The 55,768-nt window shown below is 38.2% G+C and overlaps 1 protein-coding gene across 1 annotated transcript; it reads left to right on the top strand.

The window, feature by feature from the left end:
* Positions 1-30,139: 30,139 nt before the first annotated feature.
* LOC149068641 (tyrosine aminotransferase-like) lies at positions 30,140-55,472 on the top strand. The gene is made up of 12 exons (XM_089250560.1): positions 30,140-30,477; positions 40,366-40,521; positions 41,843-41,947; positions 43,117-43,184; positions 43,319-43,477; positions 46,485-46,676; positions 46,799-46,881; positions 47,796-47,865; positions 50,868-50,996; positions 51,130-51,213; positions 51,315-51,413; positions 54,334-55,472. The coding sequence occupies exons 2-12, from the start codon at positions 40,389-40,391 to the stop codon at positions 54,508-54,510; spliced, it is 1,299 nt and encodes a 432-aa protein (XP_089106686.1). The 5' UTR covers positions 30,140-30,477; positions 40,366-40,388; the 3' UTR covers positions 54,511-55,472.
* Positions 55,473-55,768: the final 296 nt, after the last annotated feature.

The raw sequence follows: 55,768 nt of genomic DNA, 5'->3' as shown, positions 1-55,768 counted from the left end.
AATTTTGGAAATTATCATCAAAAGGCAGTTTGTGAAGTGGATAGACGAGAATGATGTATTGTCAAATAATCAGCATGGGTTCAGGAAGGGGAAGTCATGTGTAACTAACCTCCTTTGCTTCTATGATCACGTGACTAAGGCTTTGGGTAAGAGCAAAAATGTAGATGTTATTTACCTTGATTTCCAGAAGGAATTCTCATTGACGAGCGGCTTAGGTTTTCTGAACATTGTTCAGCGGTGGTGAAAAAAGCGAATAGAATGCTCGGTTTCATTTTCAAAAAGGTCTCTTCGCGTTCTCCTAGTCATTCTTCCGCTTTTTCGAGGCTTAGTTCGTCATGGACTGGAGTATGCTATAAGGTTTTGGAGACCATACGTACAGAGGGACATAGACTTGGTTGAAGGGGTGCAGAGAAGAGCTACGCGTGTCCTTATTGGCACATGGGGCTTGAGTTATGAAGAGAGACTTCATTTTTTGAATATGTTTACATTGGATGAACGCAGGTGTCGAGGAGATATGATCGAAGTGTTCAAAATTTTCAATGGGATGGATAGGATGGACCATGAACTTTTAGTACACCGCCAATCAATTGCTTTTACAAGGGGACACCAGTATCGATTGGTGAGGGACAATGCAAGGTTATGGTGTCGCAGGGAATTTTTCTCTAATAGGGTTGTTAATAAATGGAATAGCTTATCCCCGGAGGTAGTAAATTGTAACACAATTGACACGTTTAAAAAGAAATACGACAAACATGTTGGGGTAAATCGAGAAGCTCTATCCATTCTTAGATTAAGACAACCATAATATTCTTTATGGGCATTGTATAGTATTCTATCATGCATATATATATTGTTTATAATTTTTGTTAATTGCATTTTTGATTAGGTTGCTGTATTTTTTAAATATATGACATCCAAATTTTTATGGGCATCTTTTTATCAGCCACCTCGTTGGGCATTTTGCCTGTTGTGGCGTTGTATTTGTATTTACAGTAACTTGATGACATTGTGTCGTCTTCAAGCGCAGAATTTACATTGACTGAAAATAATTTATTCTAATTTTTTTACTGTATTCTATTACGTTTATTTTGCTCTTTCGTTATTTTCATAAATTAAAAATTAATCAAATTAAATTCAAACATATTTATATACTTCAGACAATTTTTGAATAACTATCTTCTAATGAAAAAACGGGGGGGGGGGTGGTAGAAAATTATTCATGTTCGCAAGAGGGGGGGCCATAGGAATAAGAAATGGTTGAAAGGGGGCCATGGACAAAAAAAGGTTGAGAACCACTGCTCTAGTGCACGGCAAAGTCCTTTTTACTTTTTCCTTGCCTAGCTCCGGAGATTTTCGTGCTACAGGTGCCATTCCAATGCTATTTAGTGTTTTTTAGTATGGAGATTGCATTCCAATACAAAAAACTTGGTGTTGCCATTTGATATTTTCGAAATTTTCTCACTGTAACCGTAACTGTTAGAGTGACACTGTTGTTTTCCATATCATTCTTGAGCGCATACCTCAAAATACCTTATGCCAAAATTTCATTCAGTTTCTGTGAATGGTATGATAGTTAGGGGCCCATATGTCGGGATAGTTTTTTTATAATCACCCAGTATTGTTATAGGACTCACTGGTGGCTCGAGACAAAATGATGCGAGCCATCATTCCAGCATTCCTCCGATGTATACGTTGCACCAATGAAACGACTATGAAAATTTGCAGCCATATTTATAGCTAAACGAAATTCATAAAAAAATTATGAAAAGATAGAATACATAAACAAAAATCATAAAAAAATTTTCTATGAATCATTTTGTCTAATAAATCCATAGTTCACATTTTACTGGCAAAACGTTTCTTTCTGAATTTTTATACAATTTTTTCCCCTTTATCATCAATTTGGTACCCCTCCTTTAGCGACACCCCTTACAGCCACACTAGTCGCACAATTCTATAGACACCCCATTACAGCCACATACTCGATTCTGATACGGTGTGTTCCAACACATGTTCTGATATGTACCAATTTGCTAGAAATTCTCCATTATTTATTTTATTCTCCAAATATTTATTTCTAATAACATTGCCTATATCAGTATTTTTGATAAAAGAAAAGAATTTAAATTTAAAATCAATTTTCTGTCTAATTTCAATTCTAATATTAGTATTAGAATTTTGAAAAATATATTTTTTGGACAACTTTCAAGAATTCAAACAACCTGTAATAATGAAAGGGATTTTTTAGAAGCATATTCTGAATTTTTAAATATCTTGAGTGGCAACGGTTTTCCATCTACTTTTATGGGTTTCAAATTTCACCCACGTTTTCCTAATTGCTAATTCAGGCGGCATGTTTTAAAATGTCTAACTCTTGGTATGTTTTCTTCACTCTTCAGTTTTCCTCATTTTTCAATTTTTAGCACACTCTGTGTGTATATATTTTTTTATATTGTGCTACTCATTTGATTTGCATATTTTTTGGTTATAATTGTGTATTCTCATATTTGCCTTTTGAATTCCAAAGCTTGTTTATCGCAAAAATTTCATGGGAACTGATGATAATTTTATGCCTATTAGACTTACCATCATTAGAAACATTTTTGCAGTTTGGAGCAATGTGGGGGGTTCCCCTTTGAGAACAACCAACCTTCACCTATTTTTCAATTACTTCTCATTATTTCACTTTTTCATAATATCTAATTTATATATATATATATTAATTTGTAACATTTCATACACATGTATGAAATGGCTCGTACACAGTTGAGTCACATTAACTAACCACAGACTTATATCCAGAGTTTTATGTAGTTCAGGATTGTCTGGAAGCAACATAATATGATGCTGGAATGTTGTTACGCTTATCTCTCTAAGTCCTAGCAGACTGCAGTTCCCATTAGCCCTTGGAAAGGGTGTGCTGGAATATCTATAGAGAAATGGTCATTACCAAGTTTGCCTGGATGTGCTCATTGGTTCAAGTCTGAAAATCTGGAGACAAGAAAACTAAAGGTTGCTACGTGACACATTACTTTTATGTGGTGTATTCTGATTCATGATGGAAATTCTGCGATGTCAGAATGACATTCCCACATATTTATTAGCTACTTACCCCCAACCCAGCAAATGTGATTCTCTATACGGGGGTTCCCCGGAGGGAGTATTTATTTTCTCAATTTAAGAAAAAAATTACATATGTTAACATATACAGTCAAACCTCGTTAATGAGTCACTCTTGGGAGAGCAAAAATATGACTTAGTAAGCGGAGTGACTCGTTAAACGGATTAAGCCATAGCTGTGTCAATTCCTGCCTGAGGACACTTGGGACTTCCAAAAAGTGACCCGGTAAGCGGAGTGACGTGTTAACCGGGTGACGCACTGACGAGGTTTGACTGTATATACATTCTATCCCCCGGGAGCACCATTGGCCCCGAGGTTAACAATTCACCTTACAAAACAATTTAAATTGCATTACAATTAAAACAACAGAACAAAAGATTACTATTACAGCTTACATTATACCTTGGGCAGCACCATTAACATCACGCGAGCAGGAATTTGATGCTCCCCAGTTTATTACATCAAGATGTCATTATTGCTTCAATAAATATACATTAATATACATGCGTTTTATTAATCTCCCAAATGTTGAATATGTGATCTATTCATATTATGTAACATCGACTGGAACATACTGACGCACACAAACCAGTTCAAAATAATATTAATTTATTTAAGTAATATGACATGAATAAATAAAATTCCTATAATGACATGAATAAATAAAATTCCTATAATGGCATGAATATATTCAAAAATTAAAATGAAAATGAACAAAATTTTAACATGTTATTTGTCCCACATATTTATATCCAATGGCATTGCAGCCGGAGGTGCTGTGGATGCTTCAGCACTTACTGAAATTTGTAGAACGGATCTCAGTACCCCCAACATTGATTCAGAAGTCAAAACTTTCTACATAAAACTCAAAACAAGTACCAGCAGGTGCAAAACACTACCACCGCTGTTTATATCAAAATGATTATTATAGTTTGCATTTATATCTACATAATTTTTTCTCACATTTCAATATCAGTTGGCATGTTGTATGACCACTCTTGAAGATTTTGCACGCCTCAGGAGAAACATCTAAACTGTTTTAACACTACAATGTTCAATGCTAATCACAGTCGAGCCATTTGTTATGTTATAGTGCACTTTGATATGACACCAGTAATCGAATATTTCTCAAACGTCCCAATGTCAGACATACCATGATGCTTGACTGAAAAGCCGACAGTTGTCTTATTTAAAATCTGATAAATAGCTTGTTTAACCTGTGACTCTAACGATTGATACATTTTCAGTATGCTTACATTTTGTCAAATATTCACTCTGAGCATGCTCACTACTCTTACATCATTTCATTAGCTAAACTAGAGCTCCTTGAGATACCAGGCTCACTCATAAGTCATCTTTTAGCAAAAGTGTGACATCAGTATTATCATTATAGCTAATTGCTGTTCCTCTATCCTGTTTTTTTCTTCTCCCAAAAAATCACTTAAAGCGGCAAGCCTGCTTTTGCCTATAAAGAGTCCGGTCTCCCTTTATAGACATCTTACGTATGCCAGGCTGGCCAAATCACCAAAAATTTACACGCCTGGTGGGGCATGTAATTTAAAATATAGATGCCCAGAAAATGTTGTCACTGGATTTACTTATTTAAAAAAAAAATTGAAAACAAATTAATTAATTTACATACAAAATATCGTGATATACATATATTTTTAAATCAAAATTTTGGAAGAAATATAAAAAATTCAAAAGGAATGTGGTCAGTAATGGTGAAAATGTAAAATTGGTCCCGATTAACGGTGAGTGACAGGTCATGCGACTGAGAAACCGGGACAAATCAATACTGCATTAAATTTTTTTTTTTTTTTTGAGAGAGTAAAGGTTTATTTGTATGAATAAACTACATACAACAACATGAAAAAAAAACCACATGAACTACACACAACACAGAAACAAACTTCATGTCAAGTTCACAATACATGCACGTACATCTACCATTTCATTAGAAGCAGTGTTATCCGAAAAAATAATTTTAAGGGGTAATTTTGTGAAAAGAGGGGTATTTTTTTTAATGAAAAACAGAGAAGTAACTCCATTTGAAAAAAAAAAAAAACCCTAAAATTTGAAGAAATATTTTCACTCCTCAACAAAATTTGGAGTAGTAAAATTGAATTTTATGCGTGAATCACGCATCTAGATTGGTATTGGCGAACACGCACCGAGATACTCGCAAGGGAATCAAAAATTTCATTAGTACATGAAATGCGTCCACTAACTTTGTTTTCATGCAGATGGGGGGTATTGTCTTTTATTTCACCTGCACAGATCTGGTAGTTTCTCTACGCACAGAATTTCGATATCTGTGCGAAATGGAAAAAATACCATGCAACCTTTTGCAATATGAAGGATTTTATTCTGCGCAGCAAAAAAGACTGTGTACATGTAAGCATTCTCAGCAGTGTTTGCATCTAGATACGTGATTCACGCATCAAAATTCATTTTTACTCCTTCAAATACCGTATATACTCGTGTGTAAGCCGAGTTTTTTTGTGGAAAAATTCGTTCTTCAAGTGGGGGGGGGGGGCGTCGGCTTATACTCGGGTCAGTTTTTGATGAGAAAATATCGACCCCGCACAATCAGTCATTTTTATAGCAGTGTTCGAGAAACCGGCATTATTGGTATGGGATATGTTCAAACCCCCGAAAATGTCAAAGACGAGGCAAAGAAATCGAAAACATCATTGACAGGTGAGCTAACGAAGATTGTAAAGCCTTATGTAAGCATCAACAAGCCTTTCAAAGACTATTTGAGTAATTTGTGAATCGAATGGATGAGTTCCGATGATAAAGAAACTACAAAAAGTGGGGCCTTGAAGAAACCTGACATTGGCCTAGTGTGCCAATGGGTACATGAGGCGTGGAATTCTGTTTCCTCCGAAATTTCATCCGATCCTTCAAAAAGTGTTGCATCAGCAATGCGATGGACGGAACTGAAGATGATATCCTCTTTGAAAGTGACAATGGCGATGACAGCGTACCCATCATAGGGGCGATGTCGCACTTTCTATGATGATCTGATGGATCACGATGAGCTTGGAGACTCAGAAGAAACGGTTTGAATCGTTTTCTGTTGTAAATTTCCGTAAGCTATTCATTTTGCATGGGAATATAAGAATTTTTTTTCTCTGAAATGCACGGATTTTTTGGGGTCGGCTTATACACGGGTTTTCAATTTATTGTGGTTTCGGTGGTCCTGAAGTAGGGGGGTCGGCTTATACACGAGTATATACGGTAGTTATTTTTCTCTATTTTTCATTAAAAAAATACAATATAATTTCATAAATAAAAAAAATTACTCCTTTTTTTACAAAATGACTCCTTAAAATTTTGCGGAGAAGATTGAAATTACTCTTCAACATTATTTTTTAGATAACACCGATTTTCAGTTATTCTCAGACTCTAAGCGTCCATGTTTTGTAAAAAACTTATTCACCAAGAAAAAATTGTGCCTTTCTTATTTAGTTGCTTTTCCCCATAACCAACGAACGGGAAAAAACTAAAGTTTTATCTGTTAAAATGTGCCTTCTAGAAAAGAACTATACGGGACAATATATGTATTAAATTGAGAAACATCATTAAGCTGAAATCCCTTCTGTCACCTATCGAATAAAAAGCACAAATGTTATGTTTCTTCGATTCGAGTTGGTAACCGGTTTTTGAAGAATGTGCCGCATGAAAAAAAACAAATATAGTGTGGTATTAGTAAATATTTTGTAAGCAATAATATTACACGTGAATTATTAAGTTTGAATTCAAATTTTAACGGCTGTTGTTTGCATACGGTAAATTAACGTTAGTACAACTTGCAAATAGCATGGCCACCTTGGCTCCCTGTGATTATAATCTAAAAGCAAGTAAATCGGATTCAAACTTTTTCCAAATTTATAATCCCAGAAACTAAGGAGGTCATCCTAAATCTTTTGGAGAAAGTTGAAACTAATAAAAACACAAACTGGTGTGCATGAAATTCTATCTGTGCCCGTTGAATAAACCTCACTTGCTTCATCTTTCCATCTATCACTGTCTTCAAGAGTTATGTCATTTCAAAGTTAGGTAGTTCTTTTTCAGAAGTACCCAGTATCTCTTGTGCAGTACGAATCTATATGCAAACCTCACCTACTACATCTGCTCATTTCTGGGGTTTTCAACGTCTTTTCGATTACCGTTCAATGGCTCAAAAATAGCCACCGAGAACGAAGAATTAAAGATTAACTGTGATTTTACCCAAGTTGCCGGAGGTGAAAGGAAGGTCAAGAACCCAAGACGCTAATGAATAGTGCATTGCGTATTATTTTGAGCCACGAGTCGGGAAGCTCGTGGGAACGTTAGTTAAGTGTTGCAATCCATTGACGTAAATTAGCGTAATTCATTTCAATGAGAAAAACAGAAATCGTATCTTATCCAACACTCTTTTTTGTTTACATACAACAAATTTCAACTCCGTAGTTTACTATTTTAAGCTTTGTTTCTATTTACTTGGGGGATTGATATCGTTTCAATTGACGTCTTTCGTTGCCCTGCCCTCCGGCAGAACGACGAAGTTGGCACGGTCCTCTCAATTTATGGAAAATAATTTTTCTGTAGGTTTCCCGTCCTTCGAATTTTTCATAATATAATGTCGACAGATGTCGACACTTGTGGGCAAAATCGTCGTTCTCATTTTTCGCACGTATTTCCCGGGACGTTTCCAGTATTTTCCCGTGATTTTCACCATCCTGACGTGTCTCAGCCATTCATCAATAATTCAGTCATTTAATCGTTATATGAAATCATCAAAATATAAAAAAACAAAAATGAGTATTATAAACGGCAGATTAAACGATTATTGAGACTTGCCAATAATTACATTTCATTCCAATCTCAACAAGAAATGTATTTCACCTAATAATTGCTCAATTTTTATGCTGCTGTGGGTAATCTCCATTGCACACACATCTTTTTCTTCACTCCATCAACAAAAAGAATTCTTTTCTTTCATTTCTTTTGGTGTTTTTTCGATAGTTTCTAGAAGCTTTTTCTTTGAAGTTCATTGGAGCTGGTCACGTGGACGTACTCGTGATTCGTGAAAAAAAAAAAAAATACACAAGCCGTTAAAAAATGTTGAGATTCTGCACGTGTGTAACGTCACCAAACATCTCGTGTTTTAGTACGATTTGGCGATATTCTGCTTCGTGAGGATTTCAATATTTTGGTGATACACAAATATATATACACAGTATATATGCAATTTTGATTGGAATAACTATGAATAATACGCAATCAAAAAAGCCGGGGGAAAAAAATCCGCATATCTACATCATATAATCCTTATTTTACGGGGCATTCCAGTGTTTTTGCCCATCCCAATTTTTCTGCGCAAAAACGTCCCGTTCCTTCTATGAAGCAGACAAATTCATAATCGAAGTGGATTATGCAGGAGGGGAGCGGCGGCGGTGGCATGTACCTGCCTCGGAAAGCTCCTTCATTCTTTGTGTGCTCTCCTTACTATTTTTCTTTCATTTATTTAATCATTTAAGAGGTTTTTAAAACATCACTCATCTGCATTACAACCACCACTACTGCTCAACCACACCTGCACTTCGCTCACGTTTTTCTGCGGAATTTCTAACGAACCGGTGCATGTAGAAACATGTTGTGCGAGTGCTTTTTTCCCTGCCCCCCCCCAACGTATTTATGTTGTCAGTTGAGCTTGTTTTGTGTTCTTGCTGGTGCTGCCATCTGCCCTCCATATTCTAAAGCGAAGATTGCAAATGAATTCACGTATTATGTGGGTATCACGACAAAGGCCTGCCGGCAGGTAGTAGGTCCCGGTTCAGCCTAACCGCTGATTCTCGACACACGTTTAGCTGTTGAGAACCAGGGAATCTCCTCCTCCTAACCAGATCACGATCCGCGCCGCTCTGCCTCAATGGAGCAGGTGGTCGAAGAAGACCTGGGCCATGCTAGAAGCTGTGCGTGTATGTGTTGTTTGTGAACCTAACGTAAAGTTTTTTACAGCGCTCCATCTGCCATTAATTTTCCTAACTATGGGTAAAGTGTAGTGATTGAATAATTGTACCGTTGCAGGCCTGTTGTTCTCTGTAGCGAGACTTTTTAAAGGGGAGATGAGCTCGCATTCGCACCCCGAAGTTGGGAGCCACAAAAAACCAACTTCAGCAGCTGATCACCACTGTTGTAAGGGCTCTAACTAGGGTGCTCGCGATGCTAGTCCGTCACTAGGACCACTCGACCACCACAGCGGCTCTAGGAGAAACCAGTGCATTATTCGGCCCGCGGGTTCAATGATGCATTTATAAAGTGTTTCAGAAAGGACTACCCGAACTTTGAAATGACAATTACTTGCAAACAGCCAAAGACATATAGCCACTTCACCAACTCCGGCCATGTTATGCTATATTGCAATTAGCTGCCATTAACGAGTTGGGTTGGAAATGAAGGCGATATCTATCGGTGGCGGCTTCAAACTTGATAGGGAAAATATCTTGTTATCCTTCCCCCGGTTTGAACCCGGGACCTCACGGCAACTTTCACGGTTGTAGACGAGTGTCTCACCGCCACTTCACTCGGGCGCCTGAAAGACGTATAGAAGTACAGTAGGTCGTTTAATGGGCAGGCCTGGAATTTCAAATACGTCTGTTTGGAAATTAGTTCCAGATTTGTCTGATAGATGGTGCCACAGTCTAGGCGCAATGTCATTTAAACAGTGGATTATATTGTCTTTCGCAAACATGGGTGGAATCAATTGTGATGGATTTGAAATGATCACGTTGCCTAGCAATAACATGACACAAGAGAAGAGTGAAGTTTACAGTCACACAATACTGGTCTATCGCTACGAGCAATTTACTACCACTCCACTGTACACGTGCACCGCGCACTGCTCGCGGAATTTCCAACGATTTGGTACATGCCGGAATGTGTATTCTGAGTGTATGTGTGGCAATACCATATTTTTGTTTTGTCAGCATTGTGCTTGTTTCTTGTCCATTGCTGGTGCTGCCATCTGGTTTCCATCTTGTGAAGTTAAAATAGTAAATGATTGAATTTTTTATGTCATGTTTGTTTCGTGTTGTAGGTCTGCCTACTCTTTACTGCAGCGAGACTCTTTGTTCACTGCGGTGAGCAATTTACTACAGAATGACTTGTTACTAAAGTGTGCATTTTTACCAAAGTCTGATTGTGTATTTAGTGTTGGGCTTGAATTTATAGTTCTGCCGTCTATTTTCTAAAGTCTGATTGAAGTGTAATGATCGAATATTTGTACCCTTGTAGTTCTCTTGCTCCCTGTTTTGAGACTTTTTGTCGGGGAGATTGGCTCGCATTCAATCCTACAAGTTGGGTACCACAGTGAGACGACACCGCACAGCTGACCACCACCATGCCACCGATGGGGTTCGAACCCAGGTCCTCGCGATGTGAGTTCGTCATTATGACCACACGCAACACGCACAAGACCGCACACAGCGGCGCAATCTCTCTACTGCAATGAATGCGTATGCCTCATAGATAAGCTGTTCAAAGCTGGCACAGTGTTTGAAGAGTCTTCCGTGAACAATAGTGGCGGCTGGATAAGCTGATGCAGTGTTACGATGGTCGATCAACACCATGGAGTTTACCACTACTGAGCCACACATGCATCTCGTCCATATTTCTCTGAGAAACTTCTAACGAATTGGTACATGTTGGAATGTGTGTGTATGCGTCGCTAACCCGACGCGAAGTTTGTTTCTGTGTAATGCTTGTTGTGAGTAGTGCTTCCACATCTGCCATCAATTCTTTTAACTATGAGTGCAGTGTAATGATTGAATAATTGTATTGTCCCATGGAGGTTACCAGCTGGTCCGCGGGTTTGATTATGGGGAAGAACATAGTTAACATGTTCTTTCCCCACTGAACCTAAGGCCACCACCTATAGATGACGCCTTCAATTCCAACCCAACTCGATCGGTAATAAATTGCTGTATTGCGGTATGACCAGAGTTGGAGTGCAATCAATTAGTAGTAGTGCGGGGGGGGGGGGAACTAAAGGGTAAATAGCTCAGTGCGACAAGCTCTGAGGGGTGACAAATTTGAGAAATTAGTCACGAAAATTAGAGCAAAAGAGGAATGAGGCAAAACCATAAATCTGCCTCTGCTCAGAGACCGAGGGACTAGGCCAGAAAGTGACCAAAAATAGTGACATAGAGAATGTGTAAGCATATGAGCGAAAAAAAAGAGTGTCCTAGAGATGTCCTTAGATGTAAAGAGAGTCCCTATACGAGAATGGGATTGATTCAGTGTGAAGCATGGAGAGTGACGAAAACAGTAAACAAGTATGGGAGTGACCAAAAAAGAGTGACCTAGAGAATGTGAAAGCATGTGAGTGACTAAACAGAGTGGCTTAGAGATTATGCGAGCATAAGATTGACTATAAGAGTGTGAAGAAGGAGAGTGACAAAAACAGTTTGCAAGCATGCAGATAACAAAAAGAATGACCCAGACAATGAGGAACTGGGTTAGTTAGCAACTAAAAGAGGGGGCTTAGAGAGAGTGTGTGTGTGTGCAAGCATGCAGAAAGAATGATTCAGAAACAGAGGCGTATTTGCATAAGGGGACCCAGAGTGTCATATTCGGAGGGGCAGCAAATACGAGGAATGGTTTTTCAAGAAAAATAGACGAGAATGACAGAAGGGCGGCAAAATTTAAACAGCCAATTAGGAGGCAAAACCATAAATCTGCCTCTGCGTGCAGGGTCTAAAACAGGAATTCCCAACGTCGGCGTTAACTCTCCCCTGGGGGCGATGGAATGTTCTAGTAGAGGAGCGGTAGAAGCTACGGATATAACATAGGATCCTATGGGTTAGATTGCTTTGGGGGGTGATGGGAGAAAAAAATTTCTGAAGAAATGGGCGATTTGTGTGGGACAGAAAAGGTTGAGAAACTATGGTCTGAAAGAATAAGCATTTACTTTCCGCCAGTGAACAAAATAATCGGTCCGATCGGTGTCCGTTATCGAGAGGTTTCACAAAGGCATTTTCGCACGGTCTTCCCAACCAGTGTAAACCGTTATTTTCGGGAAAAAGATGCAATAACATGGGACCAATTTCACTTTTTATGACCTTGGCCTAAGTATAAGTTTGAATATTTACACAAACTGTTGGGTCAGTATCTTGTCAATATCTGGTAAATAAAATGTCCGGTCTATTTTTATAACAACTGTGACGGAGGACGTCTTTGACGCAAATGCATTTCGGGGTAATCATCTTTTTGAACTGAAAATCTGTGACTTGAGATCAAGTTTCAATAAGATAAAAATGATTATCAGATAACATATATATATACTTATATGCGTTTCTTGAATTATTTTATAATATTTTTACGAACGTTTATGTATTAGAATTTTGGTGACGTTTTTCTTCATTCGAGATTCAAGGTAGAGCTAAAGAAAAGGGGTGAGTTACTTCTAATTCTCTACTACAGACTGCCACTCTTAAACGGATATGAATGGTTCCAGAACATAACACCCCTATATAGCCCGAGTGGCGCAGTGGTAAGATGCTCGTCTTCCACTATGAAGAGGTTACTATGGGTTCGAAGCAAGTTCTTTACTTACCGAGCCAGGGAGCGACCACCGATGGATGGCGCCTTCATTTCCCACCCAACTCCACTGGTTAGAAATTGCCGTATGGCGATATATGACCGGAGTTGGTGTGCGGTAAAGCAGCACATAACACCCGAATTAATTGCGGGAAGCAATTTAATTCCCGTTTCATCACCAGTATAGTTTGTAAAATGTCGGGACACCACGTAAGAGCACAGCATGTGTATAATTCCAATCATTACTTTGGTTTATACAAGATTCCTCGAATGACTGGTTATATTTTAGAGATGATGATTTTTTTAGGGAAAAGATTCCTCTCTGCCTCCATGAGGGACTCGATTCCCCGTCTCTCGTTTTCCGGACGAGTGTTCTACCCCTAAGCTATGGAAGCAGATAGAATAGCTTTTCCTCGGAGGTTATATACATGTTGAATGGCTCCGTATACATGGACGGCGGCAGCAATCAACCAATAGCTCATGAATGACATAGGCCATCAGATGGTATATGTAGAGATGTTTTCTCCACTTGTTAATTCAAGATCCCTCAAGAGACTGGTTATATTTGGGAGATGATGATTTTTTTAGGAAGAAAATTGCTGTCTGCCTCCACGGGGACTTTAGAATCCCGATCTCTCGTTAGCCGGGCGAGTGCTCTACCCCTCAGCTATGGAAGCAGAATAGAATATCTCTCCCCTCAGAGCGTATATATATGTTTAATGACTCTAAATATGCGACGCATGGGCCAATCGCCATTTGGTGGCCTATATTATTCATGAGGTATTAGCAATGGCGTGCCGGTGGGGGGGGGGGGGGAGGCAGCGATTGCTCCCCCAATCAAAATTCTGCCAACATTGGCGCCTATCTTCCTAAAAATCACTAAGGAATTCTTCAAAAATTGCGACAAGCATGAAGGGGGAGGGGGTTATTTGTGTTCAATTCATATTAGCTCGGTTAACATATAGAGTATTGCGGTAATATTGGGAGTTCCAGCAATGGCTGGACGACTTTGTTCCTCCTCGTAGAGAAAGAAGAAAGAATAGTGAAGAAAGAGGAAGAAATTCTCTCTGTATTTTACATCCTTTCTGGGAGATTTTCGCGGTGCATACCCCCCCTTCACATAATCATTTGCGATTTTCCCTATTGCGGAGTTGCTGGTTGGTAGTTTTTCTGCGAAGTTGGGGTTGTTTGAAAAAGGTTCGGCGGGAAATTTTTGGGCTTTGGCGGGTGGCGGTTTTTTCCAACGGTGTTCTCTCGTGACGATTTTCGCTCTTATTTTTTTAATTTCCCATTTAAATGGGGCTATTGCGCTGACGTTGAGAACAAGGTGCTCCCCTTTTGAGGACGTGCAGAAAATTCAAGGTCATATAGATCCGCGCGCATTTCCCGCGCACGTGCAGTGATCGTAACTCGTGGGAAATTTCCCATATTCATAGGAAAAATTGGCCAAAATTTGTTCAATTGGAAAATTCCTTAGCATTTGCGGGAAATTTTGAGATTCATCAAAGGAAAGAATTTTTTTTTAAAAACAAAAAAATGCAGTGCAATACTTTTCTATTGTAAAATATTTGACTACCTTTTTCCCCCGGTAAATGGCAGCACATTTTCGAAACATTTTGAGGTTAATTAAGTCAAAAGAGAAATTTCGCTCGACGAAGTTACCATCGAGGTTGAAATTTTAGCAAAAGGTTTCTTTTTGCATACTTAAAATTTATTTTAACTGCGCATAAATGAGGAACAGCATAAGGTGCCTAATTATATTTCGCTCCCCCCAATGACAAATACCCGGGTACGCCACTGGCTATTAGTTGACTGCTCCCGCCATCCATGTACGGAGCCATTCAACGGGCAGAACACTCGTCCGGCAAACGAGGGACCGGAAAAAGAGTCCGGTCTTGTGGAGGCTGAGAGGAATTTTCTTCCTAAAAATTCATCATCTCCAAAATGTAACCAATCTTTCGAGGAATCTTGCATTAACAAGTGGATAGGACATCTCTACATATATACAGATATTACATTGGTTTCCCAGTCTACATTCAAAATAGACCGTGATGAAAATAACGGCGCGGTTTACTTGAGGACCATTCAAGTATTACGTAAGCAGATTTTCAGCCATTTTTGACAGCCGCTCTGGTAGTCGAGTGGTCATAGTGACGGACTCGCATCGCGAGGATCCGGGTTCGAACCCCACCGGCGCCACAGTGGTGGTCGGCTGAAGTTGGTTTTCTGTGGTTTCCAATTTCAAGGCGCGAATGCGAGCCGATCTCCCCGTTAAAAAGTCTCGCCACAGAGAGCAACAGGCCTACAACGTAAAAAATATTCAATCATTACCCTTCACTCACAATTTGAAGTATAGATGGCAGCACTGAAATATCAAGCGCAACAGTAGCTATACACTCAGACCGTTACGTGCACTCACTTTGTTCCAGACTCTGCCACGAAGCTGGGCTGGAAGAGATCTCAGCAACGGGATAAGTCCGGTGGCAGAGCCCCTGGCGTTCATTCATTCAGCCATTTTTGACACCCCCCCCCCCCCGTCAGCAAAACACTGCCCCTCCCCCTCCCATCAAAATTTCGTCAGCAGCTTATTAGGGGAGGTTTTACTGTATAATGATCGCATTTCTCATGTTAGTGACGAGAGGTCAGTAAGGTTACCTTCCTGGGCTTGTTAAAACCTTCTGTAATCAACAGGTGAAGTAGAAATTCCCAATTTTTCAGATTTGACCAGCTCAAATTTTAATCAGAAGGTAACATTGCCACTATTTTTTTTTCAAAACGGAACATTTTCAAAATTCAAATGTGGATAAACTTGAATGATAAGCATAATATTTACACATTATTCTACGATTCCTACGTGCTGCTACCTGTTGGGCTATTTTGTTTTTGACGTTCTACGCCCAGATTCGAACCGCGGACCTTGACGGTAACCTTCATAGTGAAAGTTCGTCTTGCCACTCTGACGCATAATCGTGTCTATTGACCCGTTGGAATTATACGTATTAAGTTTTCACAAAAAAAAAAACTATTGTTTGTGAAACGTAACATCAGATGATGCTAAAAAATTCAAACTAGTTGATGACCTAATACTGAAATACAGACCCCTAAGATACAAACGGCTCCACTCAAACTAATATCAATGGTTCCAGCACATAATATCCAATTAAGCGGGATATTCGATTATGCGAGAAACAATTCAATTGTCCTTTTACACCGTTAGTCAAGCGCGGATCTGGGGGAGGGGTGGTCATTCCCTCCCAAGAACGAATAAATGTGGCGAAATATGCACTTAAAAATGCCAAGATATGCATTAAAACCCAAAATATGCACTAAAATATCCTGAAAACGAAAAATTCCGAAATACATACCAAAAATGAGAAAATACCCTTAAAAAGCTGCTCCTTCCGGACAAAATAATTTCGACGCTATTTCTAAAAAAATTAAACATTTATGATATATCTCTCCAGAAATAGCGTTACCATAAAATGATTGATATTTGGAAAATACTGTATTACAAGCATCTCTCTATTAATTCCCTAAATCCCACCTCCGGAAAAAATTCTTATGAAAATATTACGAGCAATATTTACTTGAAACAGTATTAAAAAAAAGTGATTGAACTTAAATAAACCTTTAAAAATATGCACTTATTCTGAAAATTCTTTGATTTTATGCATTTATATGTATTAGTGCTGAAAAGGCCGAAATATGCAAATGTATATGCACATATGCATTTGCATATAATCCGGGCCAGGATATGAAAAAATCATTTTTTTTAAATAAAAAAAAAAATCGGGGTTTTTTAATTAAAATTAACTGATTGCTTATTAATTTCAACAAATTAAATAAATCAATTAAAACAAACTAATTATAAATGACTATAATTATCAGAAAAAATACGCCAACAGGTCGATGACTCCGAATCATAGGAATCGATATAGGGCCGGTGAAAGCTCGAATTTCAGACATTGGCCGGGTCAACTGGGCTGGCCCCTTCGCGAAGGGGCAGCGTCTGGCTATCGTAATAACGTCGTAATGGTCATAAGGGGGTCTAGGTCAATTCGTCGCATTCAATTTGTCGCAGCGTCAATTCGTCGTGCTACAAACTCGTCGCGGTACAAATTTGTCGCAGACTCATTTCGTCGTGACAAATTTGAATTGCTTTAAAATTCATGTGTTTGTTGTGATCTTATAAATAGGGTAGTTGCTTTAGGCGTAAAAAATGGAACTAATTTTTTTTCTCATTTATTGGAAATGTTCCCCCTTCCCATCTGTTTTAAATTTTAACAAATGAAGGAAAGTATTCATTGAAGTCATTAAATTTTTAAAATTTAATTTTTACCATATAAGCCGCATTTCTGTCGGGATTTAAATTTCTCGCAGTGAGGGATGTTGAAGAGCTCACCCAAATAAAAAATTGAGATCAAATAAATTTTTAAATTTTAATTTCCACCGTATAAGCCGCATTTCTTACTTTTTGTCGGGATTTGAGTCCCTTATAAACGGAATGAATGGCGATTTTCAGCCCCCCCCCCCTCCTCAATGTTTCCTTCATGTCGGCACCTTTGACTGGCCAAGGATACCGGAAGTGTTTGGAACTTGTGGGTTCTTGTCTTGATCTTGAAGTAGGAAATTTTGGTTTCTGAATCATTTCTCTGGGTGCTCATACCCATTCCATAAAGTACCCTGGGCACCAACAGCATCTCTGTCTCTGACACCACTGCAAATGCCAATCGATTTTTGATTTTCTTTTTTTTCAACTCTAAAGTAACAACTCTCGAGTGAAAAGAATGAAATCAGACTTTCAATTAGCCCATTGTATATAACTTCGTGTACATGACACTCGAAATTAAAATTAATCGTTAAAGATAGGCTCACTGTAATTTGGGGAATATCATACAAACCGAAATTTTTCCACATGATATTGAAATTTTATCACAGCAAAAATCAATTATTTAACATTTCAAATTTTTATAACCGAATTTTCAAATATAATTAAACTTTTATATGCAGTTAAATTTTTAAATGTAATTGATATTGTAATTTTAATTTCGATGACCTTTCTGCATTGACAAAAATTAATTATTTTCAGTTAACTGCGTGTACACTTTTGTTCATGTTTTTATTTCACGTGTAAGACAAAAACCGACATACAAGCTCGCGTGGAACATGTACAGTGAAGAATCGACGGTTCGATGAACTGATTCTGCGCTGTAAGATATATAAATTGACGTCACGACGAATTGACACGGCGACAAACTTGTTCAGCTACGAATTTGAGCTGCGACGAATTTGTATCGCGACGAATTTGTACCGCGACAAATTGAGGCGCGACGAGTTGAGCGCGACAAGTTGAGTGCGACAAATTGACCGGCTACGGTCATAAGGCGCTGATGACGGAGCTGGCACTGTGGCGTCACAAAACTTGCGTTCGGGCTAACGAGGGCGCTCTTTCTTGTTAGCCCCGACTTGCGTTCGCGTGCGAAATACGCTCTCGTGTGACCGGGGGGGGGGGGAAGCTGCTCTAAAACAGGTTTGCATCCAGCGGGAAAACACTCCAGAGTGTGTCCGTAGCCTCAAACATCAAATTGTTGTTCCTTTTCTGTCGTCTGTGGCATCATCCTTCTGAAGCAGAAAAGTTTTCCCAGTTCCCAAAACCTTTATCGATTTCCCCTGCTTTTTGTCAAATCGCGGTGCCGTTGATTAATGCATTTTTGGCATTTTCAGCATGGAAACAATTGCAAAATACAAATTAGTTAGCATTATCGAAATCGGATTTCCTCTTGCGTTTTCTGATCAAGCTTCCGCGTTGTCTCGCAAATTTTTTTTTTCGATTTCATCAGAATTTTTCTTAAAGACAAGTGAACTTGAGAAATTTCATATACTGTATTTTGGCATTTTCGATTTGAGATTTTTCTTGTTTTTAATTTGTTGTGTGTGCGAATAGAAAACCCTTTCTTTTTATGATTTTTTTTCTGATTTCTGTACAATGCATGAAACTGACATTTGCGAAGATTTTTTGAAATTATTTACTTCCAGGAAAAATTACTTTTTTCACCAATTCTGGAATAAATTTTTTCATTGAAGTTTTTTCCCCAAAATTTTTATAAATTCTGTGAGACTATGTAAGTCTTTTCGTCGGCGGGTCACTGCAAGAAAGCCTCGAGGCCATGTGGATCCCGCGGGACATGCGTTGAAGACACCTCAACCAAACAAACAACTGTATCATCCGCACCAAAATTTACCGACAATAATTCACCTCTATGTTTGTTATTAAACAGTCGTGTATCCTGGAAGGGAGGATGATGATGATTGGGGAGTCCCCCCTGCCCTCTAAGAGATACATATTTCGTGAAAAATGGATCTATCCCGTAAAATACGGATTCACCAGTGTCCACCTCAAGTCACTAAGTCAATTAAGTCATCACCCCCAACACCCTGGATCCGTGCTCATTCTTGAGTGATTGAGCGATTCACTTGAGCGAGTGCTGTAGCTGCCTCTGCGTCAGAAACCGCTTGGTCACTCACGTCACTCCTTGTGTTAAATTGCCTCATGTACCGGGCGCTGTTCACCGAAAATTAAAGTATCACTGCTGGTCTCTCGGTCATTCACAGCCAATCATTCTTTCTCTCTCTCGGTCGCTCAATCAAGACTACACGTTGTGATAAATTGTTATCGGTAAAATTTCCCTGACGATGAATTTTGTCTGTGATTTTTTTCTATTTGATATATTTTCAAGTTGGTGAGTTTCCTCTTCAAAATTTCTTTATGGTGAGTTTTCCCTTCAATGAATTCTTTTATATTAAATTTTCCCTTTAATTTTATGGTAGGTTTTGAATTTAATGAATTTTCCCATCAATGAATTTTTTAAGGGTAAATTTTCCCTTCAATACATTTTTAGCATAAGTTTTCCCTTCAATGTAGGTGAATTTCCCTTTCGATGAAGTTATCGGGGGTGTCAGAAGGGTTTTACACACATGGGGTGCTTGTATTTATTTTTGCGTAAGAAATTTCGATTTCTAAATGAATTTTTGTGGTGCTGTAGTCCCGTAATACAAAGTAACGTGAGTGCAAGAGCAACCACAGCAACCCAGGCTCCGACGTCACTGATTATGCGCTAGTGAATTTTCATCAAACCTCTCTGGAAATTCACGAATAAACGATGACCAGGGCAGAAGAACCAAGCTTGAAAGCCGTCTAAGGTGACCAACGTCCACCCAAATTGATATTATTCGGTCACACCGCCTGAATGCACACCCACGTGACTTATAGTAATGTTTATCTAAGAGTATCGTGGATAAGGTTCGATTCCCTTCTGTTTGACCACAAGTTATCACCGATAACAATCTTCAGATAGAATTTCTAGAATTCCCGTAATCAAAATCATATTGATGATAAGTGATACTTTGCGACGGAGAGTGAGTGTCCTTTGAAACTGATAAGAAACATAAGCGAAACATTTATGTTAAGATAAGAACAAGAAAATAATACGTAAGAAAATGATGAGAATTAACTTAAGATTAACATTCATTGACCATTCATTTTTGTTAGATTTGGGATTTTGCAAGCCAGAAAACATGTCTTTGAAGCTGGTACGGATTTATAATTTTGATGCCTGTGGGCTACTCAGAATTTGCTGCCTTTCTCCTATTCTAGTTTAATTTTCTTGACCACTCATTTCTCAAATTGGCCATCTTGGGCTATTATAGCCGACTCAGACAGAAGCATAAATTGCACTGAAACGCCAGAAAAGCTGATACAACCACCAAATATCGTGTAAGTCGCTATCGAGCACTCAGAACTGTAGTACTACTAAACTGTACATGCACCTCGTACACCAGGGGCGTAGCCAGAAATTTCGTTCGGGGGGGGGGGGACTAAAGTGACAGAACAATGGATTTGGCCATCTTTTTCCCTTTTTTCGGTCATTTTCTCACATTTCGGGGGGGGGGGACCAGACCTCCAAGTCCCCCCCCCCCCACGACGCCCTTGTCGTACATACATTCCTCTATGAAATTTCTAACGAATCGGCACATGCCTGAATGTGTGTTCTGAGTATATGTGTGTGGCCTTAACTTATTATGTTGTCGAGCTGCGCTTGTTTCGTGTTCATGTTGCCATCTGTATTCCATTTTCTGAACTAAATATGGGAATGCTTGAATTTTCATGTTATGTCACTGCGGTGAGACTTTTTCAAATGGGAGACCGGCTCGCATTAGCGCCTGGAAAATCACAGAAAACTCAGAACTGCTGCAACACGACGCGGCATGGACTTCACTAATGTGTGAATGCATTCTGAAGACGATTCACACCATGATTCTCTCAAGGCAGTCCACAATTCCATAGCGATGCGAGGTGATTTTGAACAGCATGTTGGAAGGTATCTCTTATGTGCCCAATAATATTCATGTCTGGGGATTTAGGTGGCCTACGGAGGATTCTAAAGTCAGAAGAGTGTTTCTAGAGCCACTCAGTAGCAGCTTCCAACGTGTGTGGTGTCGCATTGTCCTGTTGGCACTGCTCAAGCTCGTCGGAATACACACAGGACATGAATTGGTTTAAGTGACCAAAAAGGATGTTTACGTGCAAGAATCTTTTCACGAGATTATTCTACGTGTAGACGTATAACACTGTCTTAAATCACTACATATTGCAATTTTTACAAAGTTGTGTGCAAGGCACAGAAAATGGTCACCATTCAGTGTCGTTTTTAGCCCTATCAGGAGTCCCCCATCGTGTCAACTACACGCGTACTATACCATGATACAGCTTCTACCAACTCGAACACTCTCCTGTTGATGATCTCTCGGGGTCCATGGTTTTATGGAGTTTTCTCCATACTAGTACACGGCCACCAAACCGATATAACTGAAAACTCGACTCGTATGACCAGGCAACGTGTTTACAGTCGTCAACAGTCCAATTGGAGGTGCTGGCGAACCCAGGCGGGGAGAAAATTTTCGTGCCTTGAACATAAACATTGAAATATGTAGTGATTTCAGGCAGTGTTGTGTGCACGTCTATCTCGTGAAACGATTCTTATCGGCCGTCGATGGTCCCGTTCCTTCAGGGTCTTTTTTCACCCGCACTTTTGTCGGAGATTTGATGTTTTTCCGGATTCTTTACGGTACGCTCTTGCGATGGTTTGTGCGGAAAACCCCAAATTTCATCTCTACCTCGGAAATGCTGTAACCCATCTCACGAGCGCCGACTACAAAGCCACGTCCAAAGTCACTTAAATCATGAATGCCTGCTCATGTAGCAGCAAAAATAGATCCAACAGCTTCTCAGGTACCTGTTGTTTTATATAGGCACTGATGACCACATCGAGTTACGTTAATTGCTTACATTTCTCCTGTATTTGCAAACTCTCGTCGGTATCAGTTTTTCTGGCACTTCGGTGTATGTTGCCCTGAAAATCGATGAATGAGTTGGAACTCTATTCGCTTTCCCGCTCCGATATTTTTGTTTAGAAAAAAAATGCACATAAGCTTTGATTGAAATATAGAATTCAATCAATATTTATGGGCATTTCTCTTCTACACAAAAATATGTGGCCTCTGCTGCCATTTGTCAAATAAGAACAAAACTGTTTCAGGCCTCGGCCAATATTATTGCACAAATAAATAAATATATTTTTTAATGAAGTTAATTGTCTATTTTAAACCGCTATGAGCATGTAATGGAACAAAAAATGTGTTATATTACACATTATTATATCATCTATTCTCATGCTGCACACTGGTGTGAATTTTATGCGCCAAAATACCTGTTACTGTGTTTTTTAAACTTGCCGCAAAATCAGTTCTTGCAAGCGCCAGAAACGTGATAACCGGTATTTTGGAGTATGAAATTTACTCCGGTATGTAGTACAAAAATAAACTATATACGACATCTCTTACCACATACTATTCATTTTCATGCTGCACACTGGGTTAGTACCAACAACCGATTTCAGTTTGAGAGATTTCAGAATTATAATAGTTTTTTTTTTAAAGTTGGCAGCAGTAGTCCCAGCGTAAAGCTTTTCCACTTCTTGTATGATAATTAAGCATATTATTGTTTCGCAAAAAGCCCTGTTGTCATCCACAAAAAAAGAAAGTAAAAATTGCATATCACAGTGAGTCCATCTGCCACAAAATATCCCGCCACCAGCTGGTTTAAACTTCAAATATATTCGTATTTAGCACACAAAAAAAAATTGCTGAAATTCTGCAGCAAACATAAAAACAGTGCGGCGCATAAAATTGGCGCCAGTATCATTCCATGCAGCCTATCGTTCATTTTCTTGCTCTATAAACACCGATTTTAAACCAACAACCGTTTCTGATCAATTCTACTTCAAGAATTATAACAGATGATTTTGTGCTCATTTGGTAGGTGGCAGCAGGGGGTCCAAGCTGAACCCTGTCTCTAGCATGTAAAAAAAGGTGTGCTCGAGTGGCATGGTGGTCGTCTACCATCGTGAAGGTTGTTGTCAGGGTCCCGGGTCCGAACCCAAGTGAGGATATAGATAAGATATTTTCCGTAACGAACTCGAGGCGACCACCGATAGACAGCGCCTTCACTTCCAACCCATCTCACTAATGGCAGTAAATTGCAATATAGCGATATGACCAGAGTTGGTGTTTGGTGAAGTAGCATGTAAATAATAGAGTATAAAAATGGGGAAATTTAAGTTCGAACGGTGTGTTAAGAAATTTCCCATGTCTTTTACCGCCGGTACCCAAAATTGTTCACTTAATTTCTCCGGTCCACAAGTAGAAAAATGTTTAATAACACTGCTCTAGATCACACTTTTGGTTGCTCGAGTCCCTCGCCCTACGCCTATATCGGGCTATTTTCTACTTTTGTAAAGCACGCAAGCGTTCTTTTAATTCGACTGTAAGTTTAGCAAAAGTGGAAACGTTCCGTTTTTGGAAATAAGCTCCTCAAGTTTAGTTTGTCTATGTCATAATTTCCCAACCTTTTTTGCCCCATCGCCCCCTTTTTCAGAAGTTTTTTTCTCCCATTGCCCCCAACGCAATCTAACCCATAGAATCCTATGTCATGCCCGTAGCTTTTACCACCCTCCCGGAACATTCCATCTTCCCCAGGGGGTGTTAACGCCCACGTTGGGAATCACTGGTCTATGTAAATATATTTCGTTAATTTTCTGTTTGATATTAATTTACATAAAAACTTAAATTAATACGTATGATTACCAAGCGTTACGCTGTTTATCGTACCATGATTACATTTTCCGAAAAATCCTTAAAATTTGAAAATTTTAGTTTATATATGTAAAAATATTTCTTCATTTTTTGTTAAATCTTTGATTTTGATATTACTTTATTTGAAAACTCAAATTAGTTTCATTTTTATGAATCTGCTTACGATATTTCTATTGAATTTGTTGGAAAAAGCGACATAATGCATGCGTGAGCCGATAATTTACTTATTTTTGAAACGCAACACTAGATGACGCTGAAAAATGCAAACGAGTTGATGTAATACAGTTGCGTTCATAAAAAAGTCGGACGAACTTATTTTTGCTAAAATATTTTATGCATGGGTACAATCGGTATGCAAAGCATATAGATTTGATTCTACCTACTAATAAAATACATACCTTAAAACTGACCCGTAATGGAGTCATACACTTAGTTTATAACAAAAATACTCGAACTTATGAGATAAAAAAAGAATCGGACGATCCCCAAGAATTATCAAACCATCAAAAATGAACGTGAAAAATAACATATTTTTCAGTATTTGGTAGGGTACCTCATGGCTTTTTTTCCTACGCTTCATCTGCGGGGAATTGAGTCTCACCAAATCCGTCAAATTTGTGATAGGTATTTGTTTAAATTCTTGCTGCAAAAATTGAAAATTTTCACCCAGATTAGAAAATTTCATAGCTTTACAGTGACGTTTAAGTACCTGCCATAGGTTCTCTATTGGATTTAGATCAGGTATCATCGATGACTATTTTAGAATTCTCTTTTTATTTGGAGGTAAACCACGACTTCACAGACCTGGCTATGCGCTTCGAATCATTGTCTTGTTAAAAAAAAAATCCATCCCCGAAGCATTTGCGTACTGCCGTAGGATAACATGTGGGGCTTTAGAATGTCCAAATATTGTTTTTGGTCCATTATGCCCGTTATATTCGCACCAAAGGACCATCACCGGATGATCCAAAGAAGCTCCACACCATGATGTTACCACCACTATGTTTAACTGGAGGAAACTTATATCTCCTGTTGAATCGCTGGTTTACTGGCTGCCTAATATAGCCTATATCGTTGTTCACTCGATTCAAACATTTGGAACTTGGACTCATCACTCCAAACAACCTTTGGCCATTGCTTAGGAGTCCAACTTTGGTGCTTCCGAGCAAAATCAAGTTTTTTATTCTTAACGGAAATCAAAGGATTCTTTGCGGGTCTTCGACCAAAAAGAGGAGCTTCATAAAGAGGTCACTTGATTGTAGAGACACTGATAGAAACTCCATAAACTGAATTCTTGGTTTATCTCCATTACACTCTTCGTCGGATTCTTTACCGAATGTTGCTTTATCAAGCGATCGATTCTGGAAAGAGTTTTTCTTGGGCGACCACAGAACCAACTTTGTGTTTACCTCGCCACGCACTTGCAACCGCTTCCAAACGTGACATATTGTCGATTTTGGAACACTTAGAAGTTCAAAAATAGAAATGTAGCTTTGTCCATCTTGGATGAGTTTCACGATCTGCTCGTTTGTTTCCCAGAGAAATACATCTTTTACAAGGCATTTTCCTCACCTTTAAAGTTGCAAGAAAAAGGATTTTAAATGAAAAATAGATCCAGAAATAAGAAAAATTCATACTATCCGACTTTTTTGAGCTTTGAATGAATTATTTTCGGGGGAACAGCATATTATATACCCTTTCTTTTCCTATAAAATTGACTCAGTCGTAAGAGTTACGTATATAGACGTCATACAACGTAATTCCGATTTGCATAATATGATTGGCATTTCATTCAGACGAAAAAACCGATCTCCGATTTTTTTTTGAATGCAACTATATAGACTTTAAAACAGGGGTCCTTAACAGGGGTGTCGGACCCATTGCATCAGTAGATATATCAGTCTTTTAGTGTTGCTTTTGTTTTGTTCACTCACGTATTTGCACGCTGTTTTGTTTGCCCGATGTTTTGGCCACTCAAATGTTTACAAAACATTTAGGTCACTCTTCTGGCCTAATTCATTCACCACACTTTTGTTAACTTACATGCTTGCAAATCTTCTAGGGTTCTGACGTTTTGTCACTCATTGAACTAGTTCCTCGCTTTCTAGGCAGATGCGAAGTGGATTTATAAGGTTTTACTAATTTTCTTGACCACTTATGTCTCAAATTTGCGGCCTCTCCGAACTTGCTCCCGTGTGCTATGGCCCACTAAGATCCCTGTAAATACGCCTCGGATCGCATTAGCGGGAGATGAAGGCAATTTAGCCCCCTCCCCCCAAAGCTAGCTGCATTCTTGCAAATAAGGGACGTATGGTCACTTTCTTATTTTTAAGCTGCACATCAGAGATCATTAAATCCCCCTGTAAAACCTTTTTGATGATGTAGGCCAGAGTTTCCAAAACTCTCTTTCCATCGTCCTCTTCTTCATAATTTTTTTTCCTCTTCATCGTCCCTTAAGCTTAACCAACCCATTGGATTCCATGTTACACCAGAAGCTTCTGACGCCCCCCCCCCCCCAGACCATTTCATCGCTCCGAGTGGACGATATTGCCCACTTTGCTTTGGGAAACACTGATTTAATGGTCACTCTTCCGATTTTCAACGGGTGCAAACTAAGTGGTGAGGGAAAAGTGTTCCATTGAAAAATTAACTTTTCAAAATGTCTGGACTTGTCAATGCTAAAATAAGTGACTGTTAAGGAGGCCAGATATATCGTCGATGCCTCTTAAAGATTAAAAGCCGGGAATTGTTGGAAAAATTGCAACTCACTTTCAGAAGCATTAACATGGTCGTAGGAAATTCTTATCACCTATCAAATCAAAATTATATTCATTAAATTGCGTCGAGAATTTCACGGACAACGTAACGTCATCTGGGATATACGAAAGATTTGGTTCCAGGATCTGATAAGGACAAAGGGTATCTCAAAAGGAGCAAGACATTCAATCAGCAGGTTCAGCACAAATAACAACAGTGTGTCCAATCTCAAACATATTATCGGATTATTATCGTATATAATTACGTTGGAACTTTAGATCCCAGGATCGGACCCGCGAAATATTATATGCGATCAACGTAGGGAGTTGAGACTTGTTGGCAGCATCATCTTGACCGCATCTTATTGATATCTATCTTATCGACGTATTTTAAGGAGAGAGAGTGAGATTGTGTGTATCAAGTTGCAGTAATGAGTTCTTACACAACGAGCGCGTCAATTTTGAGCTTATTTTCTTCATTTCAAGGACAATTTGATAAGAAGTTTTTGCTTTTTTTTTTGAAAATTTTATATTTTCATTCATAAATTAGTAAAACTTTCATTAAACTTATTATAAGTTAATAAAATCTAGGGATATTTTTCGAGAACCACGTAAATTTTTTCATAACTTTTTCACAAAAGGACCTGGAAATATATTACTTCCAAACACGTGCATCCGTGATTTCGCAAATTCATGAATATTTTGTCCTCAACCGGTAATGTCGTTGTGTCTGTTATTATAGTGCCTGGAAATTATAGGAAGATCGATCTACTCCCCTGCCTGAAAGGAAAGTCAAGTCCGTTGTTCGTGTGGTGACCAGCACAGGGTTCCCAGCAAAAACCGGTTGAATATTTGCCCTGAGTAAAACTCGAAAATTTCCCTGACCTGAAGTGAAGAAAGAGAAATACAATTCAAAAAAATTAACCTCTTCAATGTTTTCCGAGTTTCGGTTTTTCCCGTTCTTGGAATTTTCCCTGACTTTTGATAAATATTTTATCATTTCTCCCTTTATTCTTGGAGAAAAATACTTGAAATCGCTGAATTCTCGCCAATAATGGTGTCAAAAGTTAGCAAAACTGCCAGTCATGATGAGCTTAAGAAAAAATTGCCGAGTGGCGGGAAATTAAATGCTATGACATTCTTATTGAAAAAAAGTCGGATGAATATTTTTTACAGGAAAATACGGGCTATATAGTCACCCTAATTTTGTCTGACTGTCCAAATATTCTTCACTTTCCCTGATGATCTTTCATTTCCCCTGATTTTTGCCTGGACGGTGTAATCACTGTCGAATTTTACATGAAAATTTAAAATTTTAAATAAAATTCGTAAATTTCAATTTTTCAAGTTTTTCAATTTCAGGAAATCATCGATTTTTTTAAAATAAAAATGCTTTTTCTTCTCCAATTTTGCTTTTAATCTTTACTAAATCGTATATTAGGAACATGATTCACATTTACCTTCCATTCAGCAGGTTACGAAAAATAAAATAAGAAAATGATGATAAAAAAATATGTAATGATAATAATTAAATAATTATTTTTATGTAAAAGTATTTGGTGTGTGTATCATTTTAGTTCTCAATACATACAAAGACAAAATACTGTTTTCATAACAGTCCAACCTCGTTAATGAGTCACTCTTGGGAGAGCAAAAATCTGACAGTAAGCGAAGTGACTCGTTAAACGGAGTAAGCCATAGCTGTGCCAATTCACTTCCAAAAAGTGACCCGGTAAACGGAGTGAACCGGGTGATGCACTAACGAGGTTTGACTGTAATTAGTACATAACAAATTAGCTATCCGTGTACTTTAAAGAACCTTCGGCATATTAAGGGCTAAAATATTCATTACTAAAAATATTTATGTCACATATTTTGCCATATCGAATGTTTTCCCCCCGCAAAATGCATTTTACTTCACTGCGATTTGCAGTTTCGCGTTATTTCTCCCCTATTGGAAATTTTTTAGTAGTAATTGACAACTTTGCTGTCAATTTACTTCTTTTAGGTGACAATTGGGTGATTTTTCATATTCGGAATTGAAATTTTTAATATTTTTCTCGATTAAATGGGGTTGCCCTAATTATCGTGTCTCACCGCAAGAAATGAGACACCCCAACAATGAATAATCACAAAATCTGTGAAGCATATGGTCCGAATGAGGTGAGACTATTCGACGAAAGCGGGGAGATCGTGCATGAAACACGAACAACGCTGGGGATAGCCAAAACCATCGATGATTTATTATTATTTGTTACATGGTAAACCTTAATTGTGCAAACAAGCATCGTCACTCTACGAGCAGATAAAAACTGTTAAAAAAAACATTATTTTTCTACGACCAATAATTCTCGAATAAAACGCGAAACAAATTTCATGACGTCACATCCGCAGCACGGAATCGAAACCAGTATACTAACGATCACTAACTACTACTAGTAGTTACCATCACGCCACCTAGCGAAAACACACTCACACTGAAAAACAGGTTTCCACGAATCGTACGCGTTATTGATTGGTAGGGAACTGGTATGACGTCACACACTTTGTTTTCGGTTTTACTCGAAAACTACGGGTCGTAGAGGTGTGGTTCTTGTTGAAAACAAGAAAGGTCATTCAAGTATTACGTCAGCGTCGATGGGGGGAGGTGGTTTCTGATTTGCTGACTGTTGGTGACGGGGGGGGGGGTTGGATGATGCTTACGTCATCACCCATCCTTTATGAAAATATGAAATAATTTTAATTTCATCTTATTCTGTGCGCCAAAAAACAAGAAAAACCTTACAATAATTTAAAACTGACAATAAATGCTCTGGGGTTGTACCACGGGTCATTTAAGCGATTTGTGAATGTGCCGCTTAGTTCATTTTTACAAAATTAGGTTTGAGGGGGCATGCCACATCAGATAACCTTCAGGGCCATATTTGGTCTGCGAGTCAAGGGTTTACCCTATATGGCTTAAAGGGTGGGTCGCAATGAATTTCTTAAAGAGAAATTTTGAGTTTTTACCCTTCAAATAGCATTGAAATTAACAAGAATCGATTATAATAACATATAAAAGTATTTTCTTTCGAAATATGCAAAAAAAAATTTTTTTTCCGTCTGGTGGGGGGGAAGGTGCATGAGCCCCATATGCCCCTCCCGCGTACGTTTCTGATCGCACCAATATGCGTTAGGAGGTAAGGGGCAGTGCTGACGAAATTTCGCTGACAAGGGGGTGGGGGGGGGGTCAGAGTTTTGCTGACTTTTGCTGACAAGGGGAGGGGGTCAAAAAGGCCTAAAAAGTTGCAGACGTAATGCTTGAACGGCCCCAAAAGTATATGCCAGAAAAATTTATGGAACACCCTGTATACAAAACATCAGGTTTTTTTTATCAATATTACAGAACGGTACCTGAACTTTTTCGCAGCTCCTCAGCGTTATCTCAGATAGAGATAGATAAATAAGGCATGGGAAGCAAAAAGAAAGGGATATCGTGAGCGTATGTGTTAGAAGGGCGAATGCCCAACAGGTCGGAGGTCAGTGGCGTCACCGATTACACGACGGACAACAAGATCTTGCCTAACATAAACATCCGAACGCGTGATATCGGCAGAAAACAAACCTCGCGCTCAAAACTCATTCATTCGCTCCTACTTGACTCCGAATTATCCGAACATTCTCGTTTCGTGTGTGTGTGATAATTTCGTACAATTATTAATCGATACACATTTTTATACTCCTTATACATACTTTTTCCTACGTTATCGTCATCAGTGCGGCAAAGTAGAAGAACTGTGGAGACCGTGACTGTCACAAGTGAGCCATGGAAAAAATTTTCAATTTCCTTAAATTTTTTTTTTCTCATTGCTTTTCCTTCTTTAATTAAATTTACAATTGTTTATTATATCATTTAATAAAGTAATTATACAAAGCAGTTTATAATAATTGCTCAATTAATTTATAATAATTGAAATACTTGATCTCTGATAATTTTATATTGCAACTTTTACTGTTTTTGATAAGTGCCATTAAATAATTTCGAGAAATTCAGTGTACTATGAATACGCAATTTATTTACTATCCATTTTTTTTTGTGGAAGTTCGATAAATTTATCAAAGCAACAATTTTCCACAAAATCATCATCAGTAAGAAATGTTGCATCCAGGTGCGTATTTAAAGGTGGGGGAGGGCAAACGGGCTATAGCCCAAGGCGGCAAGTTCGGAGGGGCGGCAAACTTGAGGAATGAGTGGTAAAGAACATTATTGTAATAGAAAAGGCTTGGTAAAATGAAAATGTTTCATAGTGCCCACAAAAGCAGTGACACCATAAGTCTGCCTCTGCCTAGAGAGCGAGTGACGAGGTCAGTGACCGACCAAAAGAGTGACATAGAGAGTGTGAGCATGAGAGGGACCTGGAGATCAAGGGATCATATCAGTGATCGATCAAAAGAGAGTGTGAGTATGTGAATGACCAAACGAATGACCCTGGAAAGCAAAGGGCCACGACAATAAGTGACCTAAAGAGTTTTTTAGCGTGGGAATGATCTAATATCAAAATCAGCGAGTGATCAAAAGAATTACCAAGAAAGTGTGCTAGCATGTGAGAGACTAGTAGAGTAACCTAGAGAGCGAGACACTAGTAGAGTAACCTAGAGAGCGAGACACTAGTAGAGTAACCTAGAGAGCGAGACACTAGTAGAGTAACCTAGAGAGCGAGACACTAGTAGAGTAACCTAGAGAGCGAGACACTAGTAGAGTAACCTAGAGAGCGAGACACTAGTAGAGTAACCTAGAGAGCGAGACACTAGTAGAGTAACCTAGAGAGCGAGACACTAGTAGAGTAACCTAGAGAGCGAGACACTATATCAGTGAGTGACCAAAATAGTGACCCAGGGAGTGTCTGAGCATGGGAGTCGACCATGAAATCAAAACATTAGGTTAGTTAGCGACGAAAGCATTATAGTGACCTAGAGACAGAGCTGTATTTACAGTGTGTTGGGAAGGCAAGAGGGTCACGATTGAAAAATTTGAATCAACAAAATTAGACCTGAATGGGAGAAGAGCGGTAAAATTTGTATAGCCCACAGGCGTCAAAACCATAAATACGCTTTTGGTTGCATCTACAATATTATCTGTCATCAATTTCATCTATAGTGTTTGAACTATTGCATGCGACAGCTCCATCTCTTTTACACTTAAATTATTTTATGGAAGTTCCACGAATTCAATGTTCGAATTATTCCATAAGAATTCTATAAATTTTTAAATGATTCTATAAAACTTCCATATTTACCAAGCATTCTCCTAAGAAAAAAGTTCACCGTTATGTTCACGACATGTGCACGTACTTTCCAATACGCACTCATTCGTTAGAAATACCATAGAAGAACGAGGACGAGGTGCACGTGTGATTTAGTAGTGTTTATACAGTGAAATAAGGAAAATTTGCTTCTTAATGATCATTCCTGGCAGATTTTGAATATCAAATACTCACTGACAACTCATACAGATGATTTCAAATTAGCAAAACTAGCAATTAGCAAATTATCAATTCATTCAGCATGGCAGGATTCTCTGCTATCAAGGACGTTCACTACGCTCTTAGATAATTAACGTGATTAAAATGTTAGGGGAAGTTCAGGCACTAAAAATGGTCAGAATAGGCAGGCAAAAAGCCACTAAAATGCCTATAATAGGCATTAAAAAAAGGCATTTATAAATTAATGTAAAAAATTGAAATGTTACTAAAAGCTAGGGTCCGAGAACTGGCTAAAAAGTGCCCGCATTTACTGAATCTACTGTTTCAATAATAGCACTCTCCTTATAATTGTTCTGGCACATTAAGGCAGTAAAAAACGTATTAAACGATATTTCACTGCATCATTTGATCATTTTTGTCGCACCACGGTCATTTTCTGCACACTAGGGCTAATTAGACCGAGACCTACAATTTATTGCCGATTCCGAACGGCTGACTTGTTTTTTATACTCATCGAAAGGTTGGTGCGCTAACCCCTCGATGTGGGACTCCCTGCGGTAGCAATTTTTTCTGCAGTCATATCGCCGTTTCTGTTGCACCCCTGTGTTAGGGAAGTTTTCTGACAAGAACGAACCGGGTATCGAACTCGCCACACCTCTAAACATCCTGTGGTAGTTTAGGCGAGTATTTCACTGCATCCGATTGTTTTATAAAGGGCATAACTTACCAAAATATATCAATTATTCTGTAAATTGTTTTCTCGGATTGAAAAAAAAAGAAAGTGAAAAAAATACGTATAAAATTTATACGTTTTGTAAAATTAGAAAATTATATTTAAAGTGGAAGATAGATGACGCTGAAAACAAAACTAATTTACTTTTTGTCCAAATCGAAACTTAAAATAAACATAAAACAATATCGAAATAGCTATTTACGGTAGGAAAAATACAAAAAAAAGCATTTCTACAAAAAAGTTTGAAAATAGCCAAAAAAAGGGGGATTCGTGGCATTTTGCCTGAACTTCCTGGCTCCGAAAAATGATTCTTTTTATACAGACAGACCTGACCACCGACAGCCCAGAAAGACAATCTTGGGATGGTTTGCGCTCTTTCCTAAAGGGTTGGACGGTCTCAGAGAGCAATTCTTATTACGCAAGTGTAAATGCTGTTAATGGATCGCATCTTACGTAATTTTGACAATTTACTCGTTATAATTAAATATTTATTGATTAGTGGGTGTTCCCGAGGCATCCATATCCGTAAGGGCAATGATCGATATAACCGTAATTCGGTGTGATCTGGGTGCCTCCTGGCTCCACAATGCTTTTTGTAGCATATCAGTATAGTAGTAATGTGTTATGTATTACTTTACTAGTAACAGTGTATATACTGCACAACAAAAGTGTTCTATGAATTTTTAATATTCAAAATATTCCTTTAAGCAGAACAATATTCGTTGACAGCAGATGTGAATTTAGGGATTTGCCGCCAGTAGACTATACAAATTTTGCCGCACTCCTTCCATTTTAGTCGTATGTCCTTGACCACTCATTACTCGTATTTTCTACTCCTTAGAACTCACCACCCTAGGATATAGCAAGCTTAGCAAATGTCAATAAAATAAACACAAACCCCATTAAAACCGTAAAAAATGAAGATACACATACTGTATGTATACCTCTGGAGCGAAGAGGTTATGAAGTGAATGTCGCTGTTGTTTATTGAAATAAGACTTGGTGTAGCGTAAAAAAAAGTACCGCAAATTAACAGTGCTATTCCAATGTTGACGAAAATGGACAGCGTGCCCTTTAACTCCGGTATACAGATATATACATTAGCCTTATAAATCAATCTAGTTCAAGCTGTAATATATGGAGTTCAATATGCCGACTTCATCAGATGTGTGAAATTCAAGTGAGTCAAATCTGGTGATCACGATGGCCGATAAACCTGGCAACCACGTTCAATCCGGATGTGGTGTCAAAAATTTTGTTCATTAATCATAAATATGGGTCGTTAGACGCAAAAATATGGTCGTTGGACAACTCTTTGGACAATTTTTGTATCCATCCCAAACGAGGATTCTTGTTTTACAGAGCTCACTGGGCTTTATGAGACACTTTATGGTAATAAGTCTGATAGAATTCTTCGGTTTTTCCGCACTTTTTTATTCAGCGATAACAAACTTCAAACTTGTAAGAAGATAGTCCTATTGTCCATGAATGACCCATAAAACCTGACGTCCAAGCTAATGTCTCCAATATTGCAGTAGAAATTCGATTTTACGTTATTACTCCCAGTCAGAAATCAGACACTTAACAGTACCGTTCGTGAAGTAATTCAAGTGATACTATCTTCTTGGGACCTTTAACCAACTTGCACCAATTCAAAAATTAATGTTAATTGCGATTCCATATTGGCATGGGCAATCCCTAAACACTGTCTGTGTGTGCCTATTCTTTCAGACTGCTTTTCTTTAAGTTTCTATTTCAGGTATTCTGTGAAATATGAATCGTAGTCGGAACCAAGCGTGTGAAAATATTTGGTTTGTGGTAAAAGTCCATGTATTTTTTGCTGCTTCTCATTCTAAACTCAAAAATTGAATCTTTATCGAAATAAAGTGATGTAAGATATAGCGAAGAGAGACAGAAAAAAAAAAGTTCTTGGTCCATTAACCTAGTTTTGGGCTTAGTTTATAGTTATTCGGCCCACTTTTTGCGATTTGAAAACGAACTTAAGGAAGTCGAACTTCGTTAAAAGACAAGTTAACCCATTATACGCCAAAACACAGTTCTAAAAAAAAACTATTTGGGAAAAAGTTTAACTAAGTTAAAATGATTAGATATTAATTAATTAGTCATTATTTACTAAAAATTCATTTTAAAATATTTTTATTGAGTTTGTGGCGTTCACAGCAGTCAGTTCAAAATTTAGGTACAACAATAGAAACTAAAAATTCCACTGCTCAATTAGAAATGAAACCAAGCGTCCCAGAAAAGCCACAATGGTATATAATGGGATAAATGCTTGTTCTATCAGCCAAATTTGTAGAATAATGATAAAATTATTTATTTAATGTGAACGTGTAAAAATAACTAAAAAAATTCCTGAAAGTCCAGAAACATGGTGCCTGAGACTACCTTTCCTTGTAGGAAACCCAGGGGGTGCCCCCCCCCTCCCCAGCGTCAAAAGTGGAGTGAGCAGATCTAGTGTATATATGAATTGACATCATCATTGTGCCCCCCCCCCCCAGCAATAATGACCTTGCCCCCCAGACTTCCAAGTCTATCTCCGCCCATGGAAGATGGGCCCAGAGATGGAAAGATTGCACTCAGACCTTCCTACTCTGTCTCTGCTTTTATTCTTTCGTTGGACATCGCTCGTCATTGATAGGGCGTCCTATTAATAGGACTTCGGTCCTTCTAAATACAAAGTTAACCTCTGAATTCATCATGGAAGATGACCGGCTATATTCTGAGCGGTCCGTTTAACGACATCGGTGCAAACCAGGGCCATATAATAAGGGCTGTCTCGGGACGCACCGGAGTCGGTACCAGCTGAAGTCATCGCCCTGACAAAACTGGTTGTGATTGATATTGGCTACCATAGTATTTCCAGATCACGTTTTTGTTAAAAATTATTAGAGCAGTGACGCAAGCACCTGATCCCAGACCCCGCCCACTGAACCGAGGCGGCAAGATCAACTTCAAAGGGATGAGACAGCCCTTACTATATAGCCCTGAGTTAAAACGCAGGCGATGTTGGAAGGCTGTCAATGACGGCACACGTGATGGCTACAGTGAGACCATATGTCTGTCAGCCAACTACTGTAACTTTGAGAGGGTGACTAGCACAGAGTAAGGTCTGTACGAATAAGGCCGTGCACATAGTGCGGCGACTGAGAGATGCGTGAGTGCATAATAGAGACTAGAAACGAAAATAATTGTATTGTTTTGTTCTACACCGCACGTACTCGATGAGCGAGACAAAGAAAAGAAAGAGGCAACTTCACGAGGTACGCAAGTTGTACAAACCTGTTTTTCAACTCGATCTGCTGATTGGTCTGTTTCTCCCTTTACTTCTTTTGCGACGGGGTCATCATCATCATCACACTCTTACCATTTCAGAACCCTTATGGCCATTTTCTCTATCCTCCTCTTCTTTTACTATGTATGGACATGTCTTCCTCCATCCCTATGCATTTTTCTTCCTAGTCACAATTCTTATACTCGTACCTCTTCGCCCCACCATGAGCGCAGCCTAATGCCACCTTCCTCAGGATGGTAAAAAAACCCTCAATCACAATCATTCGTTAAATCATATTCAAATCCCTAACCATTTACATCACTGCAGAATTTACTGATTCAGAAGTGTTGTCATTACACTCTGACTCTATTTATTATGCATATATTCAATTTTTACTTGGTTTTTTCTGCATTAGTAAATATTATTGGTTATCACGCATTTTATTGAATGCGCCGCAGAAATTGCTGTTGAAAAAAAAAGGGGGCTTTCTCTTTTTCCTTCGATGTTGTGCGTCAACTTGAATTTCAGATGCGTTTGTTTATCCAAACATCGATCATCCGATGGTCAACGTTCATTCACGGTCAAGGTCAGACATATTGCATTTATATTACGTATTTATATAAACATGCATCCATTATCTGTTTTCTTCTGACCCGAAACTCAATGGGGGAAAGGGCAATAGCTGAAATTGTCCAATTGGCCAAAAGCCGGCTGAGGCCCATTTTTGATGGTATTTGGTAAGTACGTATAAGATACGATACGTACTTGTCATCCCTAACAACCTCGACCGTACACTCTTCACAAGTAGCACCCTGAAAATCAATAGGAGTCTTTCGTCCCTCCCGCCCACCCCAGAAAAGATTAGGTCATTCAAGATTCTCGCATAATACGAACACACAAGAAAATCTGTTGACGTGATGCATCCAGATTGGATGCCGGAAGCCAGATGGCGGTACTAGTCACGTACACACATACAAAAACTTCAAATTCGGTACAATAACACATACGCAAGTGCATATATGGCTCAAGCTAGGCCGTTACCGGGGGGAGCAGGTGGGTCTGGTGCCCCGGGCGCTGAGTTCACCCTTTAACTGCATCTTCTACATAAGAAGCAGGCACCAAAAAGCCTGTTTGCCCCATGTGGCAAATTATCTAGTTGCGGCCCTGGGCTCAAGAAATGATTGGGTGACGTACGTGTCTACGAAAATGTCACTTTTGCACCTCTATAAAAAAAAATTAGAGGCGTGAGTGACCCTAGGTATGTGCAGGAAGTGTGTGTGTATGTGTATACCTAGAAATGCACGGGAGGTGGGCGCAATCAATTATAAATGCTAATCTTTTTCTTTAATGTAAAATACTTTTTGCAAGCCCCGGGTGCACCAAAGTGCTGCTCGCGAGATGTTAATGGTTGCTCTCTGGGGTAGGATGTATATATATATATGTATTTTATTTTACATTGCGAAAATAAATGTTCCCTCCGGAGAACGCCCGGGTGGCGAATCACATTCGCCGGGCCGGGGTAAGTTACTCATACATTGCTCCGCGGAATTCCTAATGAATGGACACAGGCCGGAATGTGTGTTCCGAGTGCATGCGTGGCTCTAATATATTTCTGTTTTCGGAGTTTTTTTCCTTTTCTTACTAGTGCTGCCATCTGATTTCCACACTTTGAAATGAAGATGGTTAATGATGAACATTCGTGTTTGAAGGTCTGCCTACACTCTAGGGAGGTGGGGAGGGAGAGACATTTTCCAATAAGAGACCGACTCGCATTCGTACCTCAAAGTTGAAAAAAATATTTTGCGCTGGAAAACGGTCTCATTTTTTCACCATTTTTAATTTTTTTTTTTTCCGTGCACTTGAATTTCTCGCCAAATTGCCTTCGATAGTACATGTAAGCGTAGCACAAGTTGCAAATCACGGCCTTAAACCATTCTCTGCCTCATACCACGGCTGGAAGAGAAAAATCCGTTGATGGAGTTCTGGTGCATTCCTGTTACATCTTTCTGTTGAACCACCATCCTTTATATTCAAGTCACAAATTCAAGTGAGCTTCGAGAAAACAATACGAAAACAAACGGGACATTTTTATTTAAAAAAAGACGGTGAACTATATAATGGGAAAAATACGGGAATATATATATCCCGTAAGTCTTACCTACCCTAGTTAAAGGGTGTTCACAATGTTTAAGAGAATACGGGCCACTTCACTGATTTCAAAACATGTCATGGGGGGTCACTTAATTACGTCACATAAGTGTTCGTAAACGTGCAACGGGGAAGTGAATGATCTGGTACTGCGCCGCCAGTCACTTCAATTATCTGTAAAGGTGCCGCGCAGAACTGGACAAATTTGCAAAAATTTACATACCCGACCGAACAACTAACTTAAAATAATAGATGCCTGATCCCAAATTTTACATCATGCCTGAAAAATATTGTCACTGAAAATCATATAATTTTTTTTATTAAACGAAACGAAATTTTGAAAATAATATGAAAATTTAAAAGAAAAATGCCGTCACCAATTGAAAATGTAGAATTATACAAACTGCTAATTGTGATTTTCCGTGCAGTTGGAATCTCGGAAAAGGAGTCAATAAAATAATCTATTGACACTAAAAACCTTTGCCTTGTGAAGTTTAATTTAGTCTTCAGTGTCTTTCAACGTTTTTCTTAATTTCCTATAACCTTTTGGCTTATTATATTTCATATTTATACTTTGTTATTATGAATACGATGAGCCACGTTAAGCTTGGACAACTGCTGTCACCCATTGAATAAAAACAAGACTATCCGTTATAATTCCTACACTAAAATGATTGTTGGTTTTACACCGACGGAAAATATTTTTAATCCTTGATTTGGGTAAAGACGTAGGCTTCGCTGAAAACACGGGAAAAAACGGAGCATTTTTTTTTTTTTTTGTAATGAAGTAGGGATGGCAGTGCCGTTCTTGACGCATGGGCTCACCCAGCATGCACTGATCCATACGGGAACGATCGCACCTCCAAAGAGCCAAATAATATGAAGAAAATTTGCCTGCCTATAAAATACGGAATGATCCGATGCACATACACGTAAAAGGCCAGGTACACACTGAATCGATATCTATTCACAGCTGAAGATGCCTCCCTCCGCTCCTTTCGCAGCTGAAGTTATCTACCTCGGCTTCATTCGCAGCCGAAGATGCCTCCCTCCGTTCCTTTCGCAGCTGAAGTTATCTACCTCGGCTTCATTCGCAGCTGAAGATGCCTGCCTTCACTTCATGAATCACTTGCTGATATCGTCTGCTGGATTTCATTATTCGCAGCTGAAGCTATCTGTCTCCGTTCCATTCGCAGTTGGGGATATCTGCCTCGGCTTCCTTCGCAGCTGAAGTTGAACATTCATCGAGTTTTTGAGACGGCTTTCGAGAGAAAGTGCCTCCGGTGAAAAGTGTGATTTGTTACATAAAATTTTGGAAAAAGAATTGTGAAGATGAATGTACCCTGAATCATCTTGGTTGAAAAAGTCTGAATGAAGTGAATTATATTTCTTCACAAAAAACTCTGAAAATTTGAAATTTTTTTAAAAATTTTTGCTGACATTTTTGTTTTTAACGCATTTTTTTGTGTATGCAAAATGTGAAGAACATTTCGAAAAGTCCAAAAAAATGAATGCTCGAGTCGGTAAGGGATCCATTCATAAGCGATTATTTCATTTCTTCAAAATGCCTCTTAATAGTAAAGGCTAAAATGCAACAAATTAAACACGAAAAGCCACTCATCTTTATCGCTGATATAACGGCTAATGTTGGTGAAAAAACATCTTTTTTTAATATAATCTCGTATCTGATCAGTATATCCATTCACTGGCAGAAGCCATTTTTGCTTTTGCTGTTTTTAAGTATCGATATCAGCCATACTGATGATCGTTTAACGGGTTAAACATCCAGATATTTCAAAACTCTATCAATCATCTACTTCACATCCAAGTCATGTGATGCGTTTCCCAAGTAATAAACATTTTCGTGGTGGTGGCTTTGTAAAAATGCGGTCGTGTGCATGATGGGAACCACCGATAACAAAAGCCAGATACAAGGTCAATATTTTGAAGGAAAAGATTGCATCGAAAATCTGCCATTATAAGATCGATTTTCTTTCAAGGAACATTCGTTATTCATCCGAAGATCAATTAACATTGTCTGTATATTCCAGAAACACTTGAAATTACCTGAAACATGAAGACCAGGAGAAGCTGGAACGTCAGGGTCTCGAAGACCGCCCTGAACACCATAAATCCCATCAGGTCCATCGTCGACAATTTACGCATCAATCCCAACCCAAACAAGCCAATGATATCCCTATCGATAGGTAAGTGCATTGTATAAGTGTTATGTAGTATGTGTAGGTAAGTGTGTAAGGGGCCGTTCAAGTATTACGTCAGTAGATTTTTAGTCATTTTTGACTCCCCCCCCCCCCCTTGTCAGCTCAAGTCAGCAAAACTCTGACCTCCTCGAACCCCTTTTCAGCAAGATTTCATCAGCTCTGTCCCCCCCCCCCTCCTAATGCATATTTTGATCAGAGACGCACTTGGAAGACCCCCCCTCCCCAGATGATCAAAAATATTTTTTGATGAAAAATATTTTAAAAACATTGAAATTTCGGAAGAAAATGCCTTTATATGCTATTATACTTGATTTCTGTTAATTTCAATGGTATTTGGAGGCTAAGAGAACTCAAAATTTCTTTTCAAGAAATTCATTGCGAACCCACCCCTCTAAGCCGCCATATATGCTGAACCCATGACCCGCGGACAAAATGTGGCCCTCACTGTTATCTGATGTGGCCCGCGACCTCACGCCGAATTTTGTAAAAATTAACTAACTGCACATTTACAGATCCCTTAAGTGACCGGTGGCACAATTCCAGAGCATTTAAGTGGCCCGTGACACATTTTCAGGTCACTCAAGTAGGACCGTGGCACTTTCACTGATCACTTAAGTGATGCGCGGAATACATACAAATCATTTACAGCTCCAGAGCACTTAAGCGGCCCGCTACACGTTTCTAGAACACTTGAGCGGCCCTTGAAGGATCAGTGGGACATTTAAGCCCCGTCCACACGTACAAATATTGAGGTAGCATTGGGGGGGTTCTAGCGCCAGCTTGACGACTTTTTTCCTTCGTAAGGAAAGAAATGGAGAGCAGTCATTGGTGAAAATTCTCGAAGTGGGTTTTTTGAACCCGCTTTTTCTATTTCCCATGTGAACGGGGCTTTGGAGATCTTGCCATTAAGAATATCTCGTACTTTTATAAAGCGTGGTTGATGACTTGCGCATCATTCCCCTTCACCCATTGTCATCAAATATCAGCAAACACGAACCCCCCACAATCAATGCTGGTGTAATACTTGAATCACCCCTAAGTGTTTAATTATGTATTATATAGTAGTTAATTATTAGTTTTTTTTCTTCCGTAGTATATTCTTTTATATCGGGTTGCTGAATTTTGGTTACATTTGACAATATTTTTTATGGACATCTTTTGCAGCCACCTCGTTTGGCAATTTGCCTGTTGTGGCCTTTGTGTTTGCATTTGTAAGAAATACTTACATGCTTTTATATATACTCTTTTTATGATGATTCTGATGAGTATTGGTCTTTGATTGGTCCATCTGATTGACTTCTTGCAGGCGACCCAACGATATTCGGCAACTTACAGGCCTGCGAAGAGATCACCGAAGCCGTTGTTGATAGCGTACGGTCCATGAGGTACAATGGATACGCGCCATGCGCAGGTAAATAAGCTTGTTTTCTCCTTATTTTGCTTTAGCTCGTAAGTAATTTTATTGTCATGTACAGTCAGTTCTGACTTACGAACAGGATCCATTCTTGTCCCTAAAGCCGGGATTACACTATAAACGTTTGATAAAAGTACTTTTATAAAAACTTGCAAAAACGCAACCAATAAGCTTTTACAATATTGCTACGTAGTCCCTCTGCTTGCCACTGATCAAGTTTCGAAGTCTTGATAGATTTTTCCATTCCGTTCAAGGGAATCGAATGGTTGTCATGTTAGGCCTTCTTTTACGATAAATACATTTTATTCCGCTACTACAACTAAACCGCACATGCCCCTCGTCAACACCATCTATAGCAGAAAAGCTCCTCGCGTAGCTCGTGACGTCATTGAAGAAGTCCATCTCATCTATATTCATTGGATATACTGCAGAAAAAGATATCGCATGCGGAATTCGAAAATCAAAGAAAAGGGATGAAATAACAACAAATACTAACGGGCACACAACGCGCCTTTCTTTCATTTATGCTGTCCTTTCCAAACTTTTCTCAGATTTCTTAATTCAAATATCTCAGCGAATTTTGCATTTAGAAATACGGGTTTTTTGGCATCAGGAGAGACAGGGCAACAACATTCTAATTGGAAGTTGGAGAGCAATAGGACCGTATAAAAATTCAGATTTTTTTATTTTGTGACATACTGTATTTCCACTCTCAAAACTGATACAGGGTAATTTTTGAACGCCTTTTGAGCATTCTTTAAATTTAAACTATACCTCTACGACGGACGATTGATGAGATAAAGGCCGCATTAGCCCTTACAGGACATCCTGTATGCATGTAAGAGCGAAAGAGAACACATAGGGTGAGTGTGAAAAGAGAAAATACTGGGTACTCTCTTATTTATTACACTGTTAATATTTTTTCTTCCTTTTCTTCTATTTTTTTTATTCCCATCCTTCTTCCTTTGTCTCACGTGCGGTTTGGTTACGTTAGGGCAAGGCTACCAGATTTATCGCCGATACGTCAAATAGGCGTCATCCGAATTTGTTGCCAAAAGCCTGCACGTGAAAGGGATTGATGGCGACGTCATGTACTAATTCATAGTATTTTTCTAGTAAAACAAAGATCAGCCAACATACACTATCAATTATTTTCTTCCCGTCAGGTTTTCTCGAAGCAAGGGAAGCAGTTGCGGAATATATATCAAGGCCAGATATGGTAGTAGAGCCTCAGGTAATATAACTTCACCTATTCGAGCACTTTATGAAGAGTTCCAAAGGAATTTCGCTTCTATTCATTTGCAGCCAATGCATTGCATGTTCATTGATACCTAAGTGTTTCAACATTGACCTTTCTTCTCGCCGTAGGATGTGATTTTAACGAGTGGATGCTCTCACGCCCTCGAGATGTGTATATCTGTGTTGGCCAATCCCGGTCAGAACATCCTGATCCCGAGACCCGGTTTTTCAATTTATCGCACTCTCTCCGAACCTCAGGGTATCGAGACCAAGACTTACGACTTACTGGTAAGAGTACGATTTTTTCTCCTCTTCGTATTTTATGTCCCATCTCATACCGGTGAATACCAAACTTTTAGTGTTTCATAACTCTCAAGTGGATAAAAGACAAATGAGTTTGAATATTGCACTGAGAACTTTTTGAAATCAGCAGAATTTATATCCATCAATATATAAGGTGATTATAACGAAAGTTCCCGTACTTTGAGTAGTTTTTCTCAAAAACTGCTCATTGGAATACATCCAAATGTTCAGGATATCTTAATACCATGGGGGAGAGATTCATGCCATAAACAAAAGTTAAATTTTTGACCACCAGGTGGGCAAAAAAAGTTGAAGCTTTTTTTTTTATTGCATTTCCTTCTTTCCCATGGTTCATATAGCGTATATACCAAGTTTCAATGGAATACGTCCACCAGAACGGGCGCTACATAAGTGTTGATCCGTGTGACTATACTGACGGGCGCTACATTGGTCTAGTTTTTCAAACTTCTTGTTCCCCATCGCCCCCTTCATCAGAAAATTTTTTTCTATCATCGCCCTCCAACTCAAGTGAACCCATAGGATCCTATGCTAGATCAGTAGCTTCTATCACCCACCAGGGGGCGATATTGCCCACTTTGGGAAACAGTAGACTGAAACTACTACTCAAACCTATTTAGCTCCCGTTCTAGTTGACGTATTCAATTGAAACTTGGTATACCTATATGCCATATGGGACCATGGGAAAAAAGGAAATGTAATTAAAAAAAAAGCTTCAACTTCTCACCTAGTGGTCAAAAATTGAACTATTTTTTTTATTGCATGAATCTCTCTCTCCCGTGGTCTCATTAAGATATCCTGAACATTTGGATGTATTCGAATGAGCAGTTTTTGAGGAAAAACTACTCAAAGTACGGGAACTTTCGTTATAATCACCCTGTATTACAGCTAAGATTATTGAAAATGTTATCGTCGATGCTATCAGGCAACACGGTTTTAGAAATCCTTGCATTTAAATTACGTATTAAAGACCATTGTTTTCTATTTGTGGGGACTTTTTGAATTCAGTGGTGAGATATTTATTTTTTGCAGATTTGTAATTTAAGATTGATTCAGATTTATAAATCTCATCAAATTGTTGCTTACGGTGCTTTCTTCAAGGTTTTTCTTTGCGAAGAATTCATTCATATGGAGTGTATATATATAGCACATACGAAACTAGTGTATTGAGTCTGTAGATTACCAGAAGAGCAAGAAAAATTCATAGTTCGAAAGAAAATTACAAACTGCTTTATAGCGTATTGAACGAGTTGAGTGAATGAGTGTTTCCTTGAGATTTAGATTATGCAGATTAGTAAACTTAATCTTTTGCATGCATTCGCGTAATGATCTATTACAGGAGTGGCCAACAGTTGGTCCGTGAAGTGATTTTGTGCAGCCCGCGACAAGGTAAAAAGCACCGTGAAAAAAATTAAATCCGTGATCATTATTTGAACTATCGCCTTCGAACAGTAGATTTCTTGATCAACACAAACTGCTTAGAAACTTCTTATTTCTAGTGACGAAATTGATTTAATAACTAGCTAATTAATTCAATTAATAATGGAGTATCTTATACACCGAAGTTGCATCACTGATGCGTGCGGCCCGCGACGCTATAGCTGACCATTATGTTGGCCCGCGAACAGAAAGAAGTTGGCCACCCTGATCTATTACACACACATTCACAAAAATACCTGATAAAACATCTACAGTATACGTTTTGTAGAAAAACGAACAAATAAAAATTATCAAAGCATGTTGAAGTAAATTTGCAGTTCCTCTGTAAGAAGAGATCAATCCATTTTCAAATAAATTGGTTAGATAATCAATAACGATGGTTGTTCCGATAAAATATCGATATTAAGGCCTCCTATTAGTATTAGATTTTATCAGCAGTAATGAGTTGGATCAAATTCATGAATTCATTATTAAAATCGATTGTATAAGAGCCCGATGGGTAAACAACCAAAACAAAGATTGAAATGATTTTTATGTGACAGCACGTATTCAGCAGTTAGCAATGAATACGTATCAATTTTGTTACAATGTGCCCATTTCCTGTGAAAAAGCTAATACAACTCCTGATCTAGATTGATCTCTGCAACAATAAGATTTATCAAAGTCTTCAATGTTATTCGTCACCTGGTCGATAAGATACTCGCCTAAAGTACCAAAGGATGTTTAGAGATGTCGCGAGTTCGATACCCGGGGTTCGCCCTTTTCAGAAACTTTCCTGAGGGGGATACAACAGAAACGGGGCGACGAGACCACAGAAAAAGATTAATACCGCAGGGAGTTCCACATCGAGGAGTTGGCACACCAACCTCTCGATGAGTATAAACAAGGCTGCCGTTCGGAATCGGCAATGAATTGTAGGTCCCGGTCTAATTAAGCCTAGTGAGCAGAAAATGACCGTGTAGCGACAAAAAAGATCAAAATGAATCTTAGTAGTCAGTAAAAAAGTATGTATAACAAGAATATACATGATGAGTTTCCCTCTGATACTCAAAGTGGGGGGGACGGATTTAGGATTTCAGCTATAGCAAAAATTGTGACTTCCTGACTAAACTCCATGTGTGGTTTACGCAAGCCACTTGGTCGCAAACGTTATCGATTGGTAGGGCTCTGCGCTAAAGTCCGAGCATCAGGTGTGGCCTCTTAAAATTGTTTCCCTTTTTCATGGGATTGTAGAGGTGTGCTGCTTTGGATACATTCCATATCTAGCAGTGGTTTTCGATCAGGGGCCAACGGATCCCTTGATGGTCCTAGGAGAGGTTTCAAGGGGTCCGTGAGATAACAGGAGGTCCCTGGTCTTTGTCTTATTGGCACAAAGTCCATGGAAAAGAGAAAGTTAGAATCCCGGTTCTGTAAGGTTTAAGCGGTCATAGCGATATACCGTCTTTTTTGTTTGATGCACATTACCATACGTTCTTTTCTAGTAATAAGGCTGGCACTGGTAACTAAAAGACCTTTTGTCCCATTTTATTTTCAGCCTAATTGTGGTTGGCAAGTAGATCTGGAGCATCTTGAATCACAGATCGACGGCCTTACGGCGGCCATCGTTATCAACAACCCTTCCAACCCTTGCGGATCAGTTTTCTCGAGGCGGCATCTCAGGGCTATTCTGGAAGTTGCCAATAGAAATTGTGTTCCTATTATAGCGGACGAGATATACGAGGATTTCGTGAGTAAACCGTTCATGTAAATCCATGCACTAATATTTCATCAAATGCAAATGGTCGAAATATGGAGTATCGATATTAATTATTGTTCTTTCTCTTATCCATTTCTTTTCTCCCAATCAAGATATTCCCAGGTGAAGTCTTTTACCCGATCGCCTCTCTCTCCACCAACGTTCCTATACTCTCATGTGGAGGACTCACCAAAAAGTAAGTCTAACAAAATTTCTCGCGTTCTCTCTCTGAATCGCTATGCACTCATTTTTCAATTCGGTTCAGAACTTGGCCAATTAAAGTGCTGGAAGAAATGATTAAGGACTACCGAAAAACTGCTATATCTTGAAAACTTGTCCTTGTAGGTTTATGAAAATTTCAGGTTTTGATTTTTACCATAATTTTAACAATTTTATTCTGAAAAAGTGCAGCACTCATCAAAATTACAAAATTACTTTTAGTGGAAAATGTTTAGTTCCACTTGTAGTAGTCACTTTAAAATTTTCATGCACCTACAAGCACAAGTTTTCAAGATATAGTGGTTTTTCGGTTGTCCTTAAACGTTTTGAAGTGAAACTTCTTAGCGACATAAGAGTAAAATTTTGTGAGGAAAAGAAAATCCATCACAGAAAGTGGGACTTCCTCTTTTTCATCAAAACCGGCTCCGTAGAATGGCTAATTATGTCATGAAGTTCCGAGAAGAAGGAGTTGAGGTGGTGGTGGTGTCATGTCAATAGATATTCAGCCGTGTAAGGAAATAAAGTTGGTGTGGGGGGGGGGGGGGCTGGTTTAACGCTTTGTCTCGGACAAAGGCAGTTTATTACCTACCCACTGTGGCACCACTGAAGTCGTAGAACGTCCCCCTTAGTATGATGAGCGACGCGCACATTTTGGAAGAAAATTGGGTTTGGGTAGGGTGGGAAAGGGTGTGTGTTCCCACACTATTCCCGCAGACTAGGGGTTAAACAACCTAGAAATTTCACTTTTGTCGCGTAAAATTCTCACGATTTTTTGCACAGCAACTTAGAGAGATGCAGTGTAAAAGCCATTTAAATACTTATTGAAAAAACTGTACTGTATTTCTCTAGTTGATAACATTAATTGCGTACGTTTTTGCACTTTCTAACTAGGTTTCTCGTGCCCGGCTGGAGACTGGGATGGATCACTATTCACGATAGGCAAGACATATTCGGTGATAAGGTAAGCTTCATTAACGTATTTGTGCACTATTTTTTTAAATCCCAAATGTGTTGAGATCGTTGCTGTTTTTATCTTTGAAAAATTTTATCCATTTAATCCATAAAAAAAAGATACGGGGCATCAGTAATGAAAGTTTCTGATGGTCAGAAAAACTGTCATACCTAGTGCAGTGCACTTAGAACAAATAAAAAAAACACACACACGTTGAGCATGTAAGAATGTACGAGATGACCGATGGCCGTACGCAAAGGGGTGTGTGTGGTGGTTTTTTACACATTTAAACTTGAGTAGAACACGAAATAACACCTTATTGAGAAGAAAGAAGACGAACTCCCTTTCCTTTCGACATAATCCCGTGTACGCTACTGAAAATGGGTATCAACCCTTTGAGCGACATCGACGAGATATTTCACCTCTTTATATGAGCCTTTTATTTCAGCAATGACAAGCCCAGTAAAGTTTTGTAAAGTTGATTTCCCAATGGAGCGTTTTTCCCCCACACCCCTCAGTTTGCACCAGCTGAAAATCGGAAGAAACGATATTTCATTAAAAAATATACGGCATATTTTAAAAACAAGTTGAATGATTTTTGCTGTGCCGCTCAAAAGGTTAATATAATCAGAGCATCACAATATGATTTATAAATCCTGGGAAGTTTTTTAGTTACTTAAAAAGATGAGATTTTTATTTTCCTCTGTCTCGTACTTTCAACAAAGCCAACGTAAATTTGTTGTCTTTACTTGAAATCGTGGAGAAATATAGTTTGCATAAATCTCTGCAACTGTTTATATAACAATATTTAACTCTCATAGAAACGTCCTCTCCACTTGTCAATACAAGATTCATCGAAAGACTGGTTATTTGTGGTAATGAAGATTACAAGGAAGAAAATTCATCACTGCCCCCACGGGGACTCGAACCCCGGTCTCTCGCTCGCCGGACGAGTGCCCTACCATCTAAGGAAGCAGATAGAATATTTCAACCTTGGAGCGTATATATATGTTGAAATATATATATATAGCCATATATGCATATGTCCATCTGGTTGGCCTGTCATTCACGAGCTATTAGTTGATTGTTGACGCCGTCCAAGTACGGTGCCTTTCAACATATATATACGCTCCAAGGTTGAAATATTCTATCTGCTTCCATAGCTTAGATGGTAGAGCACTCGTCGGGCAAGCGAGAAACCGGGGTTCGAGTCCCCGTGGGGGCAGTGATGAATTTTGTTCCTTGTAATCTTCATCTCCACAAATAACCAGTCTTTCGATGAATCTAATATTTAACTCATTTGTCATTTTAAACATTCTTCCCCAATCAAGAACCATTTTCATTCATCTTAGATTTTCTCGATTTTTTCTTCTTTTTTTTTTTTTGTGATAAGTTTAAATTGAAATTAAGTGAACAATTTCGCGGAACGGCATTAAATAGAAGAAAAGCGACAACTGGTGAAATATAACAATAATAATAGAACAGCAAGAGGAAAATTTCCAAACTTCCAACCAGGCCCGTCATTTTTGCCCCCCCCCCCCCACCCCCACGGAAAAAGTTTAAATGACGGCCCTGCTTGTTTCCTACTCATATTTCAAAACCCACGGTAGTAGCCCGAAGACCGATAAAACCTATATTTTACCAAAGTGAGATGGTAGAAGCCCGAAAAAAACTTGTGAACGTTTGCATTTCGGACTTTCACCGAGTCAAAGGCTGTTTCTAATTAATCAGTTGATTATCATGTTGCTGTCGTTCATTAATTAATAATTATAGGTGTTTAATAATTACAATTAATCAACAACTAACAAATGAATTAATTAAGCAACATGAACTTTTTAAGCCCAGTTCCTGATGCTTAATTATTTAATGATTATTATTAAAGGTTAATTAATGGTCGGTCATTTAGTTAATTCATTTGATTCATAAAATGAGGTCATGACAAAATAAGTTGCACTTGAACACTTTTTATTCATTAATAAACGTTTTTGTCAGAAAGTTACTAAATAATTATATTAATTAACTTTCATTATTTAAGTTAGAATTATTAATAAATTAATAAGCATCAGGAAAATTTTTTAGTTCATGATGGTTGATTCATTCATTAAAAACAGGCTGACTCTGTGAAAGTCCGTTCCGTAAATGTTTACAAGTTTTTTTCGGGCTTTTACCAACTCGCCGTAGGTTTTACAGTCTTCGGGCTTTTACCGTGACATATACACTACATGTAAGAAACATCATCAAGCTGGGTTTCCTGCTGCCACATATCGAAGACAAACAGAACTGTCTGTCATAATTCTTCGAATGAAATTGGCGGTTGTTTTTAAGAAAGAAGCTTTAAAATAAACAAACAATATGTGGTATAGTTTATTTTTATGCTGCACACTACTTAGTGTTTTTCGCCAAAATATTAGTTACTATGTTTATATGCTTATGCTGCAAAATCACTTTTTATAAGCACTCTGCGGAAAACATATCAACTGGTCTTTTGATGCATAAGATTTACACCACTATGCAGCAGGAAAACGAAAAATATGTGATATCATATCACATACTATATATATATTTTAATGCTGCACACTGGTTTAAAACAACAATCAACTTTAATTGAAAGATTATAGCAAATGGTCTTGATTCTATTTGATAGGTGTCATCAGGGGTCCTAGCACAAAGTTTCTCTATTCTAAGCACGATTTAAGCACAATTATCTTTCATAAAAAAATATTGGAATGGGAAAGCAAATAGAATTCAAACTCATTAAATTTTTTAAGACAATATAATTTATTCTTTTGACACACTCAAATTTTTGGTGTATATATAATCTTCACAAAATTCTTTCATTCGCTCATTACTGCGCAGAAGTTATCAAGAAAACCAAGGCTTTTCAGCTTAAAATAATCTTTCTTCAAAAAAAGAAAATTCTCATCCCTAACAATTTCAAGAAAATGGACAATCTCACATGTGATATCTTCTATCTCACATAAAAAATCCAAAATCTCTGGTTTTCTCTACAGATACGGGGTGGTCTCCAGGCTTTGAGCCAAAGAATAATAGGCAGCAACACACTCGTCCAGGGCGCCCTCCCAGCAATCTTGAAGAACACTCCTGTAACATTCTTCCAGGATTCCATCGAGACAGCTCAGGTATCCGTAATTTGACTGTTAATGATCATTAACCATAATTCATACTTTATTGCGCACACATCTCATGATTCTACTTCAATGTCTAACTTTAATATAATGAAACATTTTTATTGTACATGTCTTTATATTACAGAGAAATGCAATCATGAGCTTCTCTTTCTTGAGTCGAATTCCCGGGCTTTATCCAATTATGCCATCCGGTGCAATGTACATGATGGTAAGAATTATGTATGACATTTTTCCTTTTGTTTACGAAAATAATCTTTTCCAATTGATTCCGAATGCAATCTAATATGTCAAAATCCATCTAAATTGCAGGTCAGAATAAATAAGGAGAATTTTCCTACTTTCAAGCACGATTTGGACTTCGTCGAATGTCTTATGTCTGAGCAGTCTGTATTCTGCTTGCCTGGACAGGTAATATAAAGATTATTAATATTCTGTGTCTTGTGATGTATAAAGAGCTTATCATCAGTATTAGTGCAAAATGTTACATGTAAAAATTCTCTCTTTTTTTATGACGCTAAAAGCTTCTTCACATGTGTTTCCATGTTCTGCAAAAACGTCATGTTTCTGACCAATAGAACATTAGCTATAGCATTATTACAAACTGTCCTGTGCAATCAAACTATTCAGCAGTTACTGTTGGTTTTTTTTTGTCTCCTGAAAAAAGTGTAGTTTTTTACATACAACATTTTTCATGAACACCGTTGTCATACAGGATGTAAGTAAAGACTGAATAAGGACTTACAGTACTGTAAGTCCTTATTCAGTCTTTATCTCATCAATTGTTCATGAAAAAGGTATAGTACAAATTTAAAAATTCTCAAAATGTGTTCGGAAATCACTCACTACCAGTTTTGACAGTGAAAATACAGTGTTCCATAAAATAAAAAATCTAAACTTTTTACGCTCCCTGTCCACTAACTTTCAATTAGAAACTCGTTGCCCTCTCTCTTTTGAGGCCAACATGAGAAATTCCATGTTTTAAGTGCAATTTTCGCTCAGATATTTGAGCTTAAAATCTGTTAAAAGTTGGAAAAGGCCAGCATAAAACAAAAAGCAACACTGCCCGTTAGTTTATGCTGCTCTTTCAAAACTTTTCTTTGTTTTATGAATTAAAATAAATATCTCAGAGAATATTGCACTTGGAAATAATGATTTTTTTTGGTTGAGAAGAGACAGGACAAAAACTTTCTAATTGAAAGTTGGAAGGCAACAGGAACGTTTAAAAATTTACATTTTTTGTTTTGTGACACACTGTATCTTCACTCTCGAAAACTGGTACAGGGCGATTTCTGAACACCTTGTCAGCCATTTTTAAACTGGAACTATACCTCTACGCATAACGGTTGATGAGATGGCCAAATTGGGACTTACAGGACACCTTGTATGTAGTACTCTGAAAGTTTTGGAATACCAAATTAGTATTGTTTACTAATTACTTATAAACAAATTACTTTATTGTTTATTAGTACAAATTAGATTTGTTTACTGTCTGTAACAAAAAAAGAATCAGACAGTGCTAGCTCTCCTCTGTAGGATGAAATGTGCCCCACCAGTTGAACTTGTGAATTTTGCACAGTAACTTGATTGTTATTGATGCAGGGTGAGCTGCTGCATTGTCAGTGATGGAGAAAAATGCTCCTTGTCTTTGGACACCTCTCATACATCTTGGAGAAGCAACTGCTGGGAAATAAATTGATGTGAGATGTCATGATTGTCTTCCTTTTCTTCAATATAAGCATGTAGTCTAAGCAGACACTTTTCCAGAGAAAGCATCTGATGTGGCCTACACTTCTATTCCTTCAATGTCTCTTCATTTGCAACCAAGCCAACTGTCTACAACCATTACTGCAACCTTTTTGTTAAAGCAGGAGTTCTTGACCTTGTGTTCGACAGATTTTTTAAATCAATAAGATGGATAAATGGCCACAGACCCCTTTACCGAATGATATTCAGCATACAAAAATGTAGAACGAATAAATTGTTTTTTAATCCAAGCACACAGAGGAACCCCCCCCCCCCCCACGAAACCTATAAAGACCTCTAGTCAGGAAGCACAGTATTAATGGATCTTATTGATAAGTATGAGTTTTATCACCTATGGTTATGTCCCAGATATGTTTTGTATCCAACGTAAATTTCCTGCACCCTTTGAAGTTCTGTCAGTGAGTGAAAAAGCTAATCAGCTTGTGACATACATCCCAAAGAAAAATATAGCGATGGAAAATATCTATGCCAGCAGATAATACAATGCCAAAGTCACTCTCCAATGCTCTGCAAATTATTTGATAGTTTTCTCTCTCACCTCTGCATTTTGAAATATTGTGGAGGATCATAATTAACATACCCTCTAATTTTCTTTTTATACTCCCTACATGGTTTTTTTCTCTTCTGCACATGGCAAAGCAATATGTTAAACAAATCAATAGTGAATTTCGGATGAGTAGGAAACATTTTCACTGAGCACAGCCGAAAGAGAACATTGATCACAGCTGTGGAAGGATGCTCACCTTTCAGTTTTGTTTTGTCACAATGAAAATCAGAAAATTAGCCCAACACTTGTTTACGATGGAATCAAATTGAAAAATGTAGTCCGCAGGAGCTCAAGGCATTGTGATTTCAACAAACCAGATTTAAAATTACCTGAATGCGTACTTTCTTTCAAGCTGAGCACAACTCCGACCTATCGCCATGGGCAATTTACTACTGAGTGAATTGTGCGAAAGTGTGTGTTTCTAACAGTCATCTGGAATTGCGCATATCTAGAGTTGTGCTGTCATCTACATTTCGAATGAAGTGTAATGATTGAATATTTGTAGCATTGAAACCTATCGCTCTCTGTGGCGAGACTTTTCTCAATGGGGAGATCAGCTCACATTTGCACCTTCAAGTAGAGAACCACAGGAAACCAACTTCAGCTGACCACCACAGTGGCGTCAGTAAGGGTCTGAATGTGTACTATCATCTTTATTAAACCTTGCTTCTCCTGGTATGCCAAGAGCGAACCAGCCTTCAACGTAAAAATTTCAGTGTCCCTTGAGTTTGGCAGCATACCAACTAATGCAAGGGAATGCAGTATAAATCATCAATTCACTGTTCCAGTGAAAATAAAAATGTGACACCAGAAAATATTAGTATTAGCAAAAACATTTTTGCCTTCTTTTTTTTTCTTTGTCTACCATCTTATGGGCTCAATACTTAAATCAATGATCAATCAATCATTGTTGATATTTGTTTCCCAGGTGTCCCGAAACTTTCAGAGTGACATGTAGTGCAAACGTGATATACACTATGCCAAAAAAACTATTTTAACCTTTTTATCTTTTTTCAGTGTTTTGATTTCCCAAATTACTTCCGCATCGTGCTGACATTGCCAGAGGACATGATGCAGGAAGCATGTGAACGCATAAAAGAATTCTGCAAGAAACATTACAGCATCAGCAACTCTTCTTCCATGTCATGCGGCGCGGATATACTAATAAACACTAAAATGGCATTACCAGTATGAAAATTGTATTGTATTCCTTCTGTTTGGTATAAAAACCAATCAGAATGGGGAGAAATATAACACCATATTTATGTATATGATATACCATGTACTATTGTTACACTTGGTATGTAGTTCCAAAGGTTTAGAGAGATGGTATGATAATGATCAGAGGATCAGAGTATTTGCCGAGTTTTGAGAAAATACAAATGCACACTAATATCTTCATAAAAAATCCCTTCTGTGTATGAAATAGAATACCAAAAGCAAATAAATACCATATAACATATAAAATGTACAGTGTGCTATTTATATTTTAATGCAAGAATGAACTCCTGATAGTATTTAGATCAATGGTACTTTCCTACTTACTGACAAAAAAGCCAAAATCTAAAGAAATAGTCGCAATTCAATCGATTCAGATAAGATACCATGCATAAAAAGTACAATCATCAATCACTTCTGCACTGACATTTTATTCAGTCCTGCAGTGCTCCGCCCCCTCTTCCTTACAGATATTTTTGTTTGAAATTAGGATCAATTCATTACGTAATTGAAATTTTGAAAGCAAAATTTCTTATTTGACTTCAGCTGATGACGTAAAAATCCTTGATGATTGGATTATCTTCGAGGACTAGAAGGTGGTACACACTGTTAGGCTATTTCATTCTATTCTTTTGAAATAAAAGTAAGTCAAACTATGTATGTCACAGGAAGAAACATACAGAAAGTTTAGTATCATGACGTATTGGTAAGCAGGAACTGTGTTTCAGTAATCTCTTCGTGTAAATACTGTACGTGTGTGCTAAACATTGTATGCCATTATATAAATGTGCAATTTTATTTTCTTTTCTCGATTATTTTATACTGTAAAATGAAAATATATTTTGTATTATTTCATATGTTTCTGAAAAATTGCTGGTAATATGCTGAATATGCTTATTTTAAATTTGTTTATAAATGAAATAAAACTATATTTTGTAAAAAAAACTTCAAAACATATATATTTTTTTCTTTTCTGGAAGTTCACATTGTCCAGATCAGCGTTTCTCCACCTACGATCCATGATGATGGCACAGGTGGTCTCTGCAGGCAGATTTGATAAAATTATTTACCCATTGTAATTGATATTAGCAATATTTATATCAACCCAAATTAAATTACACTTCCATACTTATAGGTTTCCCATAAATCATCAAGGAGAATACAACAAATTGTGCTCATAAATGCAGGATATCATTAAATTTCGCAAAAAAATTTAATGATTTAAATCATTCAG

The sequence above is a fragment of the Pholcus phalangioides genome, unplaced genomic scaffold (genome assembly GCF_987345545.1).
Source record: "Pholcus phalangioides strain wild (caught in Gottingen) unplaced genomic scaffold, Ppha-v1.0 ptg000024l_1, whole genome shotgun sequence".
In the NCBI taxonomy this organism is placed as follows: domain Eukaryota; kingdom Metazoa; phylum Arthropoda; class Arachnida; order Araneae; family Pholcidae; genus Pholcus; species Pholcus phalangioides.
This window is presented reverse-complemented; position numbering and strand designations above follow the sequence as displayed.

Bases quoted from the DNA above. Each gene is read 5' to 3' on its own strand.
- LOC149068641 (XM_089250560.1), top strand. From the start codon at position 40,389: ATGAAGACCAGGAGAAGCTGGAACGTCAGGGTCTCGAAGACCGCCCTG. The intron at 43,478-46,484 runs GTAAGAGTACGA...TTTTATTTTCAG, and splicing joins CCAAGACTTACGACTTACTG to CCTAATTGTGGTTGGCAAGT. The intron at 46,882-47,795 runs GTAAGTCTAACA...CTTTCTAACTAG, and splicing joins TGTGGAGGACTCACCAAAAA to GTTTCTCGTGCCCGGCTGGA.